The 71,919-nt window shown below is 36.3% G+C and overlaps 1 long non-coding RNA gene across 2 annotated transcripts; it reads right to left on the bottom strand.

The window, feature by feature from the left end:
* Positions 1-31,545: 31,545 nt before the first annotated feature.
* LOC131538648 (uncharacterized) lies at positions 31,546-42,196 on the bottom strand. 2 transcript variants are annotated; one of them, XR_009270630.1, is made up of 5 exons: positions 41,990-42,196; positions 40,808-40,932; positions 36,841-36,931; positions 34,940-34,991; positions 31,546-31,668 (listed from the first exon to the last, which is right to left on the bottom strand). It is a non-coding gene; the product is annotated as an uncharacterized LOC131538648 (long non-coding RNA). The 2 variants fall into 2 exon arrangements; XR_009270629.1 differs by lacking the exon at positions 31,546-31,668 and having other exon boundaries at positions 34,677-34,991.
* Positions 42,197-71,919: the final 29,723 nt, after the last annotated feature.

Raw genomic sequence — 71,919 nt, 5'->3', positions numbered from 1 at the left:
TATTCATGTTCCTTCCATAGTACTTTTTAAGTGTAATTTATTAGTTATATTTCTTAGGTTTAATGCTGTGACCCTAATTGAAATCCTACTTGTTTTGTGCCAAATTTTGTGCTCTATATTTTATTTACATAAACAGGGCTGCTAATTACCGCAAAACAAAATAAAATAAAATAAAATAAAATATGAACAAGGTAAAGTGATAAACAACAAAATAATAAAATAAAATAACTATATTTTATCTATCTATGTAGATTCATCACTAAACCATCCAGGTATTTGAAAATATATTTTATCTATCTTCTAAAAACAACAGAAATGCTAAAAAAAAAAAAACTTAAACTAGTTTTAGTCATTTTTGTTAGTTTTAGCAATTGTTTGAGTATCTTGCAGTGTATCTACCTACAGATCATGATTAAATTATGAGCAATTAATTATAATGCACAATCTGTAATGAATCAGGGTTTGATTCCCCATTAAATTATTATAATAATTATAGTCAATTCTTTATAGTGAATCGAAAATATGCAGTGCAGATTCCTGAACAAATTAAAATAAAATACAAAATAAATAAGCTATATTAAGTTTTTGCTATTGTTGTTTTTGTGTTATTTTATGAGCTACTTTTTTAAGCATTTTGCAGTCTACAGTACCTAGCTACAAAAGGGAAGTTAGACTGGTTAAATATCATTATAATAAACAACATTGCAATTATTTATTATAACACATAATCTCTTAAAGTCTATGAGCATATGAACATATTTTCAGGTACAGTATCTCACAGAAGTGAGTAGCATCACAGCTGTTGACCTCAAGACATTTTGCCTCTCACAATTTAGTGTGAGACATAAAATACAGTATCTCACAGAAATGAGTACACCTCTCACATTTTTGTGAATATTTTATTATATCTTTTCATGTGACAACACTGAAGAAATGACACTTTGCTACAATGTAAAGTAGTGAGTGTACAGCTTGTATAACAGTGTAAATTTGCTGTCCCCTCAAAATAACTCAACACACAGCCATTAATGTCTAAACTGCTGGCCACAAAAGTGAGTACACCCCTAAGTGAAAAAGTCCAAATTGGGCCCAAAGTGTCAATATTTTGTGTGGTCACCATTATTTTCCTGCACTGCCTTAACCCTCTTGGGCATGGAGTTCTCCAGAGCTTCACAACTTGCCACTGGAGTCCTCTTCCATTCCTCCATGACGACATCACAGAGCTGGTGGATGTTAGAGACCTTGCGCTCCTCCACCTTCCGTTTGAGGATGCCCCACAGATGCTCAATAGGGTTTAGGTCTGGAGACATGCTTGGCCAGTCCATCACCTTTACCCTCAGTGTGTTTGGGGTCGTTATCATGTTGGAATACTGCCCTGCGGCCCAGTCTCCGAAGGGAGGGGATCATGCTCTGCTTCAGTATGTCACAGTACGTGTTGGCATTCATGGTTCCCTCAATGAACTGTAGCTCCCCAGTGCAGGCAGCACTCATGCAGCCCTAGACCATGACGCTCCCACCACCATGCTTGACTGTAGGCAAGACACACTTGTCTTTGTACTCCTCACCTGGTTGCCGCCACTCACGCTTGACACCATCTGAACCAAATAAGTTTATCTTGGTCTCATTAGACCACAGGACATGGTTCCAGTAATCCATGTCCTTAGTCTGTTTGTCTTCAGCAAACTGTTTGCGGGCTTCCTTCTGGGACGACAGCCATGCAGACCAATTTGATGCAGTGTGCAGCATATGGTCTGAGCACTGACAGGCTGACCCCCCCACCCCTTCAACCTCTGCAGCAATGCTGGCAGCACTCATATGTCTATTTCCCAAACACAACCTCTGGATATGACGCTGAGCACGTGCACTCAACTTCTTTGGTCGACCATGGCGAGGCCTGTTCTGAGTGGAACCTGTCCTGTTAAACCGCTGTATAGTCTTGGCCACTGTGCTGCAGCTCAGTTTCAGGGTCTTGGCAATCTTCTTATAGCCTACGCCATCTTTATGTAGAGCAACAATTCTTTTTTTCAGATCCTCAGAGAGTTCTTTGCCATGAGGTGCCATGTTGAACTTCCAGTGACCAGTATGAGAGAGTGAGAGCGATAACACCAAATTTGACACACCTACTCCCCATTTACACCTGAGACCTTGTAACACTAACGAGTCACATGACAACGGGGAGAGAAAATGGCTAATTGGGCCCAATTTGGACATTTTCACTTAGGAGTGTACTCACTTTTGTGGCCAGCGGTTTAGACATTAATGGCTGTGTGTTGAGTTATTTTGAGGGGACAGCAAATTTACACTGTTATACAAGCTGTACACTCACTACTTTACATTGTAGCAAAGTGTCATTTCTTCAGTGTTGTCACATGAAAAGATATAATAAAATATTCACAAAAATGTGAGAGGTGTACTCATTTCTGTGAGATACTGTATTTTATGTCTCACACTAAATTGTGAGAGGCAAAATGTCTTGAGGTCAACAGCTGTGACTAGAAACGCTCCTCAAGCACCCTCCATATCTCAGTCTGTCTGCTTTTTCACCTCGTCATAAGGACGCCATTAAAACCTCCATAATGTTAATGAATGGGACCGGCCCTTCCAGTTAACATGGAGGACCTCAATGTTTCAAACGGGCCGGAGGGACGTCACTTGTCAGGTGCCAAATGTGGACTGGAGGGCTATTGGCAATAAAACCCTGTCAGTCAGCGCAGCTTATCAGGATTTATAGCTACAAGGTGCATATCACTTCTACTTATAGGTCATATAAAGCTGCTCTGCACTGTGGGTTACGAGTCCAGCAGCTCATATCTGCCAGTACGGCCCATGAGGAGCACTCATCCCAGCTCAGAGAGCCACAGGATAAAGTCCAAGCAGCTTTTGAGCTGGCCTGCAGCAGGCAAGTGAACGGCTGCCATGTTGGACAGCGCCGCACAGCTGCACCGGAGTCCCTCAGCGGCCCTACAGGCGATGGCAGGATTTTGGGTCGTCCTGGCACAGTGCAGTCATGATCAGTGCACACAAAAGATCGAGCAACACAAAGACTGCTGCTGTGTGCGGAGCAAAGAGAGCGTTTGTTTTGTTTGCACGGGGATGGTGCTTACCGGCGGTGTTTGCATGAGCTTCAATAGATGACAAAGTGATCATGCATTTTCTCTTTTTGTCTCGAGATCCTCCCATCTTCCTTTCTTTCCAAACTTTCTTTTGTTCCTGTCCCCAGAGGAAAAAAACAATGTAATTGAGATCTGAGATACCATTCATGCCGGTGACATAAAGTTATACACTTAAGTAGGGATAGGAATATGATTTATTTATTTAATAGTGTATTTATTTTAATAGGATATATCTTATATTTCTGTCATTAAAGAAAGATTTAGGAATAAAAAAGAAATGCAATTCTATTGGCAACTGAGATAATTACACTACAACAATAAATAAACAAAAAAGATAATGAAAAAAACCATGCTACACAACAATACTAATCAAATAATAGAATGTAGTAAAATATTTGATTGGCTTATTTTTATAAATATGTATTTTATATTTAATTTATTTTTACAATTTTATTATTGTTATTATTATTTATTCATTCTGATAAGAAAATGATTTAAGAATAAATCTTTTAAAAAGTAGTGTGATTATACTGTCAACTGAGATCTTTACAACAATAAATAAATGTATTATGTTTTGTAAAGAAATACAAAATAATTTTTACAAAATACAATCCAATAACTGGCTTTAAATATTTACTACACAACAATACTAAACGACAATAAAATGTAGTAACATATTTGATTAATTTATTTTTATAAATATATTTATTTTTATATTTCATTAATTTATTTAATTTATAGCTATTTTTGTTTAATTTTAGCTATTTTTATTTTGTTTCAGTCTAATAAGAATACAAAACGTACAATAAAATGTAGTAACATTTGATTCATTTATTTTATATTTACATTTGTTATTTTTATATTTTATTTTTATTGTTTTTAGTTTATTGTTTAACAAAAACTAAAGAATTCTTCCAAAATCCAACCCAATAACTGGCTTTAAACATTTACACATCACAGTAAACAATAAACGTAGAGACATATTTGATTCATTTAAAAAATGGTTAAATTTTTTTTTTTATAAAATACCACTGATAAAATGTATCATGTGCATCTTTACCTAAATGTCATAATAGTCTCTAGCTGTACTATATACAGTATATGGTTCTCTAAAAACAATTTCTCATAAGAGTCATTCATTGAAGAGTCATATTTTTACGCTGTATTTGATTCAATAAAAAAAGAACAGACTCATTAGAAGCACTGCTCAGGAATCAACGATACTGGTTGCACTGTATATTTTTGATTGACTAAAAAGAATCGACTCATTAGAGTCATTTGTTTGGGAATTGTACTACACTGGCAGCACTAATAAAAACCCGATTCATTAGAGTCATTCATTCGGGAATCACTAAACCCGATTCAGAGTTATGAAAGAATCTATGAGCAGGTCCAAACCCAATATGCAGACTATAGGTAGCTGAAAGTATAATCAGATTAGCCAAAATATTAATAGCGAAACACGCAAGAGGCTGGGAATTTATAAAACTCTACAAGCATTCGAGTTCAGCAGAAATCTGCGGAGCATGTGAGCCCGCTGATGACTCTGTCCAACGGCATTAAAGAGTTTGCATACGATATTGGGTGTGAGAGTCATTGTTACCTCTGTGCTCACAAAGCATGGCCCTTGTCATTGCTGATTCCAAGCAGAATTTCACTAACCCAATATGAGCGTCTCATCTTGAGCTGCAAACACAATCAGCCAGCAGGGATAAGCTGGCAAACTCCAATACACCCAATAAGCATCAAACAGCGGCCTAATTTGATTAATGTCCTCACACCGTGTTCAGCTCAGTGGCCTGCCAATCCGGCGGATGTGTTCGGAGTGCCAGGCCGCAGCTGAAAAGTTCAGGAAAAGCTGGAGTCGAGAGCCGAGGCAGTGAAATGGAGGAGCGGATGGGTTTTCCACTGGCAGCTTTCTCAAGCATTAAGAGCTTTTAGAGTCTCTGTGCTCTTGTGGCCTCATGAATAAAACCTCGGCTTTTCTGTTCGAAAGCAATGGATTGGAAGTGTTCACAAAACTCTTTTGAAGTATTTCCAATGGCTCGTTCTTGTTGGAAACCCTGAATGATGCCTTATAAAACCACAAACCAAAATACTGTTACAAAGGTGAACCACTGAGTATAGGAGCCGCTTAAAAAATATACTGGTGCAATTCTAGGGTGGTTGCCAGAGTGTTGCTATGCGGTTGCTAAAGTGTTCTGAGTGTTTCTAATGCTTGTTATGCAGTTAAGGTGTTTTAGGTGGTTGCCAGGGTGTTGCTTTGTAGTTGCTAAGGTGTTCTGAGTCTCTCTAATACTTGCTGTGCAGTTACTATGGCATTTTGGATGGTTGCCAGGGAGTTGCTATGCAGTTGCTAAGATGTTCTGAGTCACTCCAATACTTGCTATGCAGTTACTAGGGAGTTCTGTGTGGTTGCCAGGGTGTTGCTATGCAGATTCTTAGGTGTTCTGAGTGGTTTAGTGTTTACTATGCAGCTTCTAGAGTGTTCTGGATGGTTGCCAGGGTGTTGCTATGTGGTCGCTAAGGTGGTATGAGTGTTTCTAATGCATTTTATGCAGTTTGCCATGGTGTTGCTGTGTGGTTGTTAAGTTGTTCTGAGTGGAATTTAATGGTTATTATGCAGTTACTAAGGTGTTCTGAGTATTTTTTTTAATGGTTACTATGCAGTTACTAAGGTGTTCTCAGTGGTTTGTAGCAGTTACTATGAGGCTGCCATATTATTCTGGGCTGCTGCTATGCATATACTAATTTGCTCATAGTGGTTTTAACATTTGATATGCAGTTGCCAGGGTGTTCCTATGCAGTTACGAGGGTATTCTGGGTAATTGGCAAGGTGTTGCTATGCAGTTGATGATGGGTTCTAAGTGGTTTGTAGCAGTTACTTTGCAGTTGATTTGGTGTAGTTGCTATAATGAAAAGTCACCATCTCGTCTCCGTCTCTGACTTTGAAACAAAAGCAAAGTCTGTTGAGAAAATACAACGCAACTACATTTACATGTTCATGACATTTCACAAACCCACATACTGTAGCTTTCCTGGAAGGAACATAAAAGCTGTCTAAAACTGTAGATAGCGGATCACGCTTTTGCAAGCAACATGTGAGGCTAGCTAGCAGCTTTGTTCAGATTTTGAGATGGAGCTTTTGTATTAGCGATTCCTCCCTCCATACACCGCTCCACCTCTCTCTCTCTCTTCCCCGAAGTCACACGCCTTCTGTAAAATTGCATTATTCCATCTCAATTCCAATTCCTTTTCCTAAGCCAGAGCTTTGTGATCACCCTCAAGATAGGTATTTTATGAAGCAGAAGAGATGGGTGGAAATATTCATCCATGAGAAATATTTATCCGGCGCTTTTCCCCCCAAAGACTGAATTTTCCTTTAATGTCTCTTTTTCTCCCACTCCAATCAAACCTGATGCTGAAAAACGAAATGAACAGAAAAGGTCGTCCGTTAATTCTTAGCTTTGAGCAGAAGAGGTCAGACTCAAACGTACAATCTTGGTCTACATGCTTTGATTTCACACGCCATTAAATCTGCGTAAATTGCGCCGTCTGGATGAAGGCCGCAACTTTCACACAAGAAATCCTGTCATCTTTGCTCTCGCCACATGACACAGCGTCAGCCTATAAATCAAAAACAAATCTGCATTAATATCTAATTTTCATTCCACACAGCATATTTGACAACAGAAAATAGTATACTTGAAATGTTTGTTGCAATGTTCAAAAAAGTACCTAGATTTAAATTTATTTAAATATCAACTTTGTCTCAGATGACAGAAAAGCAGCACATAGCTATAGAATGAATATGGAAATTTTGTCAGTCCATTTGGTCTTTAAAGTATATGTTGAGAAACTTCTGAGCTTAGATTAAGAGCTTCTTATAGCATATACTGATCTCTTGGCAAATCTAAGCACAGATTGAGGCATTGAGATAATTAAAGTGGGGACATATGTGAGACAACTGTGGTTGTTTCTCAGGTAAAATATCTGGGATTCCATTTGATTTTATTTCTGCCCAGGACAAACAACTGAGGTATCAAATCTCATTTGGGATTTTTGTTGTCCCCTAAAATCAAGTTTGATACAAATCTTCAAAAACACTAGAGGAGACACGTGTAAGATAACTGGGGTTTATTTTTATGTGAAATATCTGGGACTCAGTTTGGTTTTAATTTGATCTCATCTGTGTCCATGATAAACAACTGAGAAATCAAAGAGATCTCATTTAGGATTTTGTTGTCCCCTATAGGAGAGAGTTTGAAACACATGTCAGATAACATATGGGACTCCACTTGTTTTCTATTTGATCTAATTGCTGTCCAGGTGCAACTCTGAGATATTAAAAATTGAGATGTTAAAGAGATCTCATTTGGGAATTTTTGTTCCCTACATACATTGTTTAAATCTCTTCTAAAACTCTAGAGGAGACATGTGTGAGATAACTGGGGTCTTTTTCATGTAAAATATCTGGGACTCAGTTTGGTTTCAATTTGATCTCGTTGCTATCCAGGAGCAACAACTGAGATATCAAAGAGATCTCATTTGGGATTTTGTTGTCCCTTAAGATCGAGTTTGAGACATTGATGAAATATCTTCTATATCTCTAGAGGAGACACATGTGAGATAACGGGGTCCTTTCTACGGGAAATATCTGAGACTTCTTTTGGTTTCAATTTGATCTCAGATGCTGTCCAAGAGAAACAACTCAGATATCAAAGAGATCTCATTTGGGATTTTGTTGACCCCCTTAGAGCGGGTTTGAGAAAAATGTGTGATGACTTCTTTTCTCATGTAAAATTCACGGGACTTCATTTGGTTTCAATTTGATCTCATTGCTGTCCAAGAGAAACAAATGAGATGTCAAAGAGATCATTTGGGATTTTGTCGTCCCCTAAGAGTGAGTTTGAGACATGTGAGATAATTAAGGTTTTTCTCAGATAAAAAATTTGGGACTCAATTTGGTTTCCATGTGATCTCACTGCTGCCCAGAAGCAACAACTGAGATACCAAAGAGATCTCACTTGGGTTTTTTTGTTGTACACTGTTAAAATTACTTCTAAAACTCTAAAGGAGACACATGTGAGATAACTTGCATCTTTTCTCAGTCAAAATATCTGGGACTCTATTTGATCTAACTGCTGTCCAGGAAAAATAACTGTGATTACAAAGAGATCTAATTTGGGATTCTGTTTTCCTCTAAAAGCAAGTTTGAGACACAGGTGAGATAACTAAGGTTTTTTCTCATGTAAAATATCTGGAACTCAATTTGGTTTGCATTCAATCTCATTGCTGTCCAGGAGCAACAACCGAGATTTCATTTGTGATTTTTTGTAATACACTTTCAAAATCTCTTCCAAAAATCTAGAGTGTTTTTATTTCCAATGGCAGCAGCAGGCTAAAAAAAAAGACTGCAATATCTCATATTACACTCCACTTCACCTGATTCAGCTCAGAAACATGCTATCATGCTTTTCTTTTCACCGGCGTCTTAAGAACATTCATAATTATGTGTGAGCATATAGAAATGACCTTTTCATTAGTTTTAAAGAGCACAAATGATTTCCAAGGCAATGAAATGTGGCACTTGATGGTATGAGGAAACTTTAATGAGAGGAATCTTCACACTAATGGAGTCATGCTATCCTCTCTACTTGAAAGATGCTTGGCTATTTACATACATTGCATTGCAATAAGTGGCATATTATCGAAGAACAAAAGTATAGCGCAGGTCCTGGGTTCTTACGGATCTTATTGAGTCACATATCATCTTTTAAAGAGCTTTGCTGTGTATTGATTGCTATTTTCCCTCTCCACACACAAGCTGCCCACCAATCGCTAGCATCATTAGCTTAAGATTCCTGGCTGGCACCACGGTAATGGTGCAGACGATTAATTGCTCACAGCCTCGGTTTGGTATCGATTGCCCAACTCGACCCCCAAATCCAAGAGACTGCAAAAACGCACAATATTCAGACAAACTCACAAGCTGGTCAACAAAAGAATAAGTAATGTCCTTTTCTCGGTCAAAACTGTCTAAAAACATGGCATTTCATATCTTTGTCTTGCAGCAACATCCACAAAGATGCTATGCTATACGTTTGTCTGGTCTGAAAGCATATAGACACTGAGGTTGCTTTGCTATTAGAGCATGGACGAGCTGTTAATGAGAGGATTACTATCAAAGTGAAGGCAGCTTACGAGCTATTTAGCATGCCAGCTGTATCTCTGATATCTGATATGCAGATTGATATCACTTGTTAGGGTAATTGGACAAACATTTTACACAGATCCATATCTGTCTGGTACATTTGGTGTGAGAGCAGAACTCAATATCATTACAAAACCTAGTGTGCTGCTATATAACAAGGGTTATATATTTTTACACTTTTATATTATACAATACTACAAGTATGTATTACATGATATATCAAATGAAATATTACATATACTGTTATGATGTTAAATATAAAATATTGTATTAAACTTGAGAAGAGTTTTAAAAAGCATGTAAAGAAACTGGTGAGAGAACAGTGAGGACATTGTTTGGGAGGCAGACACACTCTGTCAGTTTAAACCTAGATTAAAGACCCATCTCTTTAACCTGGCTTACACATAACACACTAATACGCTTCTAATATTCAAATCCGTTAAAGGATTGTTAGGCTGCATTAATTAGGTCAACCAGAACCGGGAACACGTCCCATAACACCCGATGTACTTGTTACATCGTAAGAAGAATGCCATCTATGCTAATATTAGTCTGTATCTTTTTTATTCCGAGATCACCGTAGCTACCCAATCCAGTCCGTATCCAGATCAGATGGTCACTGCAGTCACCAGATCCAGTCCGTATCCAGATCAAAATGGTGGATCAGCACCTAGAGATGACCTCTACAGCCCTGAACGTCAGCGGAGATCAGGACACCTAGATGAGCCCCAGAGACAGATCCCCAGTGAAGACCTTGTCACCTAGACGGCCATCAGTCCGTTACACAATCTGACTGTGCTACAGTTGGGATTGAACTGCTGGTTCGTCTGGTCAGAGGAGAACTGGCCCCCGGACTGAGCCTGGTTTCTCCCAAAGTTTTTTTCTCCATTCTGTCACCGATGGAGTTTTGGTTCCTTGCCGCTGTCGCCTTTGGCTTGCTTAGTTGGGGACACTTCATTTCCAGCTCAGATATTATTTAAACTGAACTGAGCTGGACTATGACATCATTGAATTCAATAATGAAATGCCTTTAACTGAAAATTGAGTGTTTAATCTTGTCATTTTACATTGTTGACACACCTTTTTTCCTATTTTGATATTGGAATGTTGCTTTGACACAATCTGTATTGTTAAAAGCGCTATATAAATAAAGGTGACTTGACTTGACTACAAAATATAACTTGATAAACTTCAGACAAATTACACAATGTCTACCCACTGATGTAGCCAAGTCTTTTATGCATGCTACAATCTTTTCTCATCTGTTATATTGTCTGACATGTTGGGGTCAAGCAGGAGAAACTGTTGTTAAAGGTCCCATGACATGCTGCTTTTTGGATGCTTTTATATAGGCCTAAGTGGTCCCTAGTACTCTATCTGTAGTCTCTTTCCTGAAATTCAGCCTTGGTGCAGAATTTCAGCCACTACGAGCCAGTCCCACAATGAGCTTTCCTTAGGACGTGCCATTCCTGTGTCTGTAGCTTTAAATGCTAATGAGGAGGAGAGAGGCGGGGCAAGGTGGAGGGTGGGTGTGTGGTCTTAACCAGCTTGCGCTACCATGCGCTAATGTTGACAGTGGATGTATCGCAATGGCTCGTAGACATGCAGTCATTCAAGCTTTTCAGTTTGACCCAGAATCTGATCCGGATGGAGAAGCACCGGATGAAGAAGTTGCAACTCAGCGGCTACAACAGGACGTCTCCGAATGGTTAGTTTAAAATATTGTGTCTGGATACGTTACTTTAGTTGGTTTGTTTATGTATGCTGTTACAGCTATTATCATGTAGCTAATGCTAGCCATAGGCTCGGATGAAGGAACTAAAAAAATACTTTGGTGTTCATTTGTACATCCAAACACTGAGCAACTGCCATGCTTCGCTCATTTGCAAGCCATGATGTCTCTCGAGGGAAAAAAAAATATTGCGCTCGCCTCGCACGGTAGTAGCTCATTTTCTTATGGGCGGGCAAAGCAGAGAAAGGGGAGGTAACCTTTCCCCGTATGACGACATAAAGGGAAGATTCCAGATTGGGTCATCTGAGCTTTCATTTTCTTTCATTTTCATATCGCCATTTCTAGCCACTGGGGGACCATAGGCAGGCTAGGGGAACTCATAATGTTAAAAAACATCATAAAGTGAAATTTAAAAACTCTGAACAAAAAGCCTAAGCAATATAACCACTGTAGGGTCTTGGAGAAATACAGTTTTTTGAGCTTTGATAATTTTGTTTTTTCAAATTTGTGTATGGTATATAAAATTTTAAATGGTTTGGCCCCTTCAGTACTTCATGATTTTGTGCATTTTCGCTCTACAGTATCGGTGAGATCTACTAGATTATCATCAATTGTGATCAACTGTGTTGTTCCTTTTCGTCATTCTGCCTTTGGGTTATCGTCTTTCTGAGTGAAAGCTATTATTCAATGGAACACTCTACCAGAAGACGTAAGGATGTGCACATCTATTGAAATGTTTAAACTAAAACTTTATTTAAAGTCAACTCAAATTTGTACACACTACGGCTGTGGTCTAAGTGAAAATTATGTTTACTGTTCTTTCTTGGCTCTGATAGGATGTGTATAAGTGTAATCAGGGTATCTTCCGGTCATTCGTTTTTTCATTTAATATTAAAAACAGAAAAATAAGAAAACGGTTCCTTTTTTCGTTTTTAAATTTTTCCAAAAAAAAAGTAAAAACCCAAGAATTATGCTTGATTTTCCATTTTTACGCTCCTGTTTAGAAAATGAATTAACTACTTGAATATTCCATCTCTGCATGTGGGCGGGAATAAAACACCCCTTTCCACTGATTGGTCAACCAAACATTAAAGTTAAGTTAAGTCGTGAAGTATTGTCAAGTATGGTGACCCATACTCGAAATTGGTGCTCTGCATTTAACCCATCCAAGTGCACACACACAGCAGGGAGTAGTGAACAAATGCGCGCACACACACCCGGAGCAGTGGGCAGCCATTGCTCCAGCACCCGGGGAGCAATTAGGGGTTCGGTGCCTTGCTCAAGGGCTACTTAGTCATGGTATCAAAGGTGGAGAGAGTGCTGTTCATTCACAATCCCAACCTTCAATTCCTGCTGGCGCGAGAATCGAACCGGTAACCTTCAGGTGTAACGTGGCTGACGAGACGTGAGACGTGCGGATCCATGTGCAAGCTTTACTTAAAGGCATGGTCATAAATACAGGCAGGGTCGAAACAATGGCAAACAGGTATGGCAGGGACAAGACAAAGAGTAAACCTAGGGCAAGCGTGGGTCGTGGAACGTGCAAGACAGACAGTTCAAAAACAGACTCATTAGGGGAGATGGAACCGACAGACAATTCAAAACCTGATTCAGAACAGGACGAGAGTTCACAGACGGCCTCCTTGGCCGTGATAGGACAGAACGAGAGTTCATTGACGGCCTCCATAGCCGTGAGAGGACAGAACGAGAGTTCATTGACGGCCTCCATAGCCGTGACAGGACAGAACGAGAGTTCAGGAACAGCCCCTCTGGCTGCGACAGCACAGGACGAGGATTCGTAGATGGCCTCCATAGCCATGACAGGACAGGACGAGAGTTCAGGGACGACCTCCTTGGCCGAAACTGGACAGGACGAGGAATCAAGGACGGCCTCCGTGGCCGTGGCAGAGCAAGACGAGAGTTGGTGAGTGGATACCACTGACACCTCCGGAGGTTCTGCAGTGGTTGCCGCCACCTCTGGAAGTTCTACAGCGGTAACAGTCTCCTCGACCGCAACTCGACAGACCGAGAGAAACAATGGCAAACAGGTATGGCAGGGACAAGACAAAGAGTAAACCTAGGGCAAGCGTGGGTCGACGAGCGGCGAACAGTATCCAATGGGGCAAGGCAGAGAGATAATCCAGGTACATGAGCTATAATCCAGGCAAGGGAAATAATCAGAGTCCGAACAGGGAGACAGGGGTAAACACTAGGAACACAGACTAGAAAACAACAAAAGTTCCGTATCGCAGCTAACACTAGGGGAGTGAAAAACGCAGAACAATACAGGAACTGAAAAGAAACACGGAATGGCACAGAAAGGGTTAGAAACAAACACAGGTGAACAGGTAATCCAAGACTATGATACTGACAAGGGCTCTGTAGAGTAGCTACGGCTAGGGGAGCGGTAAACGCATACAATACTCGGCAGTGAGGTAGAGAAAGTCCAAGGCTTAAATAGAGTGTGTGATTGCGTGTACGTAGGATCAGGTGTGCGTGTGATTAGTGCAATGAGTGATTGGTGACAGCTGTGATATCTGTGCAATGGATGATGGGAAATGTAGTCAGATGGTGAAGTGCAAGAGTCCATGTGATGAGCGGGTGACCTCTGGTGGTGAGGGAGCGGAAGTGCATGGACCAGATTCGTGACATCAGTTTACAAGCCCGACTCTCTAACCATTAGGCCACGACTACCCCTGCCATCATTAGTTCTTCCGCAGTTCTGCGCAGCAGAAAACAGTCCTGCTGCTACAGTTGTAGGCTATGCATTCTTAACACGTTTATTGCAACTATATTTAATTACTTTCTCACCAACAACTAACAAATGGCTAATGAATAGCCCATACTGGGGCAGAGCCTATAGATGGCTTACTTCTGTATGGGCATAATTTCGGCAACCTGTGCGAGAAATAAGTTATTAAAAAAGTTATAAGTTATTATTTTCTCATAGCTTAATATTAATTTATTCACATCTGTACTCATAGCTACCCCCTAGCCTACATCTTTGGCACACAGTTTTGAAGAGATGAAGTTGAAATTATATAGATATGTATGACATTATTTCATATCAGTGTAGTATATGGTCTATTATTCTATTTTTATTTTTATTGGTTTTCATTGTTATATTTTAGGGGTAATGTTAGCCGTTAGCCATTTGTTAGTCTGGTTGTTTGATGAGAAAGTGATGAAAGTTGCAATAAAGCGTTACGAATGATACAACTGCAGCAGCAGGACTGTTTTCTGCTGTGCAAAACTGCGGAAGAACTAATGACAGCATGGTTTAATGTTTGGTTGACCAATCACGTTTTATTCCCGCCCACATGTATTGATCAAAAATTCAAGCTGTTTATTCATTTTCTAGCCCTAAATGTAAAAACGGAAAATCAAGCATAATTCATGTTTTTTCGTTTTTTTGAAAAATTTAAAAACTAAAAAAAGGAACCGTTTTCTTATTTTTCTGTTTTTAATATTAAATTAAAAAACGAATGAATGGAAGATACCCTGATGAAGTATTACTGTGCTGGATGTGTTTGTTGTTCTGTTTTTTATGTTAATTTGTGTCTGATTACCTGCCAAGGGACTGCGAATGAAAACTAGCCACTGGCTAAATTCGGCACAATGCATGAAATGGAAACATTTATGTTAAAATTGTGCATGTTCCTTTTTCAAAAAAAAAAAAAAAAAATCTCTCTATATATACCGTCTGTGTCGTGTTTTGCCCCTGTTTCTGTTCCTGTTTGTCCTTATTTGGTCTTGTTCCTGTCCTCATTTATTTGGATTAATATCCCATGCACCTGTGTTTCTCCAATTATCCTTTGTATTTAAGTCTCTCCCTTTGCATTCAGTGTTTGTCGGGTCAACTCGTTGTGTACGTATGTACATTTCCACACGCACAATGCGAAGGGAACTCAAGGGATTGGGACTAAACAGCTGTGTAGCCTTAAGAAAACCACTTATCAGTGAGGCTAATCGGGAAAAAAAGGCTTCAATTTGCTAGGGAGCATGAAGATTGGACTCTGGAGCAATGGAAGAAGGTCATATGGTCTGATGAGTCCAGATTTACCCTGTTCCAGAGTGATGGGCGCATCAGCGTAAGAAGAGAGACGAATGAAGTGATGCACCCATCATGCTTCGTGCCTACCGTACAAGTCTGTGGGGGCAGTGCTATGATCTGGAGTTGCTGCAGTTGGTCAGGTTTAGGTTCAGCAACGTTATGTGCCCAAAGAATGAGGTCAACTGACTACCTGAATATACTGAATGACCAGGTTATTCCATCAATGGATTTTTTCTTCCCTGATGGCACGGGCATATTCCAAGATAACAATGCCAGGATTCATCGGGCTCAAATTGTGAAAGAGTGGTTCAGCGAGCATAAGACACCACAGAGTCCAGACCTTAACCTCATTGAGGATCTTTGGGATGTGCTGGAGAAGACTTCTGACTCTCCCATCATCAATACAAGAGCTTGGTGAAAAATTAATGCAAACCTGGACGGGAATAAATGTTGTGACATTGCAGAAGCTTATCGAAACGATGCCATGGCGAATGCGTGCCGTAATCAAAGCTAAAGGCGGTCCAACGAAATATTGTCCAATGTGTGACTCTTTTTTTGGACAGGCAGTGAATAAATATTAAAGACATAACATTATTTTAAAAATTAAATAAATATATAATTTAATAAAATGTATTGATATATAAAATATATAATAACATTATAAATATTATACAATTATATACTATAATACATAGTTATGTAAAACATTAAATAAAAAAAATTGTTATTTTATATTTCAGAAACATAAATATTTAAGACGCAAACTGACAAAAATAAAGCATAAAAATATATATAAAATGTATATACTATGATATTATATACAGTTTCCAGTAGTAAACTGACATCCAGGAGAGAACAAAAAACAAAAGGCTGAAATACCATTGGATTTATTATAGCCTATTTTGAACAGCTGTTCCTGAACTGTTTTGACATTTTAAGACATTAAACTCCTGCTAAAGTTTTCTCTTGAGCAGCAGCAGATCTTAGCGTTATCATAAAAACACATGCCTGGATTTCACCCGGGAATAACGGCGGTAAATCGCAAAGGCTGCGATTATAACATTCAGAAAGATAAGGAACATACTGTTTAACACTTCAGCAGATCTAAAAACACCGAGCGCTGTGGTTTATAAATGTAGACTCTGCTTTTACATGATATTTTCTACTTTATTTCAAATCGCTCATTTTATATTGCATGCACATTCTGAGTGATCCGAGCACCAAATCAATCCTTCAGGAATATTATATCTGTCAGACATTTCAGAGCCTTTCATTTCAATAAACAGAGCAGAGTCGAGCTACAGTTGTACAGTCTGTCGGATTGCGGTGGCTTTCGCATTGGTTTAAATGAGAAGAACAATCCATCATGTCAGTTGCTTTTATAAGCTCATTAAACCTGCGCGATTAGGGCCTGATCATGCACAAAAGAGATAATGAGAGATTCAAACTGTCAGACAATTTCCTTTAAAGACCAACAAAGATCTCCAATGCTCCATTGCTTTCTTTAAAACATTAGCTCCAGCTAGTGAGCCATTAGATCCAAAACCTAGTGAGCTGCCTACCTAGAGAGGACTGCAGATAAACGTAGGCAGCAGAATTACTCTATACTGCCTTCTAAGATGACTTTCCTAAGGTAGGACTTCATGTGCCTTTCAGTGAAGGCAGCCCAGATTTATTTATTTATTTATTTCACAGAGCTCAGCACAATGCAAATGCACAACTTTTTACTTGTTTTTATGCATTGCTATAAACAGACAATGTTCTTCTTCTAATATGCCTCCCCCATTGCATTGCATGTTCCTTTTGTAGTGAAGACAAGCCCATACACACAAGCATAAAAATATAATACATAAAATACCATATAAAATATATTTTAAAAAACTATACAAAATTTGAATATTGAGTTTGGTGCATTGCATTCTGGGACAGTATGTTTTTTATAAAAAAAAAAAAAAGAATATATATATATATATATATATATATATAGAGAGAGAGAGAGAGAGAGAGAGAGAGAGAGAGAGTATATATATTTCTATATTTTCAATTGTAAAAAAATCTATATATAGCATACATAAAATGAAAAACAACACAAGCACAAAGCATATTACATATTAAAAAAAACAAATATTAAATATTTTCATGCATTTTTCAAGCATACATTTTGTAACGAGATTGTGCAATGCATTCTGGGATTGTATGAACTACAAAGTAACATACAATGCTTTATATAATATAATGTAATATAATTAATATAATATAATATAATGTATTCTTAAATATTTATATTGTATTTCTTAAATACAATACAATGTTATGTTTTCATGGGTTACTAGCTACGTTGATTTCAGTCAATGTTTCTTTCAAGAGCTTCCCATACACTTCTTATGAGTTCCTGCCTACAGTATGTTGAGCGTTTCCAATTACTTACAAGGTTCAACTTGATTCAGGACACTGCCAATATAAGCTCAGTAGGTTATGAAACAGCTATTGTCACGACCCACAGCCTGATTTAGCTAAACATCTTTAACCACAGGATGTTGTTTGGCTATCCCATTTGGAGGCCATGTTTTCCATTGTCATATCGCCGGGGAGGACATGTCGGCGCGATCGCTGGCATTCAGTCTGGAGGTCACCCTGTTCCCACAGGCCCATTTGTTGACTTCCGGGCCCTGGGCCAACATCCTCAGCAGATGGGTGGACGGTTCCCAATCGTGACCGATTGGACAGACCTTTTGGAGATCAATCGTGAGGGTGCTTAATATGAGATGAACAGCGAGACTTCACGCCGAGACTGTGCGCTTGTTACACGTCTCCATTTCTTCTCTCCTCGGGGCATGTAGAAGCTGGACGGCACCCAGAGCCATGGAGCTCGACGGCAGCTTAGCGCAGATATGGATGCAGCAGTGCTAATGAGTCGCCTCCTGCCCACATGAAGCCTGGTGGCCAATTAGCATTCTGTTCACACACACTCACACACACACACACGGCGCAGGGAGACATTGGTCCCACTCAGCTCTTCCAACACCTTCTCAGCGGCCACATATTCGCACACGCTTCCTTTTCCCCTCGTCATCCATTCACACCTTTTAAGGGCGCATTGAGCAGTCGCCAAAAGCCGTGGCTTCATTTAGCGCCTCCATTCACATTTACAGTGTGATTTTGTACATTCAGCCGCGAGCGGGACCTTCTCTTTAACACAATATCATTTTCTTTCTGAATTTAATTGCTGTTGCATGAATAGATGCAATTTGTTCTTGCAGGCTAATGAGTTTCTTCTTGAATAAACGCTAACTGGTGCTCCACAAGCGGGTGCGATTAAGCAGAAAGCGCTCTGGGGGGAAAGCATGAACGGACCGGCACCTGAGAGACCCGTCTGATAAGAACACACAGTGTTAAACGAAAAGATAAAATGCTGTTTGCCCTCCTGTGTTTGCGAATGAAGCTCTGAGTCAACATGCATGCTGGTTTTGCTGACTAATTCAGCACTGACACTGAGAGACGCTCTGAGGGCATAAAGTCAAACGCTCACAAGCCTTTTTCTGTTACTGAATGCACTTTTGATTGAAAGAGGAACATCAACAGAAAAAATTTGCAAGATTTGATTTTATCTTTGGGAATTTAATGAATTGTGAAAAGTGAGCATTACTGTATGCTGGAGTGATCGATTTAATGATTCACTTGTTTCTTTTTGAATAAATCAGCGCCTTTGAATGAATTGGGTAAATGAATTCACATATAAAGATGGTCATTTGATTCATTCATATATAAATCTGTTTAGGAAAAAATCAGTTGAATGACTGACTCAATGACTCATCATAAAGATCACCCGTTTCATTCCTAAATGAATCAGCGTTTTTGAACAAATTGGTTGAATGAATGATTCTAAAGACTCAGTTCATTCCTAAATGAATGATTGTCTTTGAATCAATCAGTTAAAAGTCAATGACTCGCTTATACATACAGTCGCTTGTTTAATTTCTGAATGAATCAGTGTTTCTGAACAAATTGATTGAATAAATGATTCAAAATACTCACTAATAAAGTCACTTGATTCATTCCTGAATGAATCATTGTCTTTGAACAGGTCAGTTAAATGATAAAGTAACTTCATTAATTCCCGAAGGAATTCGTTTTTTTTTTTTTTATAAATTTGATGAATGAATGAATGAGTAAATTACTCATATTTACACTCACTTCTTTCATTCCTGAATGAATCAGTCTTTATGAATAAATAGGGTGAATGAAATATTCAGTCACTTGATTCATTTCTGGATGAAACAGTGTTTTTGAGTGAATTGGATGAATGAATGATTCAGTGACCCACTCATATGTACAGTCACTTGCATCATTCCTAAATAAATCAATGTTTATGAATGAATTGAATAAATGAATGATTCAATGACTCGCTCATATATACGGTCACTTGTTCCATTCATTACTTAATTACTGTTTTTTTAATAGATACGTTAAATGACTGATTCAATGGCTCACTCATAAACATGGTTACTTGTTTCATTCATCAATGAATCAGTGTTTAAGAATGAAATGGTTGAATGAAAAATTCACTGAATCACTAACAAAGTCACCTGATTCAATCCTGAATGAATCAGTGTTTTGAACAAAACAGTTGAATGGAAGATTTAAATGACTCTCTCATAAAACTGAAAACTGAAAAAAAAATCTCCACAGATAATTCAATAACTGACAGTAAAATGTTTCATTTTAGGTTGAATTAGTTCTTTAAAGATGATGATTCATTCATTATCATCATTACAGCCTTGAACAAGACACTTAACCTCAGACTACTCTAGAAAGACTAAACCTGTAATAAATGTACAGCAAATTTCTGTGCATAAAAGCATTTGCTAAATGACTCCTTTGTGTTGAATGTAGAGGATCATGGAGCCCTTAGGCCTTTATAAATCTCTTCAGACATCAACAAATGCAAACTCAAGCACATCTCCTGCACTGTGGTACTTCAGCTTGTGTAGTAGCGGTTTGGGCTTCTCAAGAGCGTCATAGATCAGTCATTCAGGAATTGGAGAACGCTGCACCTGGGAAAGATTACATGGTGCTCAATGTTGAGTAGCAGAAATTGCTTGTAGTGCTCATCCCTGATGAACCCGAGCAGCGTTTTGTGCTGAGGTATGGCCGTTTGCGGAGTCGGAGGGTAAATATGACTTAGTGCTCCTGCGCCTGCTTTCAGCCCCAGGGCATCACGCTGGCATTTGCCCACTGACTCTTTGGCCGTTAGCGTTCCGGATCTTATTAGCATGTATTGACCCTCTTTTGCTCAGAGGAACGGAGTCAAATCATGGCATGCATGCAGATGGAGAAGTTAGCTATGTTGGATTTGTTCTGCAGTTGTGTCACAGTTGATTTCAGTATGGAACCCATTTCGGATCGTACCATGACCCCGACATCATAAAAGCAGTTCTTAACTATATTTTTACATTTTATGAAGCAAATATAAGTGCTGTTTGCCCATGCAAAACCCTAAACTGACCCTAAAAAGCTAAAGTGGTTGCTAGCTGGTTTCTTATTAGTCCAAGCCAAAAGAGAGGCTCAGGTCCAATCTTTGGCCGTTTTATAATCACAAATGCTTGCACACTGAGTACATGTGACAACTTTTGCACTAGTTATACTGTCCATTGACAAATCCACCCAGTGATGCATCACTGCAGACCGTGTGAACTGGTATCTTGAGAATTATTTGTCAAGAAACGCATCCTACACTGCATTACACAACCAACCACAAGAACGACTGTGCAAGATCATCAACAATTAGGAAATCCTGACCTTTGAGTCAAATGCGTCTTACTATTCCAGTTTGATATGCAGAGACACATGTAAGAAAGACATTTATAGCTTAGGTAACACAGCAACGTAGGCTCAGCCAATGGTGTGGGCTTGGGGGCGGGGTTATCTGGTTAGCTGACCAATGGCAGACAGAGGGAATTCCTGTTTGTGTTTTCCAGTTTAGTGTTACAGAAACGAGAGGCGTAACCTCTGCATGCTAACTGTTCATGTAATACCAAAAAATATCAAAAGTCTGGGGTCAGTAAGTTTTTTTTCTTAATGAATACTTTATTAATACTTTTATTCAGCAAGAATGCATTAGATTAATCAAAAGTGACAGTAAAAATATTTGATGTTAGAAAAGATTAGTATTTCAAATGTTTACTTTCTATTCTTCAATGAATCCTAACAACAACAACAAAAAAGTTTTCAAAAAAGCAAAAAATGTTTTTACATTGAGAAAATGTTTCTTGAGCATTAAATCTGCATATTAGACTGATTTTTTTAAGGATCATGTGACACTGAAGACTGGAATAATGATGCTGAAAATTCAGCTTTGCATCACAAGAATAAATTACTTTTTAATTTATATTAAAACAGAAAAAAAAATTACTGTTTTTACTGTATTTTATTAAATAAATACAGCATTTGTTAGCATAAAATACATCTTTCATAAACATTTTTAAAAAATCTTACTGATCCCAGACTTTTGAACATACTATAGTACTGAATGATTATGACACCATGCTATTTACACAGTAACCTCAGGCACTTTAAATTAACCTCAACATCTCCACCAACATTCATAAATGCAACTAATGGACCAGATCAAATATGTGAACATGGGACGTGTTGAAATGATGTGACTCCTGTACTGCAGTCCAGACTGGCTTGTGTAATAGATGAGTCAGTCTGCTCTTCTGCTCTGGAGTCTCTCATCTAATCAGCATCAAGTGCTGCATTTCCAATTTACTCTGAAGCATTGCAATTTAGGGGGATTTGAGCTAATGAATCCCCTATCGGAGACTTATTTCTTCCATCTGAACCTGTGGTACCGCATTTATCCAAATAAGAGTGCTAAACTTGACAACACTGGCCAGACAGTCCACCGAGACAAGTTAGGAGTAGTTTACTTTAACTGTAGTGATGGACTTAAGAAGATATTTTAAGATTTTGAAATTGAAGAGAAGTGCGCTGTTACTTTTCTACCTGATGAGACATGACAAAACAGACAACCTCCCCGCCCCCATATCTACAGACTAAAATTAGTAGTATACTCAGATGACAAAATATGTTTTAAGAACATTTTGCTAATGCTCTCTGAACATTCACAAAGTCCAGTTTTTTAAAAGTTTTTAAAACGGTGGACATTCCATTTTAACAATTAATAAACAAAAATTAGAATGCTACTTTTGAATGTTCTCTGAACATTCTGAAACAAGTAGTAACATTTAAACTTGACCACATCTCTCTATCAACTATAGCAACATTTTAAACACCACCCAGCATGCCTTAGCATTGTGAGGTGGGCAAAAATGCAAAAATCTAGCAATCTAAGTATACCCAGCTAACAAAAATATATTCCAAGAACGTGTTTCTGATGTTGCTTTAATGTTCTCTGAATGTTAACAAAGTCCTCAGTTTTTTTTAGTTTAAAAATAGTTATGCGAACATTAAGTGATCATTTCATTTTATAATTTTCAAACAGTGTTACATTTGATTGTTCTCTGAACATTCTGAAACAAGTAGTAACATATAAAAACCTTCAGAGGAGCATCCATCTAAAACACTTCAGGAAAGAAGGTTACATTAACGATATATAAATGATGTTTTTGTGCTAATGTTTTGAGAATATTATTAAAGATCAGATAACTTTGAATGAATGTTCTCTAAACATTCACAATGTCATAAAACGGTTAAGCAAACGTTAAGTGAACATTCCATTTGATCATTCTGCACACATTATAGGAACGATACATTTGAACGTTTCCTGAACATTGTGAAACAAAGTGTAACATTTAAAAAGCGTTAGACGAACGTCCAAATAAAAGGTTTCAGGAAAAAATGTTCTATGAATAATGTTTTTGTGCTAATGTTTTGAGAACATTATTAACAACCTGATAACTTAGAACTACATTCTAGTAGCATCACGTTTGTTCATAACTTTGAGAGAACCTTGCCAGAATGTTCTTAGAATGCAAACTAGCAAATAAAAAAATCAGCCGCCATTTTCCTACGGATGTTCGGTTATGGAGTGCTTCTGCAGATCTGAGAGGCGTCTCACACCGAGGAAAAGCATAAACATCCCTTCGCCCGTCTGTGCAGGCGCATGTGAGCGTGTGTACGGTTATCAAACCTTCCCATCTCTCCCCGGGACACAGTGGTATCTTCACAGAGCAGCTTCTCGTTCAGTGACCGTCGCATCATGGCCGATGAGCACAGGAGTGTGTCTCGGAGCAGATTGTGTCCCCGCTGCCCTGTAGTCTGGGGTCAGGCCGCGTCTGTCCCATACCTGCCCGACCCTCACGCCTCACAGGACAAAGCCTCTTTGATCCCACAGCGCTGTGGCTCAGTAATGCTAATACAGCTTCCTAGCAGGAGAGATACACAACTGCTTTGCTTAGTGGATTTATTCCAAATATACTGCATGATTTATCTTCCTTTAGTTATTAACACACACAGGTCTGCAAGTCAACACAGGTCACCATAACAATGAAAAATGTTATTTTTGACAGATTCTGTTATTTATTTTATAGATTAATATTATTTTTTTTTAAAAACCCAAAAAACACTGAATTAACACCAAAAATATAGTCAACAAAAATATTCTAAGAACGTTTTTCTAACATTGCTTTAACACTCTCTGAACATTCAAAAACATTGAGTGAACATTTCATTTTATCATTTTCAAAAAATGTTACAATGATACATGTTCTCTGAACATTCTGAAACAAGTAGTAACAAAGAAAGTTCTAAATAAGATGTAATATTTTACCACAACAATGAAAAATCTAATTTTTGTCAAATACTGATACATTTTATTAATCACCAAAAGTAATAAAAAAAAGTCTAAATAGACTGAAATAGACTGAGATTAAATAGTTTACAACAAAATAAATAATTCTGTCATTAATTGTAGATTAATTTATTAAGTACCAAAAAAGCACAAAAATAGTCTGAAGAGACTGAAAAAAATCGTATTTTTGGTAAATTCTGTCATTTATTTTATAGGTTAATTTATTGAGCCACAAAGTAGTCTGATTAGACTTAAATAGACTAAAATAAATAGTTTACTATGAAAAATAGAAAACGCATTAATATTAGTTTTTTTTTTTCAATTCTGTCATTCGTTTTATAGATTCATTTTATTAAACACCAAAAAAGTACCAAAATAGTGTGAATAGACTGAAATAGACTGAAATTAAATAATCAGTTTACCACAAAAATTAAAAATACTACTAATTTTGAAAGGTCCTGTCATTAATTTTATTAAGCATCAAAATAGTCTGACATAAACCGAAATTAAATCAATAGTTTACCACAAAAAAATTGTTATATCTGTAATAATTTTATAGATCAATTCTATAACAAAAGAGAATGATCTCATCAATTACCATGCTCCAAAAAATAAATAAATAAATAAATAAAATTTGTAAATTCATGAGATATTATGTATGTGATAACATGTCAATGGGAATTGGTTAAAAGACCTGTGACATTTGATGTCATTTTCTGTGAACAATAACTTACATTTTGTTCTCTTTCTCACAAAAAGCCATCATATAGAGTACATTTACATTTAGTCATTTTGCAGATGCTTTTATCCAAAGCGACTTACAATTGGGGAATAAGTAAAGCGATTCATCTTAAAGAGGCAAACAGAGGAAATGCTCGCAATACCAAGTCTCAGGCATTGTTCAAATAAGTACAAGCTGGAAAAGGAAGGAATAAATAAAGAGAAAGACAGGTTTTGTTTTTTTTCTTTAGGATGAAGTCAAGTAGTGTTGAAAGAGGTGAGTTTTCAGTTGTCGCTTGAAAATTGTTAGGGATCCAGCACTCTGGATAGGGGTGGGAAGATCATTCCACCAGCCAGGAAAGGTGAACGAGAATGTTCTGGAGAGGGATTTTGAACCTCTCTATGATGGTACCATGACGCGTTGCTCACTAGCAGATCTCAGACTTCTGGAGGGGATGTAGATTCGTAATAGTGAGTGGAAGTAGGCGAGTGCTGAGCCTGTGGCTGTTCTATATGCAAGCATCAATGTCTTGAACTTGATGCGAGCTGCAACCGGTAACACTGGCTCTTTTGGGCTTGTTGAAGACCAGTCGTGCCGCTGAATTCTGAATCATTTGTAGAGGTTTGATTGTGCTTGATGGAAGTCCAGCCAGAAGAGCATTGCAGTAGTCCAGCCTAGAAATTACAAGGGCCTGGACAAGAAGTTGTGCAGCATGCTCTGTTTGAAAGGGCCTGATCTTTCTGATGTTGTATAATGCAAACCTGCAAGATCGAGCAGTCTTTGCAATGTGGTCTTTGAAGGTCAGCTGGCCATCAAAGATTACACCAAGATTTCTGACCGAAGTTGATGGGGTAATTGTAGAAGATCCTAGCTGGATGGTGAAATCATGCTGTGGAGTCAGAGTGGCAGGGAAGACAAGAAGCTCAGTCTTTGCCAGGTTGAGCTGTAGGTGATGTTCTTTCATCCATGCCGAGATGTCCACCAGGCAGCCTGAGATCCGTGCAGCTACCACAGCTAGAGCTGTGTGTCATCAGCCTAGCAATGGTAGGAGAAGCCATGTGCCTGTATGATGGGTCCCAGTGATGTAGTGTATGTGGAGAAGAGGAGGGGTCCAAGAACTGATCCCTGAGGAACCCCAGTGACCAGTTGATGTGCTGTGGATACCTCCCCTCCCCAGGACACTCTGAAGGACCTACCAGTGAGATAGGATTCAAACCAGCGAAGTGGAATCCCAGTGATGCCCAGTGATGAGAGGGTAGACAGCAGGATCTGATGATTGACAGTGTCAAAAGGATACCTCTGCCTCAGTGAGGGGACAGAAGGAGAAGATGGGAGTTTTAGCAGTGGATGTGGTTGGTTGGAGGTCCTGTGTGTGTGGAGGTGAGAACTGACTACTGATTGTTCTAGTTTTGTCTGTGAAGAATGAAATCTGTTATAGAAGTGGTGGGAGGTGGTGGAGGGGGACAGAGGAGAGAATTAAACGTTCTGAAGAGATTACGCGTATCTGGAGCACTGTGAATCTTGTTGTGGAAATATGAGGATTTGGCAGTGTGGACTTCAGCAGAGAAAGATGAAAGCAAAGACTGATACCTATTGAGGTCTGGCGGATCTTTTGCACCATTTGCGCCATTTTCTATCTGATGCCCTGAGTTTAGCCCGATGCTCACGGAGAACATCAGATAACCAGGGGTTAGATGTATTAAGCACTTACGGGCTGTCGTCCGTCTCTTCATGTGACTAACCGACTTCAAGCAGAGTAGAGTGCACAAGTCATATGGGCTACATTTATGATGCTTTTACTGTGCTTTTTGTGATTTTTTTAAGCTCGAAGGAATCCATCCTCATTCATTCATATGGTAAAAGGACCTGAGACATGTGCAAATTAACTTTGTGTTTCACAGAAGTAAGAATGTCATATGGGTTTGAAATAACATGATAATTTTCATATTTGGGTGAACTATGCATTTAAAAACATGCCCTGGCAAAACTTACCACAAACCAGTCAACGTGGATCCATGTGCAGGCTTGTGTTGATGATACATTCACACTATAAAACAGCACAAAAGCAAATCAATCAGATCTACAGAGGAATGAGAAGTTGGACTGAGCTGAAAGCAGCATATATCAGTGTATCAGATTTTCAATGAAGCCCCGTGGCTGTTGCGTGTGCACATTATTCACTGCCCTAATGAGAGGAAAACACCTAAAGCCACACTCATTTATGTGCCTGAACTGTTTTCATCAGCAAAGCTGATCATTACGTTCTTATTAATGGCCCACAGAGTCAAATAAGAGCACAGAAGTGCGAATTGAAAATAATAAGAACACTTCCACTGCAAACAGGCGAATAACATTTCACAGGGGTCACATAGTAAGAAATCAGAGTTTGGTGCACTTGCTTTAAATCAAAACATAATGCAAGTTTTTCAAAACAATAAATGCAAAAAATAAATTTTTCAGTGAAACTAAACTGCAACTTTTCGGTGTCAAAATGCTGAACACATAACCATCACATAAACAATGGCAGTATGCAAATAACTTTCGCAAGGGGTTTTGAAATGAATTTTATAGTAAATTATATTATTACAATCTGTTGAGCCTTAGGTTAGCAAATGTTCAAAAATTTGGGGTCAGTACAATTTTCTTTTTTTTTAAGAAATCAATGCTTTTTTTAGCAAGAACACATTAAATTGATAAAAAGTGATTTATAATGTTTAAAAAAGGATTTCTATGTCAGATAAATGTTTATTTTTAGATTTATATTAATCAAAAATCCTGAAAAATCCATGTTTTTTTTAAATAAAAATATTAAGCAGCACAACTGTTTTCAACATTGATAATAATCAAAAATGTTTCTTGAGCAGCAAATCAGCATATTAGAATGATCATTGCATCACAAGAATATATTTAATTTTAAAATATTTTCAAATAGAAAATACTTAATTTAAATTGTAATAATATTTCACATTATTTCAAATTTTACTGTATTTTGTACAGTACTGTAAACTTTTAAACGGTAGTGTACATGACATATCTGTGCTCTTATATATACAAACATATACTATACACACACTTTTAAAACTCCTCAGCCTTTTATTTTAATTTGAGCCATAATAAGTGAGGTCAGACCCCCAAATCATCTTTAAATGTCTTTCTATCCATTTGCTTTAAGACTATGATTGTCAAGTGTTGAGTGAGAGTAAGAGGTTGTTATGTTGGACAAGAGATCAGGTGACATCCGCGCTGTCAAAGCGGCGACGCATTATTACCCGCTCTCACCGATTCTCTTTGCAGTTGAAACGGCAGAAAAGGACATCACTGATTTAATTTGCTTACAAAAGACACGGCGTCTGCTCCAGATGGCTATTTATAAGTCCAGGTCACAGGAGATCTGTCTGCTTTTGTCTCTGAATCTGTTGGCCGACATATTTGTTTGTTCGTTTCTGTATTTTAAAAGCCAAAAACTTGACCTTGAATATAAGAGTGAAATATGCTTTTATGTCGAATACATTTCAGGATGAAATTGTGCACCTGCTGAAAGCTGATAGATGCTTTCCTGACCTTTGAGCTCAGTTTGGCGGATGTGTTCGGAAGACGCGCGGCAGGTATCAAAAAGAAACCCGTCTACCTTTAAGTCTTTGCTTCCAGGCGGGTTTATCTCTTCCCCTTTTGAGAGTCTCAGAGCTTCATTTGGCTCATGCGGTTCAATTGAAAATGTGGGAGACGTGTGTTTCTTTTTTGTTTTGGGCCTTTTTTGTTGTGTTTTTGCATCATGGCCTCACAGAGAGATGTTTTTTTTTGGTATAATATTGTCTATTGAAATCATAAGTGGTGATTTCATACAAATCACTGAATGAAAGGCATGTGATACATTCAAAACATCACTCTCTCTGACTACTTTCACGTTCAAAGATGAGTGTCCTTTTATATTTTGATTAAATAATTAGTGCTGTTCGCCAAGATAACTGCTCATACTCAATGTTAGCAGGTTGCCTTCGGTCTGAAATATTAATCCAGGCAAGTACACTAATGCAAATGAGTTTGTAAACGCAACAAAGCTCAGATCTGCTAATCAGCTGAAGTTCATACAGGCCGGCGTGTTTGCATCTGTGGATGTGGGTTCTAAATCCAACGTGACGTTTAGCTAACAGTGCGGGCCGTATCCTCCATTACTCATGCATGCAAATCTCGTTGATGAAGTCGTTTCTGTTTATGTGTACATGTGTAGTCAGCTCTTGCACAAATTAAATCAATTGACCGGCCAGCTGTGTTTTCATGACACTTTCTATTGGAACACCTTTAACGGCGCTGCACGGTAAAAGCAGACAGCCACAAAATATAAACGCAGCACATCGTTCAACATCTGCTTGACCTACTAGTTACAATTAAAACAGTTCAATTAAAAAACGGTCTTTGTCTTTCCAAACCCATATGCTTGCAAAAGGAGAAACCTTTAATAATAAAAAAATATATTTATATTTTTTATTTTAAAGGGGACATCAGATGCAAAATTCACTTTTACATGGTGTTTGAACATAAATGTGTGTTGGCAGTGTGTGTACACAAGCACACTACAATGATAAAAATGCACCCAGTGTTTTTTTAAATTATTTTTATTCCAACAAATCATAAGATCTCAGATCAAGCCATTCACAAATTCTTGGCAGAGTAGTTCTGCACAGGCCCCTCCCACGACTATTGACTGACATGGCCGTTTTAGCATAGACCCGCCCTGAGAGAGCTGTAAACAGTCTGCTATTGTTTCGACGCCGGAGCAGGTGTAGACAAAACTGTCTCCCAAGCAATTGAGGTGTTCTGTTGTTGGATGTAATAATGAACATAGCAGTCGTCATTTACTCCCGACATCTGAGCCACTGAAGACGCAGTGGATTACGTTTGTTTTTGAAGGAAATGCGCCCCCGATCTACCTAAATGAGTTTATGTTCACGCAAATCATTTGTGATCCAGCTTCACCTCCAGAAGAATGAGTATAAGATTTTTTTTATAACCCTTTGCAAATCACCTTTCCTAATAATGTACTAGTTAGCAAGTTCCACGACGAATGCGGCTAAAGTAAACAGTCTCAGAGAACTGTTCACCCCAGAGAAGAGAGGGGCGGGGTGAGCAGTACCTCATTATAATTCAAAGGAACATGCAACAGAAGGGGTCGCTGTGAACAGAGCTGTTACTGACTAGGTAAAAGGGTGCTGTTTTACACTACCATTGAGAAATTTTAATCAAAGTATGTTATAGACTTTTCATGAAGACCCTAAAGAATCATATCAACTTGTGGAAAATGGCATCTGATGTCCCCTTTAAATTATAAAGAAAAAACCCCCCGAAAATTTAAATTAAATATATAATATATAATAATGAAAATATGTAATATATAATAAATGTATAAAGATAATATTTAATACATATAATAATGTGTTTTATTTTTAAAATAATTTTAAACACAGTTTAAATACATTCCTTACCTATTAACATGCTTGCCTATTAATATTAACCTATTTTATGCACTTCTTTTAGTTTCGTGTTGATTGCGTGTTTTTAAACATTATATTGTTAGGGTTTAATTATTAATATGTAAACACTATAAAGTTTCACAACTACAATTCTTTTCGAGAACATACAGCTGATAATAAGGAGCGTTATATATACAAAGTTCACTGAATGTGCGATACACAGCTGCCACGGCAGCTCTCTTGTCTTTGCTTCACAACACACAGAATTAACTGCCGGTGTTTGTGTATTTACACCCAACCACCCGGTTAATTGATTAACCCAAGCGCTGAGAAGTTCTCTGAGATGTATCGAGAGCTCAACTCTCAAACACACACACTCTTCCATCACATTAATATCTAAACAACACAATCAGAAATCTATTACCCTAAATTGCGAAATAAGCACTTGTTTTTTTTTTCTTTCAGATGGATGATTGTTTAACCCTGATGTAATGAGAGGTGTGGTTTGGTTTTGTTTGGTTGGAGTCAGTAACTAATGACTATAAATATTGATTCTGAGCTTAAAACGTCTTAATAACCTGCTGATTGCTGGTTTGTCCCCTGCAGACCTGCACAACCGCAAGATAACTAATCGTGCATATCAGCATCGACATTTGGGCCTCCGTAGACCTCTATCTCCTCTGACATTTCTGAAGTGCTTAGTTTAGTGTATTGGACGATAAGAATTACTGGCAATTACCTCAGGCATCTTCAGAATCTCTTATTTTCCTCTTTACTAGATGTTGTGTTATTGACCCTGAGAACAGCATCATTGTTTGGTAAAATCCCATGTACATCTGATGATTAGGTTTGAGAGTCCCATGCTGTAGGATGAAATTGCTTAAATCATATCACCAAAGTTATTCTAAAAATAGGATAAAATTACAGGGCAGTGCCAGCTAAAAAGGCTTGCATTGTAAAGTTCAGTAGATTTGTTTAGTTCTAGCACCCCAGCAGTTTTATTTTTTTTCCATTTTATTCATTTATCATTTTTGTTCATAACACCAGTTGGCAGTCCTACAACCTCAAGACATTGTGAAAACAACACATATAAAGTTTCATGACAATATGAATGAAGTAATGCCGATATATAGTGCCACTTACTTCTTGGCATCTGCATTAAAAAATTTAGTTTCTGGAAAATAGTGTCGAATACAAAAAGATGAATTGCTGCAGTCCATGAGGATTCATCTGAAGATAATCTGCGCCAATTTTGGTGAAGACTGGAAAAACGTAGCACAAATAAAAGCAAAAAAAAAAAAAAAAAACAGTAGGCGAATCCATTCAAAATTGCAGAATGGCCTTAAAGATTCTAAATCACAATATTCTGCAGGATTCCAGAAATATGCTAAGTGGGAAAGTTATTCTACCTTTTAGCTAATTGGTGGTGTGGTTATTGTGTCATGTATTGCAAAGATACAGACTTCCTTTTAGTTTGGTGTCCTCTTGGTCTCATTTGATGATTCATGACTTATTTCATCTGATCCAAATTTAGGTAGGGCCCAAAGAAAACTGTAAGACACACAAGAAAAACATTTTTCAAAGAAATTTAAAATGGTGAACAAACTGCCCTTGAAAAGTGAGTATTATACTTTGTATGACCCAACCTGGCCCCCCTAAATACACACTTCCATAACCTCCCATTTGACAGAGTGACCACCGACCCCTGTCTGACCTCTCCGTCCTCTGAAACCATTCATTTTCCTGTAAGTGAGCTATCATTGTAAGCTTGTAAACTTGGAGGCCACTGAACTACAGCCAGCTGCATTCACTGTCTAACATTCACCATCATCAACAACCAGTAAATACTCTAAATTTCGCATTTATTTTTCTCAGTAATCAAGCTCTCATCGGGACATGCAAATTAAAAGATGCACCATTCGAGCACTGGAATTGGATTCGGTGCCAAACGGCTGGCGGATTAAGTGCTTTATAAAACTCAGAAGGTGTTTGTAAAGGAACGTTCCAAGTCGCTGGAGATATACTGCCGGTTCTTCACATCCTCGGGCGAGTCAATGATTTCTGTGTTGTATATTGATTCTCTGGCCTCAAACTCCACGTCAGCATGGCCTGTAGGAATGTAGCCAACCTGCACTGAACACACAACTCATTGTCTTTTTACTGAGTCTACAGACACATCCAGACGGTTGCTGTTGCTGCAAATAAAACAGTAATGATGCGAGAAGCTGAAAAGCTGCAACCACAAAAGTGTACATTAAAGTTACATTGCAAAAGCAGGGAATTTTCTTGCCATTTTAAAACTAATCGTTCTCTAACATTCAATTATTTACCAATTCAATTGTATAATTAATTGACTTGATATATATGAATTTGAATAGAAGTCATATGAATTTATAGAATTACATTTTTGTAGTGTTTTCCCATGCAAAACTAAAATTTATTTTGATTGATTGTTATCACGTTGCTAAATGGTTTCCATTGAATTTAAATGAAAAAATTTGATCACTCAGAAAGCTATTAGCACAGTTTTCTTCAACAAGCTGCATGATTTGAGTAATCATTCATACGTATAGCACAAATGCACGTCACTCAAGTATAGTCGTACCTTAGCAAGCAGTGCTAATTATAGCTGTTTTGGATGCATGAAACCTTGACTAACAGTTTAAGTGGTCTTCAAAGAAGAATAAAATGCATCAAACATGCAGAAATGCTTCCCTTGAACAGACAAATCACAGCAGCAATATAGTCATGACACTGCACTGATCTAAAAGATAAAAGATAAAAGATGTTCCATAAAACAAAATCCTTTTTCCTGTTTTGACAACCATTTTTAGCTCATGACATTCAAATATAAAAAAAACAAGATGCATCAGCCACTTCCTGAAGCTTTCCATGGGAAGATCTCTTCTTTGTGAACTGATGAAGGCTGAATGCTGCGAGTGGGAGGAGTCAATCTGTCAGTCAATCATAGGGGGCGGGGCCTAGCATTGTTCTCACAGAGATAGGAGACACTCCAGCTATCCAAGGTCACCGTCTGGTCACTGTATCCCACGAGAAGATGGGAGTGGGACTTATTTTGCTGGAGTGTCTGAAAGAATTGCCCTTTATCTACAGTTTGCTGCACAAGATGATTGTGAAATGTGTGTGCGTATTTCATCACACTCCTGGATATGAGGAATGTGTTTCTAGCTTGATTTGACATCAGTGGTTCACAAATAGTGGGATGAAACTGAAAAATTGGTTTCAGGTCTGTTTTGTTTTCGGGGAAAACAATGCTAAATAATGAAAATTATTACAGCAGCTAAATAATAATAAAAAAATTAATTAAATTAAATAAAATGAACTGAAATAAGATTAAGCTGAAGTACTAAAATTACTAACTGAAAACTAAAACTGAAATAAAACTAAATTGCTAGTTAACTAATTCACTACTAATAATTAAACTGTTTAGAAATATTTTTTTAAAACTAATAAACATTTAAAAAATCACTAAACAAAAATCACAACAAAATTAATAAAAATAAAAATTAAATTAACATGACAACAAAGAAAGAACAACATTTGATCAATAAAATGTATGAAATTAAATACAATAAAAATTAAATGTAAAATAATTCAAATAGATAATAATTAAAGAAATACAATTAAAAGTAAATAAATACAATAAACAATTAAAATAATCTCAATAAAATAAAATAAAAATTAATAAACTAAATGTCTTTTTGAAATGCATCTTGTAGGGCATTCAAGTCTTCACATGATCGGATAGCCATCATACAGTAAAAATACATGAAGTGACTAATAGTACAGTAATGTGTACTGAGTCAACATTTGCACCCAGTGTCAAGTGTAAAATCTAGGCCCTGAAGCGAAACCAGCTGAGAAACACTACTTCCAACATATAAACTCACATGCATTTCCAAGATCTCATGTGCAAGGCATACGTGAGCGTGCATATTGATGTGCATATGCCTGTGAGGGCATGCTGGTGTTAATGCATCCTGCTCAGGATTTATGCATCAGGCGCTTTTATGGCAATGGAGGATGTTTTTCTCGCTCTTTCTTTCATACCTGCACTGCAACAGAGGTGATGCATTAAAAATGTGCAGTGGGGCAGTCTGTTTGTTCAAACAATCACACCATCGAGCTCCCGTTGTTTTAGGCATGAAGGACGAGCCTACCCCCCTCTGAGACCTGCAGCATTTTAGGCAAAATTGGAATAATTGCACGAAGCAACAATGGATCTGAACAACAGATGGCCGTGTTTGTAAATGTTTGCGTAACGAGCATGTGTGCAGCATTTGTTTGCACTTTAAAGGGATAGTTTGCCCAAAAGTCGTAATTCTGTCATTTATTCACCTTCATGTTGCTCCAGTGTGGATTTTTGTCAATAATGATTTCAATGCGGTTCCTCACAGTAAGCTATTGTATGGTTTAAAAAAAACCCTGAAATATAATGCACAAACAAGTCAAATGCATTATTTTATGGTGTTTCTTGTCCCATTTTGGAACTTAATAGCATACACCCATATTTCACATGAATTGCATGGGACAAAGCAGCATAGACATTCTGCTAAACATCTTGTTTGTGCTCCATGGGAGAAAGAAAGCCCTGAGGGTGCGTAAAGGATAAAAGAAGTGAACTGTCCCTTTAAGTGAGCATGTGTCCTGTCTTTGGTGCAGTTTTGGACTATAGACAGAACCAGCCTGAATGCATTAAAGTTCTGCTGATGTATTTGTGTGTATTTTAAAATCTGACCCAGATCTTCCAGGATCAGCTAAAAAAATTGTGCTCCCTTTTTGAAGGGGACGCTGAGCTTACTTCCAGCTCTCGGTTTCTGTCAGTGCAGTCTCCTCCTTACGAATTAAGCCACCTATAGGAAAACAAAAACACATGAAATATCTTTGAAATCTCTTTATTATCGCAATTGTTTCTCCTAGACAGAAATGAGATTAAGTCCAGGTCAAAAAAATAATACAGTAATCGTATTGGTCTCCTCTAGATTTTGTAAAGATGCGTTTAGATCAACCAAGACACCAGAATCAGTAATGAAAGGTCGGAGATCTCATCAAATGGTCTAAGCCAACGCTAGTATTATCAACTAAAACTAAAACTATTCAAAAGCAGTTTTGGTAACGAAAATAAAATAAAATAAAATAAAACATTAAATGAAAAACATTAAATGAAAATTAGAACTAACAACTAACTGAAATTATTTTAAGAAGTACTAAAATTAATAATTGAAAAATAAAACTGAAATAAAGTCAAAACTAATAAAAATGGCAAAAATCACAACAAAATTAGGTAACACTTTACAAAAAGTTTACATTAGTTAATTTCAAAGTTAACAATAAAAAAATACTTCTAAAGCATTTATTAATCATAGTTATTGTTTATTTTAACATTTACTAATACATTATTAAAATAAAAAGCTGTATCTGCTAACATTATTTAATGGAAGTGAGTTAACATTAACAATGAACAGTTAATGAATGTTAAAAAAGAATTTTAACAAAGATACGCACATCAATATGCACGCTCACGGATGCCTTGCACATGAGATCTTTGAAATCTTGGAATATTGTAAGAAATTTATTGCTTATTGATAGATAATGTTAGTTAATGCAATAACTAATGTTATCCAATGTGACCTTATCGTAAAGTGTTACCCAAAAAATATTAAAAATTAAAATTAAATTAAAAATACAAAAATAACAGCTATAATAATTCAATAATTTGTATAAAATAAATCATTTAAAATATATTTTAAAAATTAATACAAATAATGTATTTTTTAATTGAATGAAATATATTTTTGAAAGTTAATAATAAAAAAAAAAACAATAACAAAAAATGTAAATTAATTAAATGTCCTTTTTAAATGTATTTTGGAGGGCATTACACAATGCACCCCTGTGCAGTGCACTAAAGTTCAAGTTATAAAGAGAACAACGCAACATTCACCAGAATGTGACCGTCTCCTCCTTATCACATGAGCATCATGCATCTCCTTCTTAGTTTAGTGTTGCATGGTTAAAATACAAAAACAAGACTATAATAGTGCGCGAATAAATCTCTGGTCCCTTCCAGAAGTATGTGGTTTACACATCATCTGTGCGTTTGGTTTATTGTCTGCTTGCACGTTCCTCCCATCCAAACTGTGAATCTGTAAATATTATGGGTAAGTGAGTATTTGTGAGTGGAGGAACACCATGTAAGGACACATGCACCACGGCGGGGTCAAATCTCCGCCGTTGAACATACACACACACTCGCAGCGGTGTGTAAACAATTACAGACAAGATCAGAAGAGAAAAACACTGTTTGCTTTGCGCTCAAGACCTTGGAAACGGGTTTGGGGGTAAATGGAGAGCAGAGTTTAGTAGTGAAGGAGTCACCTCAGTCTCAAACACTCATTTATCAAGTTCAAAAGTTGCTTTTCATTCTCACAGGCCTCTCAGAACACACACACCGATTTTATTTTCCCTCTTCAACTCGTCTAATGCGTTCAGTCTGCTGCATATTAGCACTGAGACACCGCGTATGTGTAGAGGTGGAAGAGGTTTCTGTTTCAATCACTGAATGCTAACACTGTAAATCTCTGATAAATGACTCGTCCCGAGCACTGTGAACGATATAATCAAGCCAGTCTTTTCATGTGTTTTTGCGTCTGAAAACACAGCCACAACTTTTAAAGTCACTACAATATCTAAAAAACTCACCACAACCTTGATTCCTGTTTGTGATGTGACAGCGGTTTCTCTGAATCTGGTGGATGTTGATTCATGATTGTGGGTAATTTCACTGAGAAATCTGCAATTAAACACAGTTAAATTAAGTCAACACTGAAACGACCTTCACATGTGATTTATTTCGGAGTGAAACTGGATATACTATAAAAAGAAAAAGGGAAAAAAATTAATTAACTGGATCATAAAAGTGTCTCTAAGAGGGATTTGTGACATCAAGTTCAATGCCAAATGACATAAAAAGCATATTAACATAGTACCATGTCTAGATACACAGGGTAATACCATGGTACTTTTATACTTGTGTAATCTTTTGATAAGACTATTTATGAAAGGTAAAAAATGGGTCATCCTGTAAAATTACTCTAAAAATAACACCAAAGAGGAAAAAAGAGACTGTGGTGCCTCGGAAAAATGATAAAACCTGTCAAGAATGAAAAAAAGAAAGCAAAAAACAAAAGGTTTTTATATATAAATATACAAGTGAATAAATATATAACATATATAAATAAATATATAACTATTGCTTTAAGCAAATGATGCTGCTTTTTTCCCTCTTGTTTGTTCTGAGTTATTGTTTTATTTATTTATTTATTTTATTTTTGATTTCGTAAAAAAAAATGAAAAATAGAATAAAAAAAGTGTATTTTTAGGGGGGGGGGAATTAAGATTATGTTATTTTATGACATTTAAGTACATTTCTATTTAAATTATTATTATTATAATGTAAAATTAATCAATATATTAATTAATTTGTAAAGTTTTTATACCTTGCACACTCTAGATTTACTCATCAGTAGAGGTCTAAACATTTCATCCATTGTTATTAAGGATGTAGCACTATCTGATCACTTCTGTATTTTCTTTGATATATTGATCTCTGTTACCACTGAATCTAGATCTGTCTCTGTCAGAAAGAGATGCATTAACGAGAACACTAGTGCGCTATTTATGAAGGCTATATCTTTAACACCAAGTATTTCAGACTCTGTTGATCTTCTCCTGGATTCATTTAACTCAAAAGTTAAGAATGTTATTGATGATATTGCTCCGGTAAAGGTCAGCAAGAAGACTGGCAGACAAAAATCATCTTGGAGAAAATCAACAGCAGTTCAGAGTATGAAAAGACAATGCAGAAAAGCTGAGCGGATGTGGCGGAAGACGAAACTTGAAATTCACTATTGCATCTATAAAGACAGCCTTCATGCTTTACATGTGAACTAGCCACAGCTAGACAGACCTTCTTCTCAAACCTTATAAACAGTAACTTAAACAACACTCTCACTCTTTTTGCTACTGTTGAGAGACTGACAAACCCCCCAAGTCAGATTCCCAGTGAAATGCTCAGACAGCAGATGCAATGAGTTTGCTTCCCTCTTTTCTGAGAAGATCAATAATATCAGAAAGGTGATTAGCACATCCTCAAGTTATGCAGAGGTCACACAGATTCGACCGCAATTTCAAAAAGAAGTGACTATGTCCATGCAATTGATAGCAAAATTTTGGAAGAAATAGTACAGCACCTTAAATCGTCAACCTGTTATCTTGACACACATGCCACATCTTTTTTCAAAAGTGTGCTTAACTGTTTAGAAGCAGATCTCTTAGAAGTGGTGAACGCCTCACTTCTTTCTGGGACTTTTCCAGACTCCCTGAAAACGGCAGTTGTTAAGCCCCTTCTGAAAAAGCGCAATCTTGATTACACCATGTTGAGCAACCATAGACCAATATCAAATCTTGCTTTCATAGGTAAGATTATTGAAAAGGTAGTTTTTAAATCTGCTGAACAACTACTTAAACTCAAATGGATACCTGTACAATTTTCAATCTGGTTTCCGAGCGCATCACAGCACAGAGACAGCACTCATTAAGATAATAAATGATATTCGTTTTAATTCTGATTCTGGCAAAATATCAGTGCTGAGGATGGTACTCAAATGGTTCAGGTCATACTTAGAAGGGAGATGTTATTATGTGAGTATAGGAGAGCATAAGTCTAAGTGGACGTGCATGACATGCGGAGTCCCACAAGGCTCAATTCTTGCACCGCTCTTGTTTAGCCTGTATATGCTCCCACTAAGTCAAATAATGAGAGTGAACCAAATTGTCTATCACAGCTACGCAGATGATACCTAGCTTTATCTCCAAATGACTATAGCCCCATTGACTCCCTCTGCCAATGCACTGATGGAATTAACAGTTGGATGTCCCAGAACTTTCTTCAGTTAAACAAGGACAAAACTGAAGTCATTGCATTTGGAAACAAAGATGAAGTTCTCAAGGTGAATGCATACCTTGACTCTAGGGGTCAAACAACTAAAAATCAAGTCAAAAATCTCGGGGTGATTCTGGAGACAGACCTTAGTTTTAGCAGTCATGTCAAAGCAGTAACTAAATCAGCATACTATCATCTCAAAAACATTGCAAGAATTAGATGTTTTGTTTCCAGTCAAGACTTGGAGAAACTTGTTCATGCCTTTATCACCAGCAGGGTGGATTATTGTAATGGTCTCCTCACCGGCCTTCCAAAGAAGACCATTAGACAGCTGCAGCTCATCCAGAACGCTGCTGCCAGGATTCTGACTAGAACCAGAAAATCTGAGCATATCACACCAGTCCTCAGGTCCTTACACTGGCTTCCAGTTACATTTAGGATTGATTTTAAAGTACTTTTACTTGTTTATAAATCACTCAATGGCCTAGGAACTAAATACTTTGCAGATATGCTCACTGAATATAAACCTAACAGAGCACTCAGATCATTAGGATCGAGTCAGTTAGAAATACCAAGGGTTCACACAAAACAAGGGGAGTCCGCTTTTAGCTATTATGCCGCCCGTAGTTGGAACCAGCTTCCAGAAGAGATCAGATGTGCTAAAACATTAGCCACATTTAAATCCCGACTCAAAACTCATCTGTTTAGCTGTGCATTTGTTGAATGAGCACTGTGTATGGAAGCCCGTTTCCGCCACTGAATAAAAAAAAAAAAAAAAGGTTATTGAGACTTTTTATCTAACAATTCTGACTTTATAACTTGCAATTCTGACTTTTTGCAACTCGAGTTTATATCACACAATTATGAGAAAAAAAGTCAGAATTGTGAGATAAAAAGTCGCAATAACCTTTTTTATTTTTTATTCAGTGTCGGAAACGGGCTTCCATAACTGTGCTATGTCCGAAATAATTGCATTTTATGCAAATTAATTTTTATATAATTTCCTTGTTTTTATTGTTGTGATTATTATTATTATTATTATTATTATGTTTTTAATTCCTTGTTTTTATTGTTGTGATTATTTTTTAATGACTATTTCACTTCCTTTTATGTAAAGCACTTTGAATTACCACTGTGTATGAAATGTGCTATATAAATAAACTTGCCTTGCCTTACCTTTGTTTTGCTTTAATAAAATCATAGTTTTTGAACTTTTTTATCCAACACTACAATATTACAGCAATGAGAATCATTATTGATAATAATAGCACTTATAAAAATAATATTAAAATCATGAATATAATATCACAAAGCAATTGTATATTAAAGTGTTATGCTAGAATTTGTTGTACTACCTTTATCTTGCTTGAATAAAATCATAGTATTACAGTAATGAGAATAATTAGTGAGCATAGCAATTATAAAAATAATCATGAAAATAATGTCACAAAGCAATGACATATTTGAATGGTTTTGAATCCAAAACTACAATATTGCAGTAATGAGAATCATTATTGAGAATAATAGCAATTATAAAATAATTTTAAAAATCATGAAAATAATATCTGAGCTAAAATTAGGCTTTATAATTTTTTTTTTTCATTTCCTTTTTTTCATCTTAACATGTTGTCATGATTCACCTGTGACCTCAACAGCAGACAATGGTAAAAATACAGCAGTGTGTGTGAGTGTGACAGTATTCATTATGTTTAATTAAGGCCTCACCTCAACTCAACACACTCCTGTCCTGACAATGACATCCTAGAGCTGTTATTCCCCAGCCCAATGACTGTTTACCGTGACACAACTATCATTCAGCATAAACCGTCTCTTCCCCATGATGACCTGCCCTGCGGAGTCACAGTCACACAAACACAGTTATTGTATTGAGAGGAATCTCAGGTCAAGGATTTTCTGGATGCTCATTAACCAGGTCTGAATTGTGTATCGGGTTGAGTCTGCGCTGAGATTCGCAGGAACATGACTTTTCATTTTAATTCAACACATTTCCAAATGTATTTGGCTGTCAGATAATGTTAATTAGATTAAAATGATAAAAAGTATTATAATTTCTGGAAGTGATATCAACCACATACTGCCAAAACTGAGATGTTAATATATTTAAAGTACGCTAAAATATAAAACATAAAACATACCATTTCACTGTAATCGCTATCAAATATAATTACTAACTTCTTTTTGACTCATTAATTTATCAGACTGCCAAAATTTAGACATAAAATTGGATTAAAAATATAAAAGTACTATCATTACTGGACTTGCTACCATAAAAGATATCTAATTTCATTTTGACTCATTATTTTATCAGACTGAAAAAATTAAGACATTAAAACTTATAAAGTACATTAAAATATATTTATAAATATATTATAAATTAAAATACTATTATTACCGGAATCACCATCAAACATGATTTCTAACTTCTTTATGATTCGGCATTTTATCAAACTGACAAAATTGAGACTTTTTTTTTTATTCACAAAAAATTGGATTAAAAATATAAAAGTACTATCATTACTGGACTTGCTACCATAAAAGATATCTAATTTCATTTTGACTCATTATTTTATCAAACTGAGGAAACTGAGACATTTTACACAAAATTGGATCAAAGATACTGTTACTAAAAATACTATTATTACTGGAATCTCTATCAAACATGACTTCTAACTTTATTGGACTCATTATTTTATCAGACTGCCAAAATTGAGACATTTTTACACAAAATTGTACATCACAATACATCAAAGTCTAATAGTAAGTAATTTGGGGTTTGATCAAATTAGTGTGTTCAAACGGCTGAGAACAGAAGAACACTGAGGATATTCTCTCACACCCACACACATCGATTCAAGCTGGACTGATGAATTGTGGGAAGATTCTCACCATTTCCTCTCTGATCACGCCCCATCAGCCTTCGCATTACGAGCTCCAGTCTGGGCGAGCGCGTGGGTGGGCGTCTGCCCTTGTCTCTGAAGCGATCTTCCTCTCTTGCCCCTCTATCTATACGTCTATCTCTGGCTTATCTCTGTTCTCCAGGGAAAGTCTTTTCTGTCCGTTTAGAGCGGCATTATTCTGGACACACCGAGGAGAGCAGTAGGAGCCTAGAAATATGACCACACCAGTTCATTAGACAGACATGTGAGGGACTGACAGCGTCTTCAACATCGTCATGACATCACTAAGGTTTTAATTAGCTGTCACACTTGGTTTATGGTTCAATCACGTGTAGTGCTCAGATACTTGTGTGAAATATAGATTTGTGCTTCATGGATGGACTGACTCTCGTTGAGTGCTTCAGGTTTCATTGAGGGGAGTGATTGATTGCCATTATAAAATGGATACTTCCGACTGTAAAACCTGATTAAATGCAGTCTCTGCTGTGCATTGTGCATATGAACATCTATAAACTATGGTAAAATCACTGTAATGCATGCGGTTCCAGCCATGTTCGGTTTAGTGCCACTCATGACCTTTGACCTGCAGATCATCCAGCTCAAGTGTTTTATTCCAGCAGAGTTTTACAGTATTCAGAACTGATTTAAGAATTCCAATTCACTGAATTTGAACTGAGGTCTGAAAATTCTAATTTAAACTAAATGAGCTGAAATTCAAACAAGGTTGTGTAACTAAAACAAAGTTTGTCAAGTTTTGAAAAATTATATTAAAAAAAAAATGGATGGATGGATAATAGGACAGAATTACAGAATGAGAGATAGATGGATGGATGGATGGATGACAGAATGATAGAACGATAGGTGATGGATGGATGGATGATTGGATGGAAGGATGGATAGAATGAATGAAAGGTGAATGAATGGATGGATGACTGAATCATAGAACAATACGTGGACGGATGGATGGACGGACAGAATGATGGATGGATGGATGACAGAATGATAGGTGGATGGATGGATGATTGACAGAATAATAGAACGATAGGTGGATGGATGGATGGATGGATGGAAGGAATGAAGGAAGGATGGATGGATGGATGGACAGAACGAAAAGTGAATGGATGGATGATGGATGGATAGAAGGAAAGATGAATGGATGGATGGATGGAAGAACAACAGGTGGATGGATGGATGGATGGATGGTTATATGAAAGGAAGGAAGGAAGGAAGGAAGGAAGGAAGGAAGGATGGATGGATGGATGGAAGGATGGATGGATGGAAGGATGGATGGATGGACGAATGGATGGATGGATGGAAGAACAACAGGTGGATGGATGGATGGATGGTTGTATGAAAGCAAGGAAGGAAGGAAGGAAGGATGGATGGATGGATGGATGGAAGGAAGGAAGGAAGGAAGAAAGGATGGATGGATGGATGGACAGAACGAAAGGTAAATGGATGGATGGATGGATGGATGAATAGATAGAAAGAAGGAAGGATGGATGGATAGATCAGAGACAATCTCCATTAGAACAATAGTTCTACAGTGGTCACATCAACTCAAATGGCCGCATTAATACATATAAACAGCTGAATGGGTCTGAAAGTGACCGGCTCTGTCTGTCAGGTCACAGGATGTCAGAGTTCATACTGCAGACGATCCCCATCAGAGGTCTGTGCCCCGAGCGGCTCATTTATTGGGCTGAACCACACGAACCCGCTTCATCTGGCCGCCGGACGAGGAGCTTGACAGTAACAGTCTGATCTTAATCAATGACCATTGATTTCCCACTTATCTCGGCCGCAGATGGGTCGATGCATTGGCTGGCGGTCCCGCCGCATAATGCTGTAATGGAGGCCGGCTCGGGAATTACGTGCTACTTCAGAGTCCGCGCCATTGAACTCTGCTCCTATTTCATTCCCAGTCGAGGGACGGCTGATTAAATGTTTTCATCTTTGTTCGAGTGAAGTGCAAGATATCGATAACATGCTCAGGCCTCAGCAGACAGAATGGATTCTTATTTAGCATCAGATGATGCATTCATAAGAGGAATTATGGGAGGAAGTCAGTGAGACAATGATCCTATGTTAATGCCTCAATTTTGCCAGGAACGGCTTATTTAAAGCTGTTTTGTAATATAGCATAGCATTAATAAATAACAAGCTTCCCGATGTTTTTATGTCCACAAGGCACCGGGAGAAACAGCAGATTGTAGAAATGTTATTTAATGCTGAATGCTGAATCTCCCTGCAGGGGCCCCGCATTTATATCCTTTTCTACAGCACGGCTAAATCTCATCATCATCATCATCATCATCATTGTTTCTCCATCTGGAGACGGTCCAACACAAACAAGTGACCAGAAAAACCATCAATTACTAAACTGACATCATTTCTTTCCCTGTCAAAGAATCAATATGTGCAATAGTAGTCTTTCCTTTCTCCAGCTCCATGGTTACTTACTATTTATAGCTCGCTGAGGACCAGTATTATGGAGCGTTCGCACTGAGTGCGGCTTTACGCCTGTTTCACACTAACTTTCTATCTAGTTTGAGAGCGCTGCTACCTGCACTACTTCTTATGCTGTTTTCACGATTAAATTAATGGCAAAGCAAAAATGATGCATCACTTACACCATCTTGATTCACTGGGTCATTCCTAGCATGCAGTACAATTAAATATCCTCGTTATATATGTCTGAATATTATATTACACATACTATTTTAAAAGATGGAAATCATATTAGATTGCTTCAACCACAATATCATAGTGAGCTGAACATACATGCAACACCTCAACATGAAAAACTGGTGTATTATTTTGATTGATCAAATGTAAATACCATTTTCCATTAGTTTTTTTTGCAAAACTAACAAAAGTCAACTCCATATCACATAATCCTCCAGTAGGTGACCATGTCGAAGTGAAAATTGCATAAACATCAGTATTAGTAATACATTTGATGAAGTGTGTAATGTTTTGCGGTAAGTAGGTCGAGTCTTTTACAGTGCTGAGTAGTAACTGATCACATGCAATCTGGATTACGAAATCAGATTCCGAAAATTAAGTACTTGTAATGGATTTTATTACATTGTAAAATACTTGTAATCAGATTACAGTTACTTTTCATGTTTACAGTTATCTGACATTGGTTAATGGTTATATCACATGCAGGTAAACAAATAAAATATTCCACCTTTACATCTGTTATTTTAAAATGATTTATTTTTGTCTTACATCTTAATGGTTTAATTAATTATTAGTTTCATTAACCTCACAAACCCCTGCAGTTTCTTCACAAAGCCCAGTTTAGGAAACCTTGACGTAATGTCATCTTTAATGCACTTCATGTTGTTAATAACAACAAATGGAATACATTTGATTTCTTTTTTATATCAATATGGTATAATAGTATCCTATTTAATTCAATGTGATAAACAAGTTAGTTCAAAAGTAATCTAAAAGTAATCAAAAAGTAGTCAGATTATAAAATGTGTAATGTAGTGGATTACATTACTAACTACATTTTTTGTCATGTAATTTGTGATTGTAACAGACTACAATCGGTGAGTGATCTACCCAGCACTGTGTATATAATTTAGCACTGGATATATAACTGTAACTTTATCCCTTTAGCACCATCCTGATCATGTTCCTGATTTGTGTCAAGTTATGGCCAGAGCATATTTCTAAAAAAAATGGCAGGTTCATTTCAAAAGGAAGTGTAGAACAGTAAAAGACTGCACTGCTGTTTCTAATATGTACCTATAATCAAAGTCCTTGTGAAGTTCACTCAGTTCACACAACGCCCATCTTTGAAAGCCCTGGGCAGCAATTTCCAGTGATGCAGATATAGCTCCATCTACTTGAAAAGGGATAGAACGAGATCTGTTTCTTAAACAACATAATTCAAATCAAGAATAAAATCTGAATTGTGTTGTTGCTCAGATCACGCAAAAAAAGACTATATTTCTATGCAGATCCAGCTAATGTGCATTCAAGAGTAAACATGCAATTGCACAACAATATGACTTCAATTCATTTTTATACACATAAAGCGTCTCCTCTACAATGTCGCTGCTGTAACTCAAGGGAACCGACTCTGTATCCTAAGACTATCACCCAGGTTGTGACTAGTTCATGCAAAGTGCATGAATAACCAGATGTTGTTATAGCACACAGATCAAAGAGAAGCTGAGCAGGGAATGGGAAAAGCCTTGATTAAAAGGACACAGGCAGAACTCCGGTTAATGGCATGAATTTAAATCACATTGTTACTAGAATCTGTCCATTTACAGTCTAATGTCTTCAGCACAGATCTTCAAAATGAAGGAGAGGGTGAAGTCAGGGACATCCTTTGATTTACAGATGGATCTTTTTTAATGTGTGCCAGTTATTAATGGAGTAAATGCTATAGTTTAATTTAGTTAACGCAAAATCTAAAATCTACAAACCCAGGTTATGATTAAATGCACTAAATGTATTTTCAAAAGAAAAAAAAAATCAATTTGGGGGCAAATTAAGATTTTTTTTTACATTTTTTAAAAAATCCTTTTTTTAGCCTTTCTTTTTCCTAAAGGAAAGAAATGTTAAATGAACAACTGTGTGACTCATAGGGCGACTGTTTTATTTTTTTATTTTTTATTTTTTTTACATTTTTTATTCCAGGACAAATGTGTTTTACACATCTACATGTAAGTCTGATGCTGAGCGTCTGGGCAGACTGAAGATAGTATTTTCTGCAGGGAACGATGCTGGTTCATCGCCAGTCTGCTGCATAAAAACCATTTAAATGGCTGCTGATGGATGCCAATGTCTTGTGGTTATAAATAGCTATAAGTGGTTATATGTACATATACACACTCTAGACAGTTTTCCACAGTAAACTGAGGAGATGTTAGGTCTATTTCAAATCCTAGTGAGCTCCCTAGCCGTCTACACATGCTAACCGGAAAAAAAAAAAAAAACATAAGCTTTAACTATTTTATTATTTAATTATATATTTAATTATATATATTTATTAGGGGCTTAATTGTATATATATGTATATATATATATATATATATATATATATATATATATATATATCAGGGGTGTAACGGTACACAAACATGATGGTTCGGTACATACGTTGGTTTTGACTTCACAGTTCGGTATGGTTTCGGTACAGCAGGGGAAAAAAACTAAACATAAATAGCTTTTTTAAATTAAACAATGGTTTACTGAACAAATTGTTCTTTCTTTAAATAAATTAAATGATAATTAAAATGTTCTACCTCAGCTTCTGCTCTAACTATAGGGAGCCCTTTTACATTATTATAAGGTTCCAATTAACAACAGAGCCTAAACTTAAATTTAATTACAATTTATTTTTAAATATAATAATCAACACTCAACTTAAAATTGTTATCTATTTGTTGTTGAAATATATTCATTTACACAGTGGCTGCCATAACTTGTTTTATAACAGATTTATTAAACATACATTAAATAATTAAGACATCACTAACAGGTAAAGCCAAATATAATGAGTATATAGTCTAATATTTCAACGTTATCTCACGACCAATTCATACGTATTTTACGAGGTGGCTAATTCGTACGAATTCGTACGACCTCACTTGTATGATTTTGTACGATTTGTCTAAACCCCAGTGACAGGTAGATCTAGGGGCGGGGTTAGGTGTAGGTCATTCGTACAAATTCATATGAATTGGCAACTCGTAAAATACTTACGATTCAGTAAAAATCGCATGTATTTGTACAAGTGAGGTCATACACATTAGCCACCTCTTAAAATATGTACGAATTGCCGTGAGATCGGGCTGAATATTTTGCGAAATGCTCTTAGACTTTATTTCTCTAGTGAACTAACGAGCTGTGGACACTGATGACTTGCCTGAGGTAACGAAATGTTGCGTGGCATTTTGTTTTAATGTCTTTCCGCAGTTGAAACACTGAAAGAGCGATTACATGAGGCAAGAGATGTTCATTCATGTTTATTTACTAGTATTAAAGAGGAAGGGATGATTGTGCTTACTCATGCTCCGAGCTGCCGTTTGAACCGAGGCATGCATACGGCCATCAGTCACCATATCAAAGAGCGTTATTTATTGTTTAATTTCCTGAAAAAAATGGACATAATTTGACAGATGAAATGTTGTTTCTTATAAAAAAATAAATAAAAAAAAAACAATATCTAAAACTGGAAGCTTCCAATTAAGTTCCACTCGTGCAGTGATTAAATTAAAACAATGCTGTATTTGTTCGGTACACATGCATAATGAACCGAAAAACCAGTACCGAAATTATACATATGTGACCCTGGACCACAAAACTAGTCTTAAGTCGCTGGAGTATGTTTTTAGCAATAGTCAAAAATACATTGTATGGGTCAAAATTATCCATTTTTATTTTATGCCAAAAATCATTAGCATATTAAGTAAAGATCATGTTCCATGAAGATATTTAGTGAATTTCCTACCGTAAACATATCAAAACTTAATTTGTGATCAGTAATATGCATTGCTAAGAACTTAATTTGGACAACTTTAAAGGTGATTTTCTCAGTATTTTGATTTTTTTGCAACCTCAGATTCCAGATTTTCAAATAGTTGTATCTCGGCCAAATATTGTCCTGTCCTAACAAACCATACATCAATGGAAAGCTTCAGCTTTCAGATGATGTAGAAATCTCAGTTTTGAAAAATTGACACTTATGACTGGTTTTGTGGTCCAGGGTCACATATGACATTTGACTCATTTCATCCACCATCCTGAATGAAAATCACTTCATTGCAATGCATTCTAGAACTAACTTGTCCATAGAGGATGCATTCATTGCATTTCACCTTACATGCATAAATCTACCACCTGTCCAAAAACAGCCTTTGCATCAGAAGTGAGTCTAAGCTGCCTAAAATACCATATATTTGAGTCAATTTGCAGATCTCAAACCTCATTTGCGTACGCAAGTATTCAAATATGCTGTGCGAAGATGCACCACAGCAGCCATCGTACAGCCTCAGAAGGACTTTATGAAACTTTAATGGTGCTTTAATGATGCTTTTTCATCATTTTAGGACCTAGACAGCACATGCCCTCATTCACCTTCAACGTAATGACAGTATTTTAGTTTTTTAGGGGTGAACTACTGGCTTTATCTGTGCACAATTTCAGGCCAGAAACCAGTGAAAAGAGTGTTTAATTGTGCCAAATTAAGTCCAAATTACTCTCTGGATCATAATGTTCTGTTTCCCACAGTATAATGTGCAGTGGTGGCCACCCAAACGCAATGGAGATTAACACAATGAGCATGACCTAATCAAAACGGTGAATGGTAACAAGCTGTGCTCGTCTACAGTTATTCGACCTGCTAAACTGCACCCAATGACTAACATTCTTCAAAATAAAGAGGATTTATGTCTTTATTTTGGCAAGTTCCCACATGCAGCAAGCGATCTGGTATGACCAGATGCAAATATACCACAGTTGCGACACCACAAGAGAGAGAGTAAAAAAACTGCACAGGAAAAGCCAAAACACACGGACGGAAGAAGGTCAGCGCACAGAATCAAGGAGATTGATGGTGCATTTACGAGAAAAAGCCCTGTTCAGCCGCTGAAGGCTCGTCTCTTTCATCACAAGATCAATTCTCTGTGACAAGGCCCGTTGGATACGCGGGTTTAAATAGAGTTGTTCAACTTTGAGACAACTTAGGTCACGAAAGGATTTCTTGGGAATTGCATTGCAAACCTGAGAATGTCAGGCTTTGAGAAAATGTCAGTTCACCTTAAGTGGATGGTAAATTAAGATTCAGGCCCTCGGAAGCATTAGTTGGACTTTAAACCATGAATACATTAAGTCAATATCAATAGTGGCGCTAATAATAAATGACACCGTAATGAGTCGCACGGACCCGGAGCGGGACCTCAGTAGAGGCTTTAGTCAGAGGGGAAATTGGCTTATGAAACGGAAAGATGCACGAAAGGGAGTTTCGCGCAAGCACTGCCGGCCACTAGTTTGAGGCTTTTCATTTTTCCATTTACATGAGGGTCATAATGGGTGCGCAATTCTATTAGTCTTCCCTCAATTTAATTAGTCTGTGAGATGATGGCTTGTTTCCTGAAAGGACTTTGTTGTGTGCCGGGAATACTGATGAATCACATTTGTACGAGACCGACTAAACGTTTACGACAAATGCATGCGCATTTGCCTATTTTGAGCAAATAAATAATGTTTACCAAGGACATAAACATGTTTTTTGCATTGAAAACTCTTATTGTGAAGGAGTTATCGAAAAGGAATAAAATGCTCGTAATAATTCATCAAAAAAACTTGCTTTTTTCCCCTCTTATTTTTTAACCTATTTTCTTCCAACTTTTTGTGCGTTAAAGTCCTCTTGGGAAGTTTGTAATTACGAGCTGGGAAGTTCAAAACCACTTTGGTTGGAGCAAGATGGCGACGTATCTTTTCTGCATAAAATTCAAGATTTTTCAAATCTTTCTCATATGACTTAAATGCACCTTTTTATGCAAAATGATGCATTTTTCTCATTGCATATTCTGTTTCATTCATAAATACGTCACAAATAAAAAGGGTTGCAAATGCTCTGGCATCCCTTTGGTGGTGGACGTGTATTTCCCAACATCAGAGAATCATCCTTCAGATGAGCAAAAAACAACAGTAGAGCATCAAAAGCCATGATCTCCGATGAATCCTTGAGAGACAAACACCTCCTGTCACTTCCTATTACGAACGACATACAATGTGCTTGCACCATCTGACAGGCTACATTAAACCCAAATGCTACCATTTCTTATTTGAGAGGATGACGAATGGCATTGGGATGGAAGACGTTAGAAATCTTTGTTGTGAAGCCATTTTGAGTAGTAGTGATGCATTAAACAATTATGTTTTTTAAATTCGACATGAAAGTGCAATTGAAAGCCATTCATTAAGCCTCTATAATGTGAAATATCTCTGAATTGAAAAGAACAAAGCTTGATTTTATCCATCAGGAATTGATTGGATGATGAAAAATGGCTGTTACGTACCAGAATAGAGCCTGAATGTGAGTCTGAATGAATTGTGAAACACTACAACCCTCCTGAAACACCACCAGCATGCACTTTTGAGGAGGTTTTCTGACCGGGACGTGACCAGAAACCTGTATTAAGAAAGTAAACAAGGTTGATTATGATTGAACGTTGACTTAAAGACTTTAGACTGAAAAAGCAAATATTTAGGATAGTGTTGAAATCAAATATATAAAAAAAATAAATAAATAAATAAACTTGTTTTAATTCAGCTAGTTCCCAAAGAAACATTTCTTATCTTTCTTATTCGATCTCATATATTGCTTATTCTACAGCTAGTCTTATTTTAACCATGTTCATACATTTTTATCTGTTAATAAACATGATTGTTTTCACAATGAACAGATTTATGCTGATTCTAAGCAATCTGAATAAATGTATGCAATTGGATTGTTTGTTATTTTGTATGCATATCATTATTTCAATGAAATCAAATATATGCAAATAGTTTATAATAACTATGAACTATGCCATGATTTTTTTTTAATGGCAGATATTTCATAAATATCACAATAAGTTTTTTAGTTATGTTAAAACTGTGCAATACAAATGGATATATGTAATTCATATACATCAACCTTAAATTTAACCCTAGATATTTTTGAGTGCGAAACACATACATTTACAAACCTATCGTGTTTGTCAACAGCAGTCTAAATAGCAGTGGGAAGCAGGGTGTTGCTGGATAAGCACACTCTCTCTGCCTGTCATGTGTAAACAGGTCGACAGGCAAACTTGGCGAAGTTTCCGTGTTTGCACATATCTGTTTGTCCCATCATGCTGCTGGAGTGAATTGGCGCTCGTAATTGGTTCCCGGGGTGCATTGTGGAAGACTGCGAGTTTGGCACAAGCCTGGGCAACAAATAAAAGCTTCATTATGTGCAACCAGCGGGCCGTTATTTAGGTGCCATAAATACTGCAACTAGAAGTGCTATTAGGACAAACAATTACACAGCGGATTATCAACTGTTCACTTTGGCCATCGCCGCAGCTGCTCGGCCTGTTGGCCAATAGATCGGCTCTTTCGGCAGATGTTCCGACAAGCCTGATTGAGTTTGATGACATGTTGAGAGTACAAGGGCTTCATCACAATTTGCATGCTGCTGGTACAGTAAAAAACACATTAATAGGTTTAGTGTGTGGAAATTCCATTTGACTATATATTTTTAAATGTAAGTATGCATCTATGCATTCATTTTAGATTTGTGGTGTTTGATAAGTTTTGTGCTACAGAACTGGAGTAGTACACTAAAGTACTGATAAGTACTGTTTAATAATGTAAAAAATAATATGTGGAATAGTATGCATAATAGTATGTTGATAATAGTATGTGAAATAGTATGCAAAACATTGTGTAATAATAATACGTTAATGATAGTGTGTAAAAAAGTATGCAAAACAGTGTGCATAGTAGTATGTTGATAACAGCATGTGAAACAGTATGCATTACTGTGTTGATAATAGTATTTGAAAAATAATAGTATTGTAATAATATGTGAAATATTATGCAAAGTAGTATACATAATAGTATGTTGAAAATAGTATGCATAACTGTTTTGATAAAAGTATGTGAAAAAGTATCCATAATAGTATGTTGATAATAGTATGTGAAATAGTATGCAAAACAGTATGTGTAATATTATGTTGATAATAGTGTGTGAAAAAAGAATGCAAAACATTATGCAATAAGCATAAACATTTGAAACTGTAATCTCATCATGTGTAATTTAGCTATTTGTCATTATATAAAATATTTTGTAATAGCATAACCTACTGTTAGCTTTATATGGCAAAAATAGTAAGATCTTAGTATGCATTTCCAAAATTAGCTGATGTCAAAAATCGCGGCTAAAATTACCTCCACTACATGTATGCTCATGTTGCATGCAATGTATTGTGGGATACATTACTATCTGTCCCAAGTGAAGTGAACTGACCCATACTCGGAATTTGTGCTCTGCATTTAAACCATCCAAGTGCACACACACAGTAGTGAACATACACCGTGAACACACACTCGGAGAAGTGAGCAGCCAATGCCGCGGCGCCCGGGGAGCAGTTGGGGGTTTGGTGCCTTGCTCAAGGGTCTCACCTCAATCACGGTATCAAAGGTGGAGAGAGCGCTGGTTATTCACTCCCCCCACCGACAATTCCTGCCGGACCTGAGACTCGAACCTGCAACTTTCAGGTTACAAGTCCGACTCTCTATCCATTAGGCCACAACTCATGCCCCCAGTCATGCTGGCTTAACGGACCTGTGCATGGTGGCCATTTTAAGTCAGCAAGACTGCTAGTGCACATGTGTGCCATTTGGATGAGGGCCATAGTGTTTTTGACTTGCTAAATACAGTATGCCATCTAAGTATTTCATGTATACATACATTTGCACGCTATGTGCAATATACATAATAAATACTGCAGAAATAATAAGTAGTGTAGTATGAATGGCATGCTAGTGTGATATTTCAAACATAACCTAAGAAGGTGGTCTTTCAAATCAAACATTAGTTCACTAAACGGCAGATATAACGTCTTACATGCTACCTTCCCATAACTAGCGAAACACATACTTTTAGTGTGCACTGTGCAGCATGTGTTTGTGAATTGAAATGCAGCCAATTCTGTAAATGAGAAAGCTAAGTGTTACATTTCCTTGCCCAAATTGCACACTAATAAAACTGCCCACCTCAAGACTTCTTGTAATGAATATTTTGAGCTTGAAATGAGAATATTTCCAGTCCTTTTGTCACACAGTGGCTTCCTGTTTCACTCTGTGAATATCTTTCTTTTGCCCTGTCGCAAAACATAATAACTTGTTTGACTGTAAATACAAGCAGCTCGTAGCAATTATCCGTCGATACATACACTTGAATGTGGCAGACAGTAATAAGTTGATGCTCCAATACAAACTTGGTTGCAAACGGACTCCTCCTCTCCTTAAAGTAAACCAAAGCCAGCAAATTATGTAAATCAGCTGCTCGAATTTACTTGACTGACATGGTTTGTTTGCCTTCACAGATTATAGGCCGGCAATCTTTTGAAGCACCGATGTATATGGAAATCATAGCTGTGTTGTGTGAGGTGTGACTCACATCTGAAATGACAAACATGTGGGACACTTGAGCATAATTTGGCCATGTCTAGATAACGCCACTTTTGTTGTTTCTTTTTATGCATGTATTTACTTATGCAACATATTTCATCAACTTTGCATCTCATAACTTTGCTATGACACTGATTAATGCAGTAAAGACCATATATATATATATATATATATACACATATATAATTTATTTATTTATTACTATATATATGAAGTATATAAAGTAGTGTTCCACAACTTTATATATATATATATAAAGTAAAAAGTAAGTGATGCTTTAGACTTTTAGACTTTGCGGAATAGCATGCATAATAGTATGTTGAATAATATATATGAAATAATATGCATAAGAGTGTGTTTATGCAAAACAGTATGCATAAAAGTATATTGCTAATTGTATGTGAAAAATATGCAACACAGTGTGTTAAAAATAGTATAGACAAATCATTTTATAATATTTACAAAACTTAAAAATAACTAAAAATACAAAATGAGAAATAATATGTAGATAAACTAGAAACCATAAAATATTTTTTAATTTTTGTATGAAATAAAAAAAATAAAAAAAAGTAAAAAATAAGCGAAGCTTTAGACTTGTAGACCTTGCTCATCAAACAACAAATACAATTATATTATATATTATTTATTTTATATTATAAATTCATTTTTAAATTATATATATATATATATATATATATATATATATAGATGTGTGTGTGTGTGTGTGTGTGTACCTGTTTTTCTATTCAGGTGGGGACTTAAACCTGAATACACACAGACTCATGGGGACTCGTGTCACGGTGGTAAAAAAGCTAATAAATCACACAGAATTAAGTTTTTTGAAAATCTAAAAATGCAGAAAGTTTCCTGTAAGGGGTAGGTTTAGGTGTAGGGCGATAGAATATTCGGTTTGTACAGTATAAAAACCATTACACCTATGGAGAGTCCCCACAAGGATAGCAAACCAGACGTGTGTGTGTGTGTGTGTGTGTGTGTGTGTGTGTGTGTGTGTGTGCGGTTGTGTGTGAAGTTCTACATAGAAAAATCATGTTAAACTATTTATAATATTAAAAATACAAAATAAGAAATAACAGATAAAATAGAAAATAAAGAGAAAATATAAAATATAATAGAATTAAAATGAAAATATAGAGAAATATTTAAATATAAAAAATATTTATATGAAAAAATTAAATAAATAAAAGGTAAAATAAATAAGTGAGGCTTTTGACTTGGACCTTGCTCAGCAAACAATGAATAAACAAAAATGATTTTTTTTCTTACTCAACATGGTTATTCAGTGTGTGAATGAATGTGAGAGAGCAAAAGACAAGCGAGAGAGTCTAAAGGGGTGATGGCTGTCTGCTGTACGGTGAGACATGCATGAATTACCTCGTCCAGCATCAATCACGCACACCTCGCGATGATCTGCAGATAGCAGCGTTTGGGTGCGGGTGCAGGAACATGTCGTGGCAGATGTCGGTGAGACGTCTGTGTGTCACCTGAGAAAAACTCAGATTATGACGGAATCTGTCATTACCTCACCACCCTACAGAAACACAGGGAGGGGAAAACAAACACACGGTAAGAACGCGTTTTAATCAGAAATACTGTTGCATTACTATGGTAAGTGATGGTATCAGACAGGAATACAACGGTAGTTTAATATGTAATATGATACTGAATGATTACAATAATCAAACACTCTAATGCACTTCATGAAAAACATGATAGTACCATGGTATATGTCAAAACAACAAGGTATTACAATGCTGTCATGTTTAAAGATATCTGGTTCCTCACACCCATGTGATTGGTTGTGTTAGGCTTAGTAGTTGGTTAAGGCCTTACTTTTAAAGGTTAATCAGGTAGATTTATGGCAGTAAGTTTGTGATTGGTTAGTTTGGGCTTGTAAAACAGTGTGGATGTCAGAAACCCTGGAGGGTTTGAGATATGTTTTGCTGTGGAACAAATCTCCCAGACTGACAGGGTTCTTCAACATTTTACACATTTTGTCAGTGTTAACAGTTATCAGATGAACGGTTATAACATGATACTCAAATATAGGCCTATATGTTAATTTATTAATTTCTATATTCATCTATTTACATGATACTCCACAATACATGTCTAAAAAAACAAAACAAAAAAACATGGTAATGTCAAGATAATTTTTTTGCACATTTATGCCTTCATATGTTCTGAAACTATTTTTGTATGAAAATATGTTTACCCGCAGAGCTTGAGCTTAATAGAGAGCTTTTTCTTCTCTGGCATTTAACCGATACAATTTATTGGCCGCTTTACGTGTTTTCTGAAAAAGAACTGTCGTTTGCTGAGTGATTCATTAATGAAAACCGACTCAAATTCAAATGAATTCAGACTGAATCATGAGAAGCGATTCTTCACCAACCATTTTCATTGATGATTCATTGAAAAGAACAGATTCGAAATATTGATTCATTTGGGAAACGCTCTAGATGGTGCTCTAGTCTAGGCATTTAACCTGGGTGAAATTCACACAGGTTTTTACATTAGTACAGAACGTTTCGCCACTTGCAACCAATAAGAAGCTTTTTCTTATTGAAAGATATACCAAACTTTTAAGTTAGGTTGGTATTGATGCTTTTGAGGTATATATCCATTTTATACAGCGTTTTGTTTGTTCTTTGTGCTCTAAATATTATACTGAAATTGCTCCAAACAATTCATGAATTAGTTGTCCGAATCATTTTTAGACTGATTTGCAAACTGAACCAATTCAAACAGTTTTGCTAACCCACTGGCTGATTCGTTGAAAAGAATCGACTCAAAAGTGCGAACTGGTTCAAACAGAAACGCGAACTGATTCTAACAGTTTTGCCAAACAGTTTCAATGCCGATTAAAAGAAAGAGTTCCAACATTGCTCTGGTTGCATTGGATTACATTTACATTTATTCATTTAGCAGCAGCTATTATCTGAAGCGACTTACAGATGAGCAATACAACAAGCGAATCATCCTAAACACGCAAGTCCTTTTTTAACACAGTAAGAGACATTTTCAAATAAATTCTGCTTAATTTTCCAACTGTTAGCTTTATTTGATGAGCCATTTTGATTGGATTGTAATCAACTGTTGTGTCAGTGATTTTATTTTAAATTAAGTATATGCTAATGAATGCTGCTTATTTTGAGTTCATGTCTAATGCATTGACATTCATACTTTTTCAAGTTTGTCTTACATGTCCAGATACTTTTTTAGGCCACTCTAGTTTATCAGACAGACAAGTATGTTTTGTTATTTCATATATTTTATGCTCAGCCATGAACTGAAAGTGTAAAACTCAAACTGACGTAAAGTTTAAGTCATCTACTCTCCGCTGAAGTTTGAGATGTGCCAAATCTCATGGGATTAAAACTGCATACCTGGAGCCCTGCCTGCAAACCACGCTGACAAAGCAGTTTGTTTTAGCACCATAAAACTCACTCTCATCCGTGATGTTGAGACTACATTGCTCATGCTGATTTACACCTGGACGAGGATTCACCTGAGCATTTGTCATTATGAGAAAAGGTTATACGTCTTGAATAGCAGTTAATACAGATCGCCATATGTCTGATCCAGTGTGTTTAAAGGAACAGTTCACCACTAAAAATTAAAATATGCTGAAAAAATATTTGTTTAGATCTGTTTTGGACTGTTTTATTTAGTAAACGGTGCTTGATCTGTGCATATTTCTCTCCTGATTCAGATGCTACTAAATTTTCCCCTGAAGAAAGCAAATCATATTTTAGTCGGTTTGAAGTTAAAAATGTCTACTGTCAATGATGGGTTTGTTTCTTACAAACAAGCAGCTTTTGGCTTCACAAGATGTTGATTGATGGACTGTTTGGACTCTCATTCTGACGGCACCCATTCACTGCAGAGGATTCATTGGTGAGCGAATGATGTAATTTCTGCAAATCTGATGAAGAAACAAACTCATCTACATCTTGGATGGCCTGAGGGTGAGTAAATTTTCAGCAAATGTTCCTTTTTGGGTGAACTATTCTTTTAATAATGCATTATACATAAAAGATTCAAGTGAAGTGTTACATGCTACTCCTGGGATGTTCCTACTTAGTTCAGAAATCATCGTTTTGTTTAGTTCAAATAAAACTGACAGGTTAATATTTGTTGCGTGAAACCATTCGCAGTCACCCAACATGCATTGCGTGGTGTCTTTAGTTGAATGAGCGCTGATTAAGACCTGATGCTCTCAGTGTGAACCCCTTCGGCAGCATGTAGCACTAAACTAGTATCTGTGATGTATAATTCAGCTGCGTGAAAAGGGAAGATCAGCTCTGCGGGCATCGGAGGCTCTGAGACACTGTCCGGCACAGCAGGACGCTTTCATCCCAAAATAAAACTCTCTTTAAGAGCTCCATTATACTCATTGATATTCACAGCTATGTTTAGGGCTTGATGCAAGTCGACGCAGTGTCTGGATGAAGAACCTGTTCTACACACACATACACACAGATAAGAAACTGGTAGGTACATAATTCTATAGGGCAGTAAAATCACAAAGGAGATCTTTTATATCTCAATACTTTAATAAAGAGATAAAAGTTTAGTCTTTTCAGTTTTAGATATCAACACTGTCATGAACTCAGGTTTGACCAGTCTGCAGTCAAATGACTGAAATGCGAAGTATTATTCCTCTTAATGAATTCGTCTCCCATTCGGACAGGACGAGTTTTCTCTGAAGATGCAAGGTCATGTTTTGCAAATGCAAATGTTTTTTTTTTTTCAGCTAGCTCAGGGGTCCTGTGAGAAATCGGATCCCATCTGGATAGGATTATAATGCTTTTTGACCTTTTGACTAATTTTCTCATTGACAGCCTGGTCCTGGTGGATTTAGAGATTTTTGTTGGCATCACATTTGATGTAAATAAAGACAATTAAATAATTGTTTATATATATAATTCTGGGTAGATTACTTACAAACTATAGTACGTATAGTAACGCAATCTAGGTTACTCATTTTAGGTAATGTATTGTGACTACTTTTTAGATTACTTTTAAATTACTTTTTTATCTAACTTGTTTCAGACTTACCATTCATAATCAATAAGACATTTCATAATTATTTGTTTCATATCCCCCCCCCCCCAAATTTAGAAGCATGAATCACAAAGTTATTTATATAACATTTACATGACCATTCCATATTGTGAATATAGTCAAAACTAAATGGTATGACAGACAGTAGTATTTTTAGAACGGAAACTTTAAGAATTAGGGAGAATCAACAAGTTATGAATAATTTACTGCCATTGTGTGAATAATATTTAATCACATAATCCATAAAAAAAGTTACTTTAATCTGATCATGAAAATTTTAAAATGTAATATAATTGAATTACAAATACTTAATGTTTGGAATCTGATTGCATGTGTATTAGATTACTTAAGATTACATGTAATCAGTTAATACCTAGCACTTTTTTTTTTTTTTTACATTTTTCCGTCACACCATAGGACACATTGATACATCAACTACCCATATATATACGGGCGATATATATATATATTATAGAAAATATTATTAATACATAATATTATAACACATTAATAAAAAATTATTAATTATCATAATCATCAACGATAGACATCCGAATCCTGATCACGAGGACATGAAATGATAATAATACTAATGTTATAAATATAAAGTAAGTGAAAAGTTCAGTCAATCATATTAAGTTTAGTTAAATCTAAATAAATAAATATTAACTAAACTACAATAAATGAATGAATAAATAATTTTTTGTTTGTTTGTTTATGTCTAGATATAATTACATGTTGAAATCTTTCTGTAACGCTTTTAATTCTCCTAAACTAAAGAAAAAACAACAACATTTTAATGGGAACAGCTCAAGATCTCAGGACATAAACTAATGAGAAACATATGGATATATTTTGCTTGGTGAATGAACCGAATGCTCACAAACATCCGGTTTTGAGTTGGGTGTGTGTTAAGTGTGTATTTGTATGTATTTGCTAGTAAGCCCTTTAGCCATGCTAATTTGATGAAACAACTAACATTTAAACAGCACCGAATCTATTTCATTTCTTCTGTTGCTCTCTATCAGTTTCTTCCCTCTAGCTCTCTCTACCCACAAAAACAAATCACATTTAATGGGATTTGCTGGTTTTTGACAGCGACGTCACCTCACTTGTTCCCTTAAATGTGCTGAAGTGGGTTTTTCGGTTCTCGCCCGTAGGGTTTGGCCCAGACATGTGAGCACAATCGAATCACAGAGCGATTCTCCGCTATCAATTGTAAAATATTCCCTATAGCTACTCCAGTTCCTGCCCATTAACTCACGCCAGACTGAAATATTGTACTCTAAACTGTGATTAAAAAATGCATTTGACTGATATTTGTTTCCGTAATATTTGTGAATAGCTCACATCTTTGTGCATGTATTGATCTTTCGAGTGTAATTCTAAAGAATACTGATCTTGCTTAATAAGAAGTAACATGTATGGGCTGTTTTTCCCAGCGCAGATGAATTCTAATCCTGGATTAAACTGGAGGAACTGATGCTGAATCCCAATGAGAATACTTTTAGTCTGCGTTAAAGGAAACTGGCCTCTGTGAATATGATGTTAAAGGAGCTGACCCTCCTCTATATGTTGTTCATTTATGATGTTGTCCATCTAAACCATCTAATCTTATCCACACTTTTGACTTTAGATTAATGATCAGAAGTTGTTCTGTTATAACTCAGGAGACATAAAGATACTGTACTTTATCTACTATTAATGACAATTTTCTGTAAATTTATTCACCCTCAGGCCATCCAAGATGTAGATGAGTTTGTTTCTTTATCAGATTTGGATAAATTTAGCATTACATCACTTGCTCATCAATGGATCTTCTGCAGTAAATGGGTGCCGTCAGAATGAGAGACCAAACAGTGGATAAAAACGTCATAATGATGGATTTATTTCTTACAAGCACACAGCTTTTGGCTTCACAAGATGTTAACTGATGGACTGGATTGGTGTGGATTACTTGTGGATTATTGTGGTATTTTTATCAGCTGTTTGGGCTTTCATTCTGACGGCACCCATAAGAGGACCCATTGGTGAGCATGTGATGGAATGCTAAATGTCTCTAAATATCGGTTTTAGTTATTTTAGTACTTCAAGTTAAGGCTGAAATAAATTCACATTTTATATATATATATATATATATATATAAATTTCAGTTCAAGGGACAGTTACTTAAAATAGACATTAAAGGGTTAGCTCATTCCAAAAATGAAAATTTTCTCACCCTCAAGTTGTTCCAAACCTGTAAGAGTTTCTTTCTTCTGTTGAACCCAAAAAATATATATATTTTGAAGAATATTGGTAACCGAACAGTTGACGGTAGCCATTTGCTTCCACAGTAAAGAAATAAAAATTACTATGGAAGTCAATTGGTTACCAACATTCTTTTGTGTTCAACAGAAGAAAGAAACTCATACAGGTTTGGAACAACTTGAGGGTGAATAAATAATGGAAGAATTTTAATTTTGGAATGAACTAACCCTTTAATGTCTATTTTAAGTAACGTTTTTTTGTCGTTGTCTTTATTTTAGTTTTAGTTAAGGATAATAACCCCGGGCAGCAATTCTGAGCATTTCAGTATTTGAGAGCGGACGGATAATCCTTCATTCAGAGAGTCTGTGTGCTCTGTGTAAAGAACACCATCATCAAACAATGTGTCTCCGCCTGGCTCTTCCTTTATCTGACTCTGTGTGTGTCTCGTCCAGACACTGAGCTCCTGGTTACTGATTATACAGACGTTCACACAAGACTCTGGATGCTGATTGGTCAAACCTCACATTTAATATGACCTCATCTTTACCATTGTGAGTGCTTCTGTCTCAAACTACACAAAAATGTCCTCTCAGAAAGGTAAAATGCTCTTATTTTTCTACAGAGGTTGGTATTCTCAAACCATAATGTGTCTCTGTTGCCCAAAGCCTTGTAGAAGCACCAGCTGTGAGATGAGAAACCAACATTACCTTTGGGAGAAGGACATCTGGAGGAACGTTTGCATTTCTCTCTAGATGGGCTGAGCAGCGTTTCCGCCTTCAGCATCTGAACAAACTTCTAAATAAATATGTGACTTTCCCAGAGTAGCTAAAATCAACCACATTCATCTCAAGCAGAAATGGCCATGTCGCAGATTCTACTACAGCTGAAATCTGCAGCCTTGTTTATAAAGTGCATGTACAGCCAGATTTCAAGTTTCATTCATTTAATCTCTATATGACTTATAGAAGCAGAAGCTGATGTGAAATCCGTCTTATACGTACATGACTGACGTTAATGAACGAGTGAAAACTTTTGCATGCACAAGAATGTTGCAATATGAAACTGAATCTATACTGCCCCGTGTGGTAACACTGAGAATGCAACATGTTAAATTATGAATTGCGGCTAATTTCAAAACACAACAATGCACAAAATTTACCTTGTGTAGCTGGAAATATTTGCATTTATGCACATAAAGAGTACATTTCAGGCTTTAGTTTATTCAGAATAAGCTGAACTGTAAATACGTATGAGTCACCGAGGTGAGCTGATTGAATCTGGAGTTGAATTTAAACTACAAAACATCTCTACGCTGCTATTCATTTGCCTCTTTTATTATTCTGTCCTGTTTGCTCACAGATCAATACAAACTCATTCAAGTTTTGTTTCAACACAAAAGAAATTCTATTGATGTTCACGCAGCCTGAGAACGGCCGACTGTATCACCGCCGTACAGGTACGAGGTTCACAGAGACTGTTTTCCCACGTGTGAGAAATGTGTGTGAGTCTCTTCTCAACAACTGTATTATATCTGATCAAGTCAATCTGTTCTTTGCTGTTTTCAACTCCAGTCTCATGTAACTTCAAGCACTCTCTGCTCTCTGGACTTTCTGTGTTTTCCCGCAGTTTTCATTGCTGTGAACCTGACTACTGGATGAAGACGGGTGGATTTCTGTCAGAGAGCTTTTATCTGCGGTGTTTCTGGACTGACGGCTGATATGGCGTGTGAGGTACCACATCTTTTTCTACGTTGTCACCCATGACACGGCTCATCATCTATATCTGGCCATAAGTGATATTATGCAGTTACCATGGTTATCAGGAATCTCAATTATGAATCATATGCATTTCCATATGTAAAATAATGCTATTTTGCTCGTGTGAGGGATCTCACTTTTCATCAGGAAGAATCTCACGAAAATCACCACCAAAAGAAAAAAAAAACTGGTTTTGCATAAAGGAAATTCATATTGAAATTGCTATTCTATTGAGTGATTTTCCTGGCACATTTAAACCACCAAATTCTCATTACCTTAATATTTATTTATTTAGCTAGTCAGTTAGTAGTTCCCATTATTGTCAACAATAATTTACATGAATTTTAATCTTTAAATACTTAAATCTCTAAATTGTTTAATATTTACATATTTAATGTTAAATGTAGTATATACATTTTTATCATGTAATATTTTATGGATATTTTGTGTGTGTGTGTGTGTGTATGTATGTGTATATATGTATATATATATACATATATATATATATACAGTGAGGAAAATAAGTATTTGAACACCCTGCTATTTTGCAAGTTCTCCCACTTAGAAATCATGGAGGGTCTGAAATTGTCATCGTAGGTGCATGTCCACTGTGAGAGACATAATCTAAAAAAAAATCCAGAAATCACAATGTATGATTTTTAACTATTTATTTGTATGATACAGCTGCAAATAAGTATTTGAACACCTGTCTATCAGCTAGAATTCTGACCCTCAAAGACCTGTTAGTCTGCCTTTAAAATGTCCACCTCCACTCCATTTATTATCCTAAATTAGATGCACCTGTTTGAGGTCATTAGCTGCATAAAGACACCTGTCCACCCCATACAATCAGTAAGAATCCAACTACTAACATGGCCAAGACCAAAGAGCTGTCCAAAGACACTAGAGACAAAATTGTACACCTCCACAAGGCTGGAAAGGGCTATGGGGAAATTGCCAAGCAGCTTGGTGAAAAAGGTCCACTGTTGGAGCAATCATTAGAAAATGGAAGAAGCTAAACATGACTGTCAATCTCCCTCGGACTGGGGCTCCATGCAAGATCTCACCTCGTGGGGTCTCAATGATCCTAAGAAAGGTGAGAAATCAGCCCAGAACTACACGGGAGGAGCTGGTCAATGACCTGAAAAGAGCTGGGACCACCGTTTCCAAGGTTACTGTTGGTAATACACTAAGGCGTCATGGTTTGAAATCATGCATGGCACGGAAGGTTCCCCTGCTTAAACCAGCACATGTCCAGGCCCGACTTAAGTTTGCCAATGACCATTTGGATGATCCAGAGGAGTCATGGGAGAAAGTCATGTGGTCAGATGAGACCAAAATAGAACTTTTGGTCATAATTCCACTAAACGTGTTTGGAGGAAGAAGAATGATGAGTACCATCCCAAGAACACCATCCCTACTGTGAAGCATGGGGTGGTAGCATCATGCTTTGGGGTGTTTTTCTGCACATGGGACAGGGCGACTGCACTGTATTAAGGAGAGGATGACCGGGGCCATGTATTGCGTGTTTCTCAGCGACAGGCCAGAAACCTGACTGATCTAGAGAAGATCTGTGTGGAGGAGTGGGCCAAAATCCCTCCTGCAGTGTGTGCAAACCTGGTGAAAAACTACAGGAAACGTTTGACCTCTGTAATTGCAAACAAAGGCTACTGTACCAAATATTAACATTGATTTTCTCAGGTGTTCAAATACTTATTTGCAGCTGTATCATACAAATAAATAGTTAAAAAATCATACATTGTGATTTCTGGATTTTTTTTTTTTAGATTATGTCTCTCACAGTGGACATGCACCTACGATGACAATTTCAGACCCCTCCATGATTTCTAAGTGGGAGAACTTGCAAAATAGCAGGGTGTTCAAATACTTATTTTCCTCACTGTATATACACACACACACTCATTTTGCGGTAAAATGTAACTTTCCCATCACTTTTTTCAAGGATATTTTACTTTACTACAACAATTTTAATTTTAGTTTACACTGAAAAATATATAAATATATAGAATATATATTTGTATAATTATGCTACAGATATTAATATTAATAATTAATTAATATGCTTCATAGATTTTTGTGGTATTCTTGGCAGGTTTTATGAGACTGACTACTAAATTTTGTTCATGTAACTGGACCCTCATATAGAGTGTATCCATATTCATTGGTGATAAAATCAGTTCATTGTTTTTTTTTTTGCATATCAGAGCTATTTAGCCTCCATTACTGTGCTGGTAAGCACAGAAGAGGTCGGATCAGTCTGAGCGAGTGAATTCAACATCCATATTAATCTATGGATGGGCTATTCCTCCAGCAAACGTCCTTTCTTCCTCCTTTGTATCAGAGGCGTTTCAGATGTGTGGAGGAGATTGTGCCCCCAGTTTGCTCTCATTAATACTGTATGTATCATCCTTGCTTGAGCGGGTCAGGAAATTACTTTTGGGATGAAAATAAAGTAATTACACTTTTTCTGCCCGTCATGGCAAACTGACGAAGAATTGGAATGGCTCAGCAGCTCAGGATTGATGCATCACTGCATATATCTGCACTGCTTTGATGTCTCCTGCTCATGATTAATGCTAAATGGACAAAGGTTTTCTTCTGCATGGATTCAGTGGTGATCCAAGAGTAAGTTTTGCACCAACCTGAGACTGACGTGCCATTTAGATCACAACAAAGCAGTTCATACAGAACATGCACATATAAAAATGCCAAAAAAAATAAAATAAAAAAAAGCCTAAGCACCTACAGTACATGTCAGGATTTTTTTTTTTTAATTTAACAATTTAGTATTGATTAGTTTCTAGTTTCAAATCAATGATGGAGCTTAAAATAATCTTTAAACTTTTTTTGTAGTTTTTAGTTTTGATGTTAGTTAAAGTTGTATTCATTTTATTGTGTTCTTGTCATTTTTATTAGTTTTAATTATTTTAAATAGGTCTATACAATTATTATTTTTTAAATATATTATTAGTTTTGTTGTTGTTTTATTTTAGTACATTAAGTCAAATTAAATTGAAAAAGTATGCTGAAAAAGTATCTGTAAATACAGTATCAGAAATTAAATAACTTTGTAAAATATTTTATTTATATAGTTTTATTTTACATATTTAAAATTTTCTTTAAAAAAAAGTCTTTTTATGGTTTTAGTTATAGTTTTGACACTGTAGTGATGTTCTAGTGGTGTTGGGATATTGTAGTGACGTTGCTGTTGTGATGTAGTGACATTGTAGTGATGATGTGATGCTGTTGTGACGTTGTAGTGGCGCTGTAGTGGCACTGTTGTGACATTGTAGTGACGTTGTAGTGTCGCTGTTGTGACGTTGTAGTGACGTTGTAGTGGCGCTGTTCTGTACGCTTTAGTGACTGACTTTTATAATTATTTAAAACTTTCTTTTTCTTTCAAGTTCACGAAACTGACACATTTTAAATAACATTTTAAGAATTGTTTCATTAATTTGAGAACAGGCATATGTTAAATGGTGCATATTGCTTATTAAATCAGCAATTGCTATGCCAATCAAAGCATTGTGTTACCAATTAGCAATTAGCTAGTTAAGTTTCCACTACAAAAAAAAATTCAGTCGAGATTCATGATCATTTTGAGTTAAATATATGAATTAGCTTACTCAACTGTTTCAAATTAGGAGCATGTATTAAAATCTGACAGTTCTGCTGACTTAAGTTTTGCCAATTTATTTGGGTTTACAGTGAACCAAAGAAACTCAAAAGCTACCTTACAGACTCCTGACATCTCTTTCTCTTGGGTCAGCACTATAGAGAAGACTTCAACGAGCCGCTTTTAGTGGCGGTCACATCTGAATGCACTGAACGAACTCCCCCGAGGGCTCTGTGTCCCTCTGATGCACTATAGATCATACAGAGATGGACACAGAGTGCTCCAAACACAAAGACATGCATTAACATCATTCATAATTCATATGCTCATACATATTTACAGTAATAAATGGACGGCCAACTAATGCACTTTATGAGATAAATTAATTCTGTTGATTAATTAATGTTCTGGTAGGAGTTTTGGTCAAACTGCATTTTTATATTTTCTGAAGATAATTAGAGTTTGCATATGCAAAACTCACCACCGTAATGTGAAGGTGTTTACTAATGTTTTAAAAGCATATCTTTAAACTTACAAATTGCATTCAAGTTAATAAGTTTGATTTAAGATTAAATCATATTGTTGTGTTCAAAAACATCTTGAATCTACAGATGTAGACTTCTTCTTTTAAATAAAATAAATTGTATTAATATTAATAAATATTAAAATGCAATATAACAAAGATGAATAATTGCATTTATGTTAATTATACATATATATTTCTGTAAATACATATTAATCATATATAATTAAAATACATAAAAAATTGGTTCCATAGAAAATGAAAATATTAAATATTAATTTTACCTGTTGTTATTATTGTTATTATTATTATTTACATTACCCAGTCCTAGTAACTAACAAACAAGAAATAAAGAAATACATAAATTAAAACACACTCACACACACACACAAACACACACACACACACACACACACCACACGCAATAAAAAACTTGTGTTTTATGACTACAAGATCTGGAAAAAAATCAAATTTAATAAAAAAAAACTGTTGAAACAGACTAACATCACATGATTCTTTTGTTCCCAATAAGAACAAGCAAAATGTGTTGCAATGAGTGCATGAAGTGAAGTTTAGCTGGTTCCTCTAGGTCCATCCTGAAGCACACAGACTTCTTGCTCAGGATCAAAGCTCCGTAATTCTCGTTTGTAGCATAATTGCAAACAGACCTGATAATTAAGTTAATCGCTGCACTGCATTGCTGTATTCACCTCACTTGAACTCAATCGCTAACAGGATAATGTACAACCTCAGGCTGACATTGATGAAAATAAGAAACAAATGCTGTGCTTGTGAAAATCCATCATTTGTCTCCTGTCTTCACGCATCTGTTGGCCTTGAGTTCCTTCTCATCTACATCTCATCTCATGCAGTTACACTGCATTTCTGCAGCAGAAACAGAGACATCTGCTTGTTCGAGGGGTCTGGAGGATACTGGCGTGATGAATAGAGCAAAAGAAAGAGGAAATGTATGTTATAATGTATGGACAGATGTCCTGCTAATGCTAGCACCTGTTGGTCACATGCAGTAGATGTTCATATGCCTCATCTGATCATTTTGGCTAATTTAAGCATTTAAAATGGACTTTATTTACTTTCTAATCTACTAAGTTAAAATGGCTTGTGAACAGAGTTCCACACCTAACTAAAGTTGCTAGTCATGATCAAGAGTGCAACTTAAACTCATTTTTGTTATTATTATTATTACAATATTATTGCATACCCTTACTTTCTCTGAAAAAAAACTGAAAGTTTACTCCATAATTTGGACTTTTCTTCTCAAAACTGCATTCATATTGAGTTTATATTTCTCAATTCTTAGCTTATTTTGACTCTTTATCTCACAATTCTGACTTTTATTTTTTCCAATTGCAAGTTTATTACATCTCACAATTCAGACTTTTTCCACTGAATTCTGAGTACTTTATGTTTCCACCACGGATTAAAAAAGAATATAAAAGGTAATTGCGGCATTTTATGTCTCTGACTTCTGTTTCAGAGTTTAATTGCAATTGACCCTTTGCAAAAATCCGCCCTCCTTAGTTACTGTTGCTATGTCTGACAAGCCATGCCTTGTTCTCAGCAGTAAAAAAAATACATTGCGGAGCAAAGAGGAAACTGACAACACGCTGACAGACAAGACAGAACAGCTTACTTCTGGTATGAAACAAGGTCTCAGCTTTCAAATTTTGTCTTTTTTTAAGAAATTCTAACAATAAATACCATTTTGTGGCTATTAAATGTGTAGTTTTCGCAACAGATCGCTGTATTGCCTCAGTTCAAGTGGCACATGTGAGTCGATCGTCTGTTCATATTTGAAGCATGAAATTAACATGAATGAACATCATAACGTATTTTATTTCAACTGCTGAAAGACATCAATACACACCATTTTTTTCAAGTTTAAGTTCACCGAAGTTAATCTACTCTCCTGTCTGTTGGGCTGATTCGGCGTTATGATTGGTCAGATCGCCTGTAAATCAATTCCTACTTTTTTCCTCCATTTCCAGTTTAAATCTCACAATTCTGACTTTTTTCTCAGAATTCTAAGTTTATTTTACAATTTGGACTTTTCTTCTCAAAACTGCATTCATATTGATTTTATATTTCTCAATTTTTAGTTTATATTGTGACTTTTTATCTCACAATTCTGAGTTTATAACATCTCACAATTCAGAATTTTTCCTCTGAATTCTGGGTTCTTTTAATCTACCATGGAATAAAAAATATTAACGGTAATTGCGACATTTTATCTCTTAGTTCTGACTTTTTTTCAGTTTAATTGCAATTCCTACTTTTTTCCTCCATATTCTGAGTTTAAATCTCGCAACGTGCTTTTTTCAGAATTCTAAGTTAATTTGACTTGACAAAGACTTTTTATTTTGGCTTCTCAGAACTGTGTTTACATTAAGTTTACATATCGCAATTCAGTTTTTCTTGTTTCCGCAATAGTTACAATAAAAACAATTACAATAAAAAATGTAATTGCAACTTTTTTTCCTGACAATTCTGACAGTTTTTCCTCACAGTTCTGGAATTATATTTTGCAATTCTGACTTTTTTTCTCAGAATTGTGAGGAAAAAAGTTACAATTACCTTCTGTATTTTTATCCTGTGGCGGAAACAGGCTTCCATAGTTAGTGACCCTTGCTTTTTTGCAATGTAAACTTACCAAGAAAGCAAAACAAGTGGTGAACGCTGTTTCATGTTGACTTTACAAGAGCTTTTAACTGTTTTAATGAGTTTTCCAGAGGTGCTCAGTCTAAAAGCAGATTGAATGAAGTGTGAGTGACCATCACGTTTCCAGATGTGTCCTCATCCGTGTGACTGTACCTTCTCCTTCCTCCAAATCGGACTTCAAACGTGGTAAAACCGCAGTTTTCAACAACATCTTAAAGTTCAACAGCCACGCTTTGCACATGGACTTTCTTTTAGACTACACAAATAAAGTTTAATGAAGAAAAGGTGGCGCTTCAAAGCAGAGGCATTTGGGAAACGTTTCCAAACCGTGTCTTCGAGGCTCAGTGCCCATTTGTTTGCACGTTAATGTGATATGTGAAAAAATTAGTGCATTACCTTTTATTGCTTCGCTCTCGGTTTAATATGCACCAGCTGCTTTGTATGAAATTCTTATTAAGAGAAACAGGATTAATGATAATCTTTATCTGTGCGCCGCTAGGGATTTTCAATAGTATCTCTCTGCTAAACAAAAGAGACAGATTATGAGAGCTCAGACGGAGATGTGTTATGAGACACGACAAAGTGGCTTTGACAACTGTCTGTTTTCATCCTGGGTTTGTTGCAGATGTGTTTTTGAAGAGCTCTTCATCGCCCCTGACCTTTGACCCTCTCAGAATCAGCCTTCAAATTCAGCTGGCCATTCCTCTGATACAGAAAAATAAGTCTGTTTTAATTTCTTGGACCTAATGGCTGAATTTCCTACTGTCTGTTATTGGGAATAGTCAGTATGTATTTTAATATTTATTCTGCTTTTTTAAATGTAATTTTTATACTTATGTTTAAATCAATTCATTAAATAGCATGGTTTGAACTGATTCACGGAAATGAATTAAAAGAGTCACAATTCCCATTCCAGTGCAAATCTGATTAGACAAAAAAAAAAAAAAGAATTGATCGATTAAATTGATTATTTATATATTATTCATATTTATAAAATAGTTATAAATAACACAATACATTAATGATACAATAATATTATATTTAGAAAATAATAATATATGTAAATAATCAATATGCAATTTTTATATTTAACAAATCATATATAGACAGATTATTTTAAATTCATTATATGCATGAAATAGTTGAAAATAATATAATACAATAATGATAGTACAATAATAATATATTAAATTATATTATTTATAAAATAATTACAAATAAACAACTAAATTATACAGATAGATAGATAGATAAAATATTTTAGTTTAGATTATTATTGAATTTTTATATTTATTCATTTTCATTTATTTGCTTCCTACATAATATAACATTTTTGTGTGATCACACATGAACTGTTCACTATGAGTTTCGAGTGGTTTGAACTGAATCATGTAAATTAATTAATTGAGTCAAAATTCCCATTAGGGTGCATATTTGATTAGACAAAAAAAGTGCAAGATAAAGTTAAAAAAGTAAAAACACCGCAAAGCATTTCTTTAATTTTCCCAAAAGACAATTGCCTAATTAATGCAAAATCATCCTGAATATCTGATATAACTCTCCAGCATGAATCCATAGCTTAGTCCCCATTTATCATGTTGATATCATAACCAGTAAACATCTCTCCTCTTGCCTGTCAGCTCAATGACCTGAGGCTGGTGAACATCCACGTGCGCACATGCGTACATGAGTATGTTTTGCTGGGGCCATTAGATGCCATGCACCATAAGCAAAGAGATGATGGCATATCATTACCCACAATGCCTTTTCTAACCCTCATCTGA

The sequence above is a fragment of the Onychostoma macrolepis genome, chromosome 04, assembly GCF_012432095.1.
Source record: "Onychostoma macrolepis isolate SWU-2019 chromosome 04, ASM1243209v1, whole genome shotgun sequence".
Lineage (NCBI taxonomy): Eukaryota > Metazoa > Chordata > Actinopteri > Cypriniformes > Cyprinidae > Onychostoma > Onychostoma macrolepis.
Note: the sequence above shows the minus strand (reverse complement) of the source record. Positions and strands in the feature narration are given on the sequence as shown.